Source organism: Opisthocomus hoazin, chromosome 8 (assembly GCF_030867145.1).
Source record: "Opisthocomus hoazin isolate bOpiHoa1 chromosome 8, bOpiHoa1.hap1, whole genome shotgun sequence".
In the NCBI taxonomy this organism is placed as follows: Eukaryota; Metazoa; Chordata; class Aves; order Opisthocomiformes; family Opisthocomidae; genus Opisthocomus; species Opisthocomus hoazin.
This window is the reverse complement of record NC_134421.1, coordinates 15,443,798-15,514,073: the sequence shown is the minus strand read 5'-3', so window position 1 is coordinate 15,514,073 and position 70,276 is coordinate 15,443,798. Positions and strand designations below refer to the sequence as shown.

The window sequence follows — 70,276 nt, the reverse complement described above, 5'->3', positions numbered from 1 at the left end:
CACAGCAGTGCCACCGCTCAGACAGGGATGGTGGATGAAGCGCTGGGTTTTCCCCTCTGAGACGATGGGTGCAGCACGGCTCCGGCGCAGGGCAGCGGAGGGAAGGGACTTTTTGCTCCTTGGAAGGACTGCTCAGCCTTAGGCTCAATGGCTGCGCACTTGTCAGTCCCCAGTGCCTAATGTTGACACGGTCCCTCCTTCCCCAGCTGCCTGTCCTTGTGGTGTCCTTGTCACTCGCATAGACCAGCTCTGGGCATATCCCAGCCAGCCCCACCGCGCAGACAGCCTGCATGAGTGTCACCGGGACTGACTCTCAGGTGGAAGCTGGTCGAGGCTGGTCCCTTGGCAGATGAGCAGATTGCCCTTAACAGAGAGCATAGCAGCCATTTCAGCACTGCTGCTCGTGGCATGTGGTGGCCATGGCAATGGAGACGGGCCTGGTGAAGCCCTGATGGATTGAGGCTTCCTTGCAAGAAGTGCCTGGCAGCAGACTTCTGGAGAATAGTTTTGCAGAGCCCACAGTGCAGCAAAACCTTTCAGATGACTTGCTGGCAAACCTCGCAGGAAGCTGAGGATTGCTGCAGCAAGCACTCTACTGTCGCCCTAACACCTGGAAGCTCTGTATGAACTGCCCAAGGAGTGCCACACGCTGGTGCCGGAGGGATCCCTAGTGCTTCGCTCACAGAAAAAGGGAGCAGCGCGATGCCTCGCAGACATCACGGGGCTGCAGCCACAAAATCAGAGGTGCCTGAACTGGCCTGCCTGTTTCTGCATGAGCTCTGGACACCTTCCCCATCGTAAAGTAGTACGACAGCTACACGGGAAACTGGGATTCCCTGGAGCTCTTGGGGAACGGGTGTCTCCCTGGCTCCTCTGCAGAGACAGCAGGAGCAGAGCACCTTCCTACGTGCTCTGAGAGCCTGAGCGCCTTGCAGTTTTGCTGCAATAAATCTGGAGCAGCTATAAATCTGGAGCAGCTGGCTTAAGTTCCTCCAGGGTTCAGAAGAAAACACATCCAGCCTGATGTGTTTTGTTTGCCCACTCACTGTGTTTCTAATTGGAATGTTTGTAGCTTGGGAAATTGCTTCTCAGACTACAGTACCCAGAGTCCTTCGCTGGAAGCTAGGGATAGCCTGTCAGGGCAAAGCAAAACCCGAACCTCTGAACTGGGTTTTTGCTTCCCTGACCCATGCAGGCAGCAGGAGGTCTTCAGTCAAGCCTGGCCTCCCAGCAGGTGCAATTACTCGGTTCATTGGGAAAAGACTGGTGAGATCAGTGCGTGAGAAATGTGGCTGTGGTTCCCTGTCTTCTCCCAGAGGCCATTTCCAGAGCATGGTCCTAGCAGGCAAGGTCTCCTGAGCCTATTTCTCCTCCATTTTTGCAAAGCCCTGTCCAGAACTTTTTCAAGATAAACCCTGAAGTCCAGTTTGGGAAAGATCACAAGGCAGAAACAACAAGCATAATGAACCATATTTAAAATGATATTTTTTTCTGCCTTTGGAGTTTGGTTAATTTATAATCTATAAAAGTCTCTGCATAATTGTGTCTTGATTAAAATGGTATAATTAGGCGCTCTGGATCTCTCTCCCCTTTCCCTAAGATTATTTCTGTCTAATTGCTTTAATCTGTGTTTTCATGCACCCACTAGAAAATCAAAGCATGCTCCCATGAGGACGCGGGTGAGAGTGAATAAAGCTGACGACTCATTAAGTGCAGCAGAGAGAGGAAACTGCATCTAAATCACCACTACGTTAACGAGGTAAAATAAAAAATCAAAATGAATAAATAACAAAGAGAGTGGATTTAAAAAAAAACCCACAACAAAACAACCTGACATAGATTTTAATAATAATTAATAACGTATTGAATAGCAAATTGTCTGTCATTAAAGCCAACTTCCTCCATTGTTGATAGAGAGCAAAAGGTCTGGGAATTTTGATTCTCTAATTCTGGGGGTGTTTTGTGGAAGGGGCAACTTGTGCAGAATACAGCCCTGCTATGGACAGAATAAAGTCCACTGAGCAATAATTGAAGAACTTGGATAGGAAAGTGTCAGTCCAATCCAGCTACTTAAGAGCAGTGGCACATTTAGCCTGGCATGGAGTGAGAACTGGATGAAACTCCAGGGAGACCAGCACTTGTGGTGTTCTTGGCCCTCAAGAGTTGACGAAGTCTGTCTGCTGCCCCAAGATGAGAACAACTTCATCTCTCCCTTCCGAGTGATTTTCTGGCTTGTTATCAGTGATGTTCAGGCTAGAGACTCTGCCAGCTAGCCCCAGTAACCTACAAACAGGTCACTTATTTTCTCCCAGGTAAGAAATCGGGAAAACAAGATATTTTAAAAAAGCTTCTGGCTATGTGTATGGTTTGTTAACATCTGCTTTAGTCCCTTGAGAAGTCCAAGGCAGTGCTGTCCTCTTGTCTCTCATTGCAGGGGAGACTAACCATGCTGTTTGCTATTTGCCCAGCTCAAGTACAAATTCCCACACATTGCAGTGTAGAGAGGCTCAGTTTTACCCCAGATATGATTGAAAAACTTTGTCACCAAACTGTGCACAGCACTGATTCTTTTCAGCAGTGCTAAGCAGCCCAGGCAGGGCACTGTATGGCGGCAGCTACGTTGCTCTGGGATCTGGAGATCTGCGCTGTGTGGCACAGATGTGGCCCATGCCAGGGTTGGTGATCCAACTGCCCAGACCTTGGGTGAGAACCATGATTTTTTCTCCAGTCATCAGTGACCACATGATTTGCTCTTAACCCACCCGTTCCCTCTTCTTTAGTATGGGATATCATGGAAATGTGCATTCAGGTGTGGTTCTGTAAGTGTCCTCAGCCAGTCACCTTTGCCAAAATTGGTCAGTCTCCGTCTGCTTATGACCTTCATACTCCTTGCTGTACGGCAGTTCACACTTTTATTTGTCATAGATAAACAGGTTTTGGAAAGTGAAGGCAAAAGGCATGTGAGCATGGCAAGGAAAGCCAGGAAGAGCATTGCTTGACCTGCTTGACCTGCACTGCTTGGGTAAGAGCTGTTGTCTCAGCAGAAACTCGTTCCAGCAGTATCGCCTGGACCCCAGTTTCAGGCCAAACCTTCTCCCTGACTGAGGGAACACTTTGCCCCTGCTCCATCAAGTGGGCTTTTCAGTACAGGGTTAGGGGCACGTATTTAAATGCACTGCTAGGTCACTGCCCGACAAGGCCTTTTGGTCCCCCAGAGTTTCCCTGTCATCATCTCTTGAGGACCAAGCAGGGACTGAGGCTTGATGGTCACGTCAGCATGGCAGCTGACAGGATAATACTGAAAAAGAAAGAGGATCAGCTGCTTGTAGCCCTTGAGTTCAAGAAGAGACTAATCTAATTAAGGGGAGACCACTATCAAATTACCAGCTCTCTTTTAATGTAGCCATTTTAAGTGGTTTGGTGTATTTATAGTAGGCAAGTTAGGGAGGGCTTCTCTCTCTCGAGGTTATACTTATGTGTAAGGGAGAGATGTATAATGTTCAGACACCTGCTTTGAATTAGTTCCCAGCCCCAGCCTAGAAAACACTTTGCACAAGATTTAAGACACCAAAATCTGATCCCAGCTAGCCTCTCCCTGTGCCTGTGAAGGGAGTGTTTGTGTGGGTTGTTTCTGAATCTTGCCCTAAGCCAGCAGCACAGAAGTTTCCTTTTGGAATTAAGCTCTCCTTAAAGCAGAAGTATCTTGTGCAACTATCTCAGGTCAGTCGACAGCCTTGAAAGGTCAAGAGAAGGAGTTGGCTTGCCAGGGGCAGAAATCAGTGGCCCATTTTCTGCTGAACTTTGATGGGAGTGGGATGGACGTGTCACTATTGGTTAGAGAGTGAGTGGAGAAGCTCTCAGCCCCACAGCCTGGTGTGGGTTGCTGGTTGATGGAGTGCCCCTGATTTATCTTCCCCTGATTAGTGTCTCTGACAGCCTGCAGCCCTCTCCACTACTCTCCCTGTAATTCCATCTCTGGGGGAGTTCCTGTGCAGGATCTGTGTCAGATGATCCCCCAGGCTCGAAGGAGGGAGGAGGTGGGAAATGCTCATTAGGAGCTGTTTCCATGCATAACAACAGTAATAATCCCTAGCCCTTTATCTAAAGCTTTTACAAATGTTAATTCATTAACCTCTCACAATCACGCTCCCAGGTGAGGATTATTATCCACAGGATTGGACAGATGGGGGAAGCTGTGACATGGAGCACCCAGCCTGAGGCTGTGGGACAAGGCAGTCAGATGCCACCAGGTCCTCCCTTGCCCTCCCAAAACTTGTCTCCCCTCTCTCGGTAAGGGCTGGGCTGGCTTCTTCAGGTCACTCTGTCTCTGATAAGAAGACACCTTGTTGGTAATGTTTGCTGTTTGTCTCTGTCTCCAAAATAGCCTTTCAAGATGACTTGGGCCACCGAGCCTTGTGCCTCTGTGCCACTGTAGACTGTCACCATGGGAGGGCTCGGCCTGCATCGCACAGAGGCCATGGTACTGACCTTTCTTGAGGTGCCGAGCCCCCCAGTGTGTTTCTGTGTCTGTCAGGTCACTACCTATATTATTTTTCGTAAGCAGAGAGTAAAAAGGAAGGGGGGTGGGCAGGGAAGAGAAACTTAGAGAAGGGGAACAAGGTAGAAGACCTAGAAATAAGAGACTTCTTGTCTCCTTCATCATCCCCATCTTCCTTACAGCTGGGATTTCTTCTGCTCTTAATGATGTCTCTCATTCCTGATGTGAAAGATTAAAAACCAAGAGATTAAAAGATTACACAAAGTGGATGAGATGGACTTTGCTACCTCTCTCCCTCTTGCTGGGACATACCTCTGGGATACCTCTCTCCTGCTTTTCCCATCTTCCTTCCCTTCCCTCCTTTTCCCCTCCCACCCCTTGATCTTTACAGATCAAAAGGCCCTCACCTTCTGATGGTTTGAGCCATTCTGGCTGTCTTCCAGGCCACTCTCTGATCCTCGCTCAAGGGCAGGTAGAGAGAGAAAGGATATGTGTGAGCCTGGGGGACCCACTGACATAATGTCCTAGCTGTCCATCTTCAGTAAATCCATCATTTCTTCTCTGAGGAACCCTTCTTCCCCAGGCAGTCTATACTGTTGGAGAGCTCTGTGACAAGGCAGGAAAAAGCTCCAAGGTATCCTGAACCCATTGCAATGAATGTACCCCCCGTGGTGATGTGAAACGCCTCTTGGGAGGTGAGCATGTGGGAAGAAGGCTGGAGCAGACCAAACTGGCAGTGGGTTCCCTTGGCTATTCCTTCTCTTGCATGGCAGGTGCCAGCACAGGTGAGTGATCCCCTGAGTAGATCTTCAGCTCTGACAAAGGCAGTTTTCAGCAGTGAGTCTGATAGAGCAAAGATTTGCTCCTGTTCACTCCCAAGGTGTTGGGAGTATGGAGAGGAACATGTCTGTTGCACTTTAGGTTGGTCCTTCTCTTCTCTTCTCTTCCTCAGGACACCAGTTACTCCAAACTGCCTGCTACTAATGGGGCCTTTGAGTGCTTGAGGTGTCCCACTGTGGTTCCAGACCAGGGCTGGAAAACCCAATGCCTTTCTGCCCTTGAATTTTACTGCTCCCTCCTTGGTTGAGTTCACTGTCACTCTTCTTGGTGGCACAATAACCCACAGAGTTAGGACTCAGCCTGGCTCCCCCTGGACGATGTCTACGATATCCACAGCCTGGAGAGGGAAGAAGGTTGATTCCATGACTGGAGGTGCTACCTTATTGCAGGAGAACCTCCTAGCTGTGCCATGGTCAGAAACCTCTCAGCCTGATGGAGACAGCAGTGTACAGCCCTTGCCTCCTCCTCTAGGTCCACAGCTATTAGAGGAGAATCTGGAAGCGCTTCCATCCTGGAGGCTGTAAGCAGGTTAATGTCCAATGCGCTCACGGGATGTTATTTCCAAACATGCTGCCCTTTGTAATGAAAAACGGGCCCCTCTCCATTCAACAAAGAATGAGGTATTGGCATAACGGTGCAGGAACCGTTCATGCTACGTAGCTCTTACGCAGTACTTGCCATCTCCCACAGCCATTGCAATGGGAAGCTCGCCATGTAGAAGGAGCCTCATGTTTTTATTCCTGACAGCTGTCAGTCCAGGAAAACAATCCCTTCCCTCCCTTCTCCCACAGTCCTAAAGCCAAGCTAGGAGGCTGGGAGCACGCGAGCAAGGAAGGAAATCTGCCAACTTCGTCTTTCTCCGTCTCGCTCTCTCTTTAGCTGCCTGCGAGGGAAGTTGCAGGAAAATAATGAAATAAAAGCCAAGGCCCAGAGAAAGCTGATTCATCCACAGCCCAGGGCCAGCGGCCGGCTCCAAGCAGAGCTGTAAAATCAATCTGTCACTGCTCACCGCAGTATAGATCAGCGGAGAGATTCTGACTGCAGTGAGGGCAGAGCCCAGCCTTCTCCCGGGGCCCGTTTTCCCCAGCCGTGGGACCTGGTTGTACCCCTGGGGAAGACGGGCAGACAGGCATGGGAAGAGGCAGAAGGGCTGATCTGCTGGCTCTGCGAGCTGGAAACGCTCCCAGCGAGACTCCCTTCCCTGGCGGCATGCACCGAAGGCAGCGCAGGCAGACTGCGTGGCTGCCTTCCCTGCCTGACTCTTCCCTCCTCACACGGGCGAATGGCACAAGGGCCAGGAGATGGGGGAGAGGGGGGAAGGGCTCTCCGCTCACAGCCCCTGCTCCATAAAGGTACCGTCCACGCTGAGCATTACCTCCAGTATTCCCCAGCCTGTGCGCAGAGGGTTAAAAATCAGCTCTATCATCACCTTTATGACTCCCAGATTCTGGGCTATTCTGAGACTTAACAGCTCCCTGGCATACGCTGGAATAACGCTAGGGGATTGCTCTAATAAGGTCAGCTCCCTTGTTCACCCCAACAGCATCTCCAGTCTCAGAGGATGTAGCAGCCCAGCAGAGCAGCAGCTGAGCAGAAAGGTGTAAACCAAGACAGCTCTCAGGGCTTTTTCTATCCCTGTTAAGGAGGCAGAGGGGTCAGGCCTGGGTGGAGAGTGGTGGTCTCAGAGGCATCGGCACAAAAGAGTAAGATGGTTTTTCTTCTGTAGTCCTGGACGTAGAGAATGAGGCACCTCTGCAGCTGACTTAGAGTATCTATGACGTCCTTAGGAGTTTTTTTCTTGGTGAAGTGTGTGGGTTTTTTTGTTTTTTTTTTTTAACTTGTGAAGTAACAAACAACAGAGTCTTTCCAGGGCTTTTGACAAGGTCATATCCTCTGCAAAATAAACATGGGGATGAGCTTCTGTACCCTCTAGATGATCACCTGCAGTGGGATGAATAAACATTGGGGGCCTGGCTTCGAATCAGATCAAGGACCCAAATGTCCCACACTGCTGGGGATGTGGTGCTTGCTTCTACTTGTCTTTTGTGGCAGTTCTCTTCTGATGGATCCTGGATCAGTGGGAGTATGAGCAAGTACCATTTGACCCCCGCGGGCCCTGGCAGCATAAGGATCCTGCCCCATCACTTCTGAGTCCAGAACGGATCTGTGCCAGCAGGAGAGCCTCGGGGAGACTCATCCCTAACAGACTGCAAGATGATCCTGGAGGAACTCAAGCAGGAGCAAATTCTGCATTAATTTGGAGTTCGAAGCCTTTTCTCCTACTTCAACACCCTCCAAGGTTAGGTAGTATCTGTCCTTGGAGGAGATAAATAAAGATGGAAGCAAGTCTCTGTTCCTTTAGCTTTTAGCTTCTAAAGAGCTTGGAGGAAAAACCCCATGGTCAGAACCCCCCAAAATGATAAAGGCAAGGAAACTAGAGTCTCTGGCTGCCAAGACAAGCTTTCTTCTCCTCTCATCCCAGGTGGACTGAGTAGCTTTGACATTTAATCCACTTGGAACAGACATCTACAGATGGTCCAAGGAACATCCAGGAGCATCCTCAGAGCTGCTCACCTCTTGTCTCTCTGAGGAGTGTGTGTGTGTGTGTCTGTATGTGTGTGTATCTGCATGTGTTTTTCCTGCTTGGGTTTGCAGATTTGGAGTAAAGGAGGATGCAACAAGGTTACTATGTGTCATTTTCAACAGGGCTGATGACCTCATGTGTTTGTACGTGGTGGACCCACTTGTTTCTTTGTGCCATCTAAGTGGTGTGTGTGATGCCTGGGGCTAGTTTTGTAGGTGGGTCCTTTGCACTTGTTGCTTGTGTTTTGAGGGAGGCAACTCACTCCTGTAGGGCTACTGATTATTTGCCCCCCGTGTATGGTGTTTGTGAGTTTGGTGTCCTGCCCCCGAGGCTGTTGCACGCACCTGAGAAGGCTAGAGGCAAACCCATACTTGCTGGGTTTGGATTTGGGTGAGGTTATTTCTCTCCCAACAGAGAGAAAAATATGCAGGGGGGTCAGAGGAGATCACTACCCCCCTATAGATCTGCAGGTGTGAGAGAGATGGGGTAATTACTTTGTTCTGTCCTTCTACAATAACTAGCAGGATGAGGAGGTGGCCCACAGGTGGGCTTCTTTAGCCGCAACTGGATGTCACAATTCAATGCATTTAATAATAGTGCAGCTTGCAGTGGGGTGCGTGTGGCCGAGTAATTACTCTGCAGTTCTTGGACTGCATGAAGAAAGTCATTAATTTCCCATCAGAGGTTACATGCGCTTGTATGTCTGTACCTGTGCGCACGTGTGTGCTGTGGGTGGCAGGGTTGGGCGTCTGTTTTCCTAGAAGCTGTTGCAAGCATGTTGATACTTACGCCGAGGGGAACGTCTTCACCCAGCTGTTGCGTGTGTGTACGTTTGTGTGAGGCGGGGGTGCAGGCGGTGGTTGCTCAGCTGCACGTGGAGGTTTCAGAGCATTTCCATTTGTTCTTGCAACCTCTGTGTGTGCCCCTGTGAGGGACACAGTCGACAGGCACGTGTAGGTGTGAATTGGTCATGAGTAAATGTAGATGTTGGGGCAAGTTTCTAACATCAGAGCAGCCAGGGGCCAGAACAGCCTCTGAGCAGGGAGCAAACTGTCTCACAGCGCTAGGATGGACCTTGAGACATTGCTGAGCAAGATTAGATGATGTGGTTGCCTGGAATAGCAGGAGACTGGATTGCACATCCCAGGAAGCCAGCTCCCATCCAATGTCCTATGTTCCCAAGTTTCTTTGCAGCTGTTGCATGTCTGCGTGTGTCCGAGCGAGACAGGCAGTCCCTCCACAGCTGCGGTGAGTGCGAGGGATGCATCGCGTCCCTTCAGTCGTGGTCTGTGTGTCTGTGTGTCCGTACAGGGATTATCTATGTCTAGCTGTCATGTATGTTCATGCTTTCTGTGAAGGGGCTGGGGAGTGGTTTCCAAAGTGTCACCCTGTGCTTGGTAAGGTGGTTTCCTAGAAGGTGTTGCCTTTGCGCGATATTTGGAGGCTGTGCCGTGGCTGGGTCCCCAGCACCTGGTGCACATGGATGTTCGTTTCTGCCTGTAGGCAAGATCTCCATCAGTGGTGGCATGTGTGGGTTTGGGCGTAGGGAGGTGGAAGGTCTTCCAGGAAGCTGTTGCATGTCCATGAGGGTATGTGGTCACAGGTGATCCCTGAGCAGCCGTTGCACTTCTGTGTGTGGTGATTTGAGGAGGTGTGTGAAAGACAGTCACATGTGTGTGTTTGTGTGTGGGTGAAAGGTTCCCCCTACCTCCTGTTGCATTTTTATGTGCCAATTTTCTTAGCAAATACCACAGGGGCATGTCTCAAGGTGTAGTTTCCCATGGCTGCTGCAGATACCTGTATCAGCAGGTGTTGCATGCATACATGTGTGTCTGTAGCTCCTCAGGAGCTGTAGCTTGTACTTGTGTCGTTCCTAGAAGCTGTTTTATTTCCATGTGGGTGACTTGAGTCTGAGAAGCTATAGCCTCTGTGTGTGTGCGTGTGATATTCCCCAGCAGCTGGTGCTTGTGTGTGTTCCTGGGAAGCTGTTGCATGTTGTGTTGAGCTCTTCGGCAGCTGTTGTAAGGAAATTGTGTGTGCATGTGTGTGTGTAGCTCCCCAGCAGCTGTTGCTCGTGTGCATGTGTGTTTTCGGAGGTGTGCAGTTCCCCAGCAGCTGTTGCATTCGTGCTCATGTCTCCGGTGGAGGCCCACCCCTTTCTGCCTGCACCGGAGCGGTGGCTGTGCAGGCGAGGAGAGCTGGGAGCTGGCTCCATGGGAGAGGGACCTTCGCCTGTCACAGCCTTCCCGGCTGGGAGAAGCAGTGCCGGCTCTGGTCCCCGAGCCTGTGGCGAATTATTCACTCGCGTTTTAAATGCCAATACAGCCCTTTCTGCCTTCTTCACCCAGTGATGCGGATGCGGCGAAGGCAGCAAATCCTCCGGCTGTGCGTGCCCTCCCTGGACTGCTGCTCCGTCCCCGCCTGTCGTGCTCGCGTGTGTGCGTGGCTGGGAGTGCTGCCTAGGTGCAGCCGGGAATGAGACAGCTGTGGGGCAGGCGACAGCACAGCTCCGAGGGGTGACACAAGGTGGGGGCATACACCCCCCCCCCCTCCTCCCATCCGCAGGGCTGCAACTTGCTTGAGGACAGGGGTCTTTTGTGCCTCCACTTCGTCTCTGCCATGCCCCGTATGGAAGCTGGGAGCGATCGCCCCTCCAGAAGCAGGTATGTGTGTGCGTGTGTGTGTGTGTGTGACACAGTTCTGTGTGCAGCCCTTGTGCAGCTGCCTCGTGTGTCCTCGGCTCCCTGTTGTCGTCCCTGTCGCCTCTCAAGCAGCGGCTGGGACTGGAGGGGGAGGACCGAGGTGGGGAGAAGGGCAGGATGGATGGATTGCCTTTCTCCTCCAGCCTTTGCATGCATTCCCTGGGGGGGTGGATGTCTCGGATCTGAGGATGAAGGCAAGGGGTGAGTGCAAGGGAGATGGGGAGGTGGCCGGGTTGGGGGGGGAGATCATGCCCACATGGGGTGATGGGAGGGAGAGAGGGTTGGGGACAGGTCTCCCTTTCAGTGTCTGTGTGTGTATGTGCGTCCTCTCGCTTAGGATCAGGATGCTGAATAGGTCCAGGGCTTGCTGCACGCAGCTGGGTTTGACTGGTCTGCTTCTATTCAGACCTTGCAAGAGGAGGGGATAGATGTATATGTACGTATATATGTGTGTGTCTTTGTGTGTGTATGCATATATATCTATAGATACAGCCATAGGTATATGCATGTACGGCCACACATGCATGCATGTGCAAATACAGATATAGATACAAAGACATATATGCATATTGCCTGCAGCTGTGGGAGGGAGGAGGAGACAGCCTTCTCCACCCAACAACCCCCTGCTCCCTGTCTCTTTGCAAACTTTGTCAGCGAGCCTTTGCAGACAGTGGGGGGGGGGGGGGAAGTGTGTGTGTGTGTGGTGTGTGAGCATTTGCCTATTTCGGATGCAGAGGAGTGAGTAAATCGCTGCTCTGCTTTTACTCTGCCCTGCTGGGAGGCTGACTGGCTGCAGAAAAGTCATTGCGTGGTGTCTGTCGGGTGTGTGAGTGTGCGTGTGGCGGTGGTGGGAGCTGGGTGTTTATGTAGGGGCGCAGGACAGCTACTCGAATGCGTACGTATGTGTATATGCATTGCTTGCAGGGTGTCTGCGTGCCCATTTATTCCACCAAAGAAAGCATGCCCACATTTTTATGCATAAGGATCCTCCTGCTTTGGGGCATGGGATGAGGGGAGGAGAAGCTGAATGAATGAATGGGAGCAAGAGGAGGGGGAAGGAGGAGGTGTGGGGGTGGGGGAGAGACGAACAGACGCATCCTATTCTCATCCCAGGACAGGCAGGAGTGCACAGCTGCTGCTGTTCCCATTCCAGAGCTTGGATCTGGCAGGGGAAAGGCAGCATAAATCTGCTCATGCTGCAGCAGGCAGCATATTGGGGAGCTGCTGTGCGTAATGCCCTCTCGCGTGTGCGCCGGTGTGGCTCCCCCCTACCTCTGCATGCATGCATGCGAGCACACACGTGTGCAAGCGTGTATATGAGCAGAGGAGGGGGTGGCTGTGCACAGGCAATATGCTTGCAAACATCCTTGCAGGCACCCAGGGAAGGAGGTGCTGGCGATGGTGAGGACAGCATCGCTCGTGCACTGTGGGCGCGTGCGTCTCGCAGCCGTGCACAGCCCGTGGTCCATTTGCACCCAGTTCAGGCTCACACCAGCATCTGCTGCTGGGGCCCGGTGCATGCACGCAAAGCGGGTGCACATGTGCAGGCCAGACTTGGGAGATGCTCCCCTTCCTTTTCCCCTCTAGGCTGGAGAGCACAACCCTTCTCCCCACCTTGGAGGTAGGGAGCTATAAACCAAGCTACGGAGCAGGGAGAGGATTGCTGAGATCGGGTGGGGGGGGCAAAGATTGTGCAGGGAGTGGGGAGGGAGGGGGGTCTGTGTCCCTGGAGGGGGACTAGGGGACTAGGGAGGCTGGCTGCATTGCATGCTGTGAGCCAAGGAATTTGTCATGCACCGGGAGGTGGGAGGGAGCGGGAGAGTGTGTGATGTGGGGGAGCTGGGGTGGGAGGGGGAGAAAGGGGCCTGTGCTTGGGGTATGAGGGGATTTCTGGCGACCTGCATACCCCCGTCTGTCCTCACACACTGGGTCCTAGGAAGCGCAGCCTGACAGCATCACTAATGTAATATTCAAAGGAAGCTTCATTTGCATGGAGCATGCATTATTAATGTATTTAAATACAGCCCCCCTCTCGCCTCCCCGCTCTGTGCAGACCATACCAGCAGCAGTGAGGAAGCTGCAGGGAGCGGAGGGGTGCCGATGCGGTGCCGGAGGGTGAGGAACAGCCACTTCAATCCCACTGATTTCCCCAACCTGAAAACCTTACCCCCCCCAGCCCCTTCCCCACCTGCCCCCCTCCTCACCCCACTATTTGCCTTAGGGAGGTGGTTGGCTTTCAGGGCACCCAGCCCACAAGCATGCAGATTTGTCGGTATGAAGCAAGCTGCCTTCATTGCTCTTCCCCCGTCAAAAACTACGACACCGAGGGAAGAACTGTGGACGTGTGGCCTTTCCCTCTCTTCACCCAGCTCCAGGCAAAGTGGGTATTTGGGAATATGCTGTCTGATCCGCTGCGCTGGTGCCAAGCTAAGCTGTGGAGCAGAAGCCGCTCGGAGGGTAGCGAGGGTTTGGGAAAGGGGGGGGGGCATAGGGAGGTGTAGATTTTGCTGGGGGGCAGCTTGCGGTTAAAATCTGAAACGTAAAAATCACAGAGGAGGAAGGCGGGAGGGAGGGGAGCATAGCTGCGATGATGTCCGCGATGTTTGTTCCTACCTGGGTCATGTCAGAAGCCAGATGCAGCTCCAGGCGGAGCTCCGCTGCCTCGTCTGACCCTGTTAAAGGGTGGTGGAGCGCACTGCTCACCTGGGAAAAAAGCTAGTGGTCACATCAGGGCCTGTTGAATCCTCCCAGTGCTGTCAGCAGCCGCGTCAGAAAATATCAGCACATTTGCTGAGGAAGAGAGACCCGGCTGCTCTCTCCCTCATCCCGAATATTGTTTTTCCCTCCATCCCCTGCAAGTGTGGGCCTGGGCTAAGCTGCTTCTTATATTAGTGTGAGGGGGGGGCAGAGGACATGCAGGGAACACCTCTGTTCTCATGGTCTTGTGAGCTGATGAGAGGCACCCAGCCCTGGGAAAGGGATGTGGTGTCCCCCAAACACGCTTGCAGCCCTTGTCCGGGCACCTGAGTAGGACAGGCGCAGCTTGGGTGCAGAGCAAATGTGCTCGAGGAAAATATCCCCTTTTCTGGGAACAGAGGAGCTTTTGCTTTTCTCCTCCATGGAGGAGGAGAGCTACCCTGAACAGTGATGGATCCCAGGCTGCTGGCAGGTGTGGGGAAAGCTGGAGTTTCCCAGGTAGCACTGCGGGTTTTGCTGGTGGGGATTGTCCAAGCCGGTCCTGATGTTGAGTTACAGTGGGTGCTTGAGCTCTCCTTGGGGTTCTCCCAGCAACCTGTGAGCAGAGGCAGAGCTCAGTGTCCCCCGATGCCTTTCCGTGCAGGAAGAGGGGTGACCGAGGACTCCACGTTGTTCCACTGATGGGAGGCAGGGCTGAACGTGCAGGAACCAGCTTCTATGCCACAGGGGTAAAGTCCTCTCTTTGGGCTGGAAGAGGAGAGGGCAAAGCTCAGGGAGCAGCCCAAAGGGCTGTGACCCACCTCCAGCCCCTTCCCTCTGCTGGGTCAGAATGGGTTTCCTGCAGCTGTGAACCAGATGAGGGCTGTATTTAAAGACCCAGATGAGTCAACCTTGGCGCTTTGGAGGTGACAGTGGCTGCGGGACTGCTGTTGTGTTTGCTTCGGTGGCGAGACGGTCTGGCAGCAGTTACAACCTGACTTTAGCAGAGTTGCATTCGTGTCCTGGCTTTCCTGTGCTCCCCAGCTGGTGTTAGTTCTGTGGCTTGCTCTGCCATTCTCTGACCTCCTCTTTAAGGGATTATAGCAGTTCTTTGGGTCTCCTGGGAGCTCAGGGGTACCTAGCCATTGCCTGAGATGAACCACTTTCCTCACAGACAGGGCTGACCAAATAATTTTCTGTCACTGTGGAGAAATGACCTCATTTGCTAGACACTCATAAACCAAGAGGAAACCCAGTTCCAGCTGACCAGCTGAGGCACAGAAGGAGGGGAGGGCAGTTGTCACTCTTTCCACGGCATTATAAAGGGTGGGAAACAAGCCATGAGGAGCCAGGTGGAGGTGAATGACTTGATGGGTTTGGTGCCTAGGTGTTGCCTTTTGCAGGGAGTCTTTAAGCTTCCCAGGCAGCCCTGATTTTGGGTAGACACAGGGGCTGCATGGTGCCTAATAGCATAGCACAGGATCAAAACCCCAGAGGAGAATCTGTCCTGCTCTTGAAGGTGTGGGCCATCCATCCTGCTGTGCTGACCCAGCTGATGTGCTGAGGCTGTTCCTTCCCGTCTGCAGTTGCCCTGGTGAGTGCATCTCCAGCTTTTCAGCCCTTTAGGGTAGAACTTTGTTCCAGGCAATGCTCTGGGGAGCTGATGGCACAACATTAATTTCTCAGGGGTGAGGTGTCTGGAGGTCAAGAATCCATGTTCTTTCCTACACAGAGACGTCCACACAAGTCAACACTTGTCTGGTTTTCGTAAGCTGTAGGGAAAGGGCTGTTTGCAAGAAACTGTGGGTGGTTTTGACTCCTGTGGATGTCAGTTAGTCCGATAGTAGAAAGATGGAGAAAATGCTGTTGTGAGGAAGGGTCATCAGTAACATGACTTGGGGAGGGGGTCACAGAGAAGCAGGAGGGATCCCTGCTCTGCCACATCTGGCCTGTAGGGAAATCCCTTCCCCTCAGTAGTGCTCAGGACTCGCCTCACTTCTAAACGGCTTGGGTGATAAGCTAATCACTGTGGAAGGCGCTATAGATGTGCAGACAGTCTTGGGATGGTGTATAGGCTACCAGTTGCCTGAAGGCAAGGTGTCATATGTTTGCATTCATTCTTGCGCTCAGTCTGGAGACCAGATGGGTCAGAGTTGCCTGTGTATTTTTAGGTTACTACGAGGACTCCATGAGCTATCCTTCCTCTGGGAGCATTGGTTTATGCGTGAGAACATGTATGTTTGTGAACAGGGAGAGAACCATTTTCTGCTAGGCTTTGTCTGTCCTATCCTTTCGTATGCACAGGTTACATCTGTGCGTGCGTAAAGTCTGTGTGTGCATGTGTGTCATTCCTTCCCTCTCCGCTTTGTCTGTGCCATCTACGTGTATGTGTTCCTGTGTGCATTTGTGTGTGTGCCTCTGTGTGATGCAGGTAATAGGGTTGATCTGTGGAGTGAGCATATGTGTAAGTGTGTGTATATGCACCTTTTCCAACTCTTGAACACGATCTCTTTTCTTGAGGTGTGTGAGTATGTAAGTGTTCGTAGTTGTGTGCTGTGTTCAGCTGGAGGAAATCCATTCTTCCTACCCATGTATCTTCTTCTCGCCACCTCTGATGAAGCTTCTTCTCCCTGGGGAGAGGTCTTGTGGTTTTAGAGATGGTTTCGGGTTGTATTAGCTGTGCCACTTGTATGAAGTGAGTTTTTTTCCTGAAATCTGTTTACTCAAGTACATCCAGAAACATCAAGCCTTGAAGCACGAGGGAGGCCTGATTCATGTCATTTCCAAGGCTTTAGCGAGACCAGTCTGGAAAGCCTGGCATTCAAACCTGGGTGCTATGCTAGCTGAAGGAGAGTGATAAATTGGAGGGAATTCAGAGGAGAGCAACAAAAATGATTAAAGTGCTGGAGGGACTTATTTATGAGGAGGCATTAAAAGAACTAAATATGTAGAGCTTCCCTAAATGATGATACGATAACAGTTTACAAGTATTTGAGGACTGTAAACACCAAGGCAAGGAAGAGATTATTTAAGGTGGCAGAAGATGGACAAAGTCAGAGGCATGGCAGGAGGCTGAGCCAAGGGGAGAGTATTTGCCTGTCTCTAAGGATACATGCAAGCTTCCTTATGTGAGTGCTCAGACCAACTATGAAATAGTCTGGCAGGTTTATGGAGATGCAACTGCTTGCAGCAAGGAAACACATGGTGGTGAAAGGGGGTGGAGGGGAAAGATGCCAGACTTGGCCAGTGGTGGAGGTGGAGTGACCTGCAAGGCCTCTTCTTCACATGCAGCACTGCCTGGAAGTTCTGAGAGACGTGTGGTTGTCTTATTGCTTCCCTCTCTCACTGCTGGGGAGAACCTGCAGACATTGTTGTTGAAGGAGCAGAGAAGTGGTGCAAAAGGAATGAGTAAACGGAGTCTGCTAGAGGTGGAAGACATTATTCCTCCTATCTCTCCATCCCTCTGGCTGGAGAGGTAGTCTAGAAAGCAATCCTGTGGGAAATGCCTGTAGGTGAAAATGGGCTTTGCCACAACTTTCTAGGAGGGTACACGCTGACCCTTCCACAGAGACTGGTTCCTTCTTTCCAGACAAAGATGGCTTGGCATGGGGAGAGTGGAGTCTGGAGGATGAGGCATTCCTCCTCTGACTCCCTAGTCACAGATGGTCCAGAATTGGGACAACAAGGTCAGAAGGATTAACACCCCTCCTTTTTTTCCCCATTGCAGTCACAGGCTAGGAAAAATTGAGTCAGATCATAATAAAAGGATTAGTGTGGAGAGGCTGCTGTGAATAGTGTGATAGACAGGTCAGGAAAACGGAAGGGAATTCAAGGGGGTTGGTCCTGTTACAGATGGTCTGCTGAAAGGGCTCTGTGTTTATCAACAGGGAAAGGGGATTTGGTCTTAAAAAGTCTGGAACAAGGCACTGAGGGGGCTAGCACTCGAGCACAGGTGTTATTCCCAGCAAGGATCTGTACTAGGATGAATGGTTGAAATGACCTCACACCTTATTCCAGCTTTAGGGTAGAGGGAGAAAAAAGCCCTTCTTGGAATAGACTCTGTTGTTTGTTCCCTTGTCCATCCATCTCCACTATGACCTAATGCACCAAAATGATATTGTTATTCATAGCTACTATTCGCCTGTGACTTCTGGGTCAGCCTAGCTACGGAAAGCCAGGAATATAAGAAGGACCCTACTGAGCCAGGTCTGGGATCCTTCCAGTCCAGTATCTCCAGCAGTGGCTGAAAGAGACAAGAGCATAAAGACAGGACAAGTGTGTAGGGGCGGTTCCTCTGAACACTCTTATAGCCTCTGGTGAGGTGTGGCTGAGGTATCTTGTGCTAGAAGATCTGCTGTACATTTCATAGGTCTCTATGGATTTGTTTCTTCCCTGAATTCATCCAGCCGGTTTTTGAAGTCAGGTAAAGTTTGAGCATCCACAAAATCTCACGGTAGGAAGTTCTGCAGCCTAAACACGCAGCGTGCAATGCAAGACCTCCTGTTGTTTGTCTTGAACCTGTTACTTTCTGGTTTAATTTCCTGACCCTTGATTCTTGGATGGGAAAAGACAGTTAACACCTGTCCCCTCTACCCTTCCTGTGCCATCTGTGGTTTTATAGACCTGTCTCATTTTATCTCATTTTGTCTCTATCATTTCTTTTCCAGTAGCCCTTCACCTTTCTTCTTTCTGCATCTGTCAACTGCCTCGCTCTTGGCTACAGCAATGCAGCTTTGTAGTGACAGAAGTATGTGAGGCATCAGTAGGTGGGAAGTGACATCGCAGAGATGAGCTGTGCCAGGTCCCACATAGGTGAAGACTTTTGTGTCAGCTGCAGTGCCACGGTGTAAGAGGAGGTGAAGAAGCTGGGCAAAGACTCTGAAGCTAGCTGAGGATGCCCTGGGCCATAAGGACAGGACTGGGCAGGATCCTAGAAGGCTTGAAAAATAGAAAGGGGACTTTTGAAGTGGACCTTGTGATGTGGGGATAGCTTTTCTGAGCATGGGTGGTGGTGTTCAGCACAAGCAGGAGTTGGGACTGGTCAATACAGAGCGAGTGAGGGAATTTAAAGGCCAGAGGTGATGGAGATCTGATTGGCAGTCTGACTGAAGGATGTTCAGATAAGCAGATTGATGGTGGGACCATCTGTAGACATGAGGGTCTTGGGGAAAATATGGCTTGGGTATTCTGCTGGTGTGATGGGCAGTGGAGGAGAGTGGGAGGAGAAGGTGAGGGGACGTGGACTCCCTGTGAGGAGGCTCTCAGGCCTAAGCACAGCACAGGGACATCTTGACCCACTTGAAAGAGATACCCAAGAGTCAAATCTCAGGTCAGGACTAGGCTCTTCTACAGCAGAATGAGAGATTTAGCAACAAAACCCCTGCTGAAATTAAGATTTTCTTGTATTTTCAGGCTAGTTGAGACCTTCAGGCAGGTGATGGAGAGAAGATGAACGAAAATGAAACATCAGCCATCTTGTGAGTGGTCTTCACACAGATTAGGTTCAGAGGGAGGAAACAGGCTAATGCTAGGAAGAAAAACGCCCTGATGGGGCGCAACAACCTTGCAGTGTTGGAGGGTACAGGGAAAGAAGAAGGTGCCCTCAGTAGCCCTTATGACATTTCCTACAGAGGAAAACTGTTCTGAGTAACCTTTAATTTAAGGGCTGTAGTGAACTGAGGTGAGTAGTGAAAAGTCTGCTTAGATTCTGTCAAATGTGACCTGGGCCAGGACAGGTGACAGGGAGAGTGAGGGACAGTACTGTCAGCAAGGGGAGAGATGAGGGGAGAGGTTTGGTGTGAAGCAAGGGGTGAGAGGTGAAGGCAGGAAGGCCTGAACAGCATCAGAAGGAGAGACAGTGGTGGCGAGATCTCTCTAGAAGCCATTTACGCCTCAAAATTTCAGTCTCTGCTGCCCAGTGGGTGCCTCTCATGGGGCAAGGAGCTCTTTTCCAGTATCAGCAGCCTGTTCCCAGCCCGGTCACGCCACGGGACAGTGCAGCTGCCTCACACTTCCTTACAGACCAAGGAAGGTGGTGGGGCAAGTTGTATCACACCATGTGTGTATAAAGCTTTTCTGCCAGTAGTCAAATGTGGAGATGGCAAGGGAGAAGGCATTTTTTTCTGACTCCCCTCTCACTTTCTTTCCTTTCTTCTGTCTCCTCTCCCATGATGGCTGTAACCTTTCTTCCCTTCCCTGTCTGCTCACCTGGCACTGGCTGCATCCTGTGTCTCTGTTTTCCTTTAATCCACGCGATGGATCAGTGACAGACCCCCACTGTAATTTTTTAAATCAAAGCCTTTTATCTTGAATTGAGCAAGGTCAGGGGAAGCATCTTAAGGCATTGGTTGTATTTTCTATCTCTGCCTCAGAGCAACTTAAAGGATGGCTCAACAGGATTAGTAGAAAGCGCAAGATTGGACAAATGGATTTGGCAGGGGCTGGCTGGTGGGCCTGGGGGAGTGGGAGCTTGCTGTGCTGGAAAGTGGGAGAGCTGAGCTCTGCTCAGGGCCCCCGTTGCTGCCTGGTGCCCACTGCGCCCCTGGGCATGTGAAGGCAGCTGGGCTGATGCTGGGCGCAGTCTGGACACTGCCCTGGGAGGGAGCAGCCTGCTTAGCGTTGGCCGGGTGCTTTAGGGCCGGGACACAAGGGATATCGCTCTGTGCCCCAGGGATCATTGCCCCCAGTGCAAGCCACTCTGCAAAGCCTGCAGGGACACGCTGATCACAACGGAGCTGTGTACAGCTGGAATAGCATGGGTCAGGCCTCAGGAACAAGCCACGATGCCATTCCCTGCAGGCGCAGGTCCTCATGGCAAACTTCCCACTCCTTCCCCAGCCTGCTGGGAGCTGCTGGAGGTGTGAATTAGCAGTCCAGAGGCACTGTCATTAGACTCTTCTTCCTTGATCTGGCTTCTTCTTCCCACCTCCCCTGTTTTTTCTTATGCTTTTCACCGAATCACAGAATGTTCGGGGTTGGAAGGGACCTCTTGGGGATCATCTAGTCCAACCCCTCTGCCAAAGTAGGGCCACCTAGAGCAGGCTGCACAGGACCTTGTCCAGGCGGGTCTTGAATATCTCCAGAGAAGGAGACTCCACAAGCTCCCTGTGCAGCCTGTTCCAGTGCTCCGTCACCCTCAGAGTGAAGAAGTTCTTCCTCATGTTCAGATGGAACTTCCTATGCTTCAGTTTGTGCCCATTGCCCCTTGTCCTGTCGCTGGACACCACTGAAAAGCATCTGGCCCCATCCTCCTGACACCCACCCTTAAGATATTTATAAGCATTTAGAAGATACTCTCTCAGCCTTCTCTTCTTCAGGCTAAACAATCCCAGCTCCCTCAGCCTTTCCTCATAGGAGAGATGCTCCAGTCCCCCTAATAATCTTTGTAGCCCTCCGCTGGACTCTCTCCAGAAGCTCCTCATCTTTCTTGAACTGGTCGCAGATGCGGCCTCACTAGGGCAGAGCAGAGGTGAAGGAGAACCTCCCTCGACCTGCTGGCCACATTCTTCTTAATGGACCCCAGGAAACCATTGGCCTTCTTGGCATCAAGGGCACAGTGCTGGCTCCTGGTTAACTTGTTGTCCACCAGGACACTCGGGTCCCTCTCCACAGAGCTACTTTCCAGCAGGTCTGCCCCAAGCCTGTACTGGTGTGTGGGGTTATTCCTTCACAGGTGAAGGACCCTACACTTGCTCTTGTGTAAGTGCATATTTTAGAAGAAGGTGTCAGGCTTACGGGATGACAGAAGGGCAGCTGGCCATATGTGAGCTGCTCTCGCACAGCCTGGCTGGCACACTGTGCAGCCCCATCCAGTTTGTGGCCCTTGCTTCCCCAGCACCATATAGATTCACACAACCTTGGCCTTGCTTTCCCAAGCTTCCCAGAAAGATGAGATGGACTGATTAGCCCGGGACATGACTGCTTCCACATTCCCTGTGCAAGAATTCCCTCACAGAACTTGCCACACAGTCATCTCCTCATTAGCAGCCCTTCTTCTTCCCAGCAGATGAAGGGTCTCTCTGGGATCCCATCTCCTCTTCACTGTCCTCCTGCACCAGCCTGGCCGTACATCCCAGGGCTCATCTTCCATCTAGTGCACCCCAGCCCCTCAGCGTGTGCTGCCCGTGGGGGAAACTCATGCCGCTTCCGCACAGAAGAGAATTTGCATGCATGGTGGGGGAGAGACAGCCTGGCCTGTTTATTGTTAATGCTCCGTATTATCTCCATTAATAATGCCACCTCTGCCTCACATGCTAATTAAGGCTCAAGATTGTTAATGTAATAGGGAATTTGGGCAGAGACCACACAAGACTGGCTGGATTAAGTTAACCTTATGGACTGTTAATGGATCTCCTGGAGGGGCATTTCTGCCTAATGAGAATCCAGCTTGAATGGTAATCAGAGGCTCGCATGCCTGGCAGAGCCAGGAAACCTGGCAAGGCTGCAGGGCAGGACACGGAAAGCCATCGGCAGGAGCTGCTCATGAAGCTGAAGAGGGAAGAGGAGGGTAGGATGCGGGACTGGAGGGAAAGACCTGGAGGTGAGGGAAGAACTGGGGCAGGTGGAGTAGTGATGCTGGTGGTGCTGCACCAGGGAGAGCCCTGAAGATGTGCTGACACTGGTCCCTCGTTTTCTGTAGTGGGCGTTTAAATATTAACACAAAGGGCTATTTTTCCTGGTCGTGATTGCCAGCAGTGAAAAGGTGACCCAAATTGTGTTAGCTGTGAGCAGGGCTCCTCTCTGGGGAAAAAAACCTGGGAAGGTCCTGGCTTGGCTCCCGGAGACCTGCACCGTGGGTCACGGCTGCTGCTGCATGGTGGGTCAGAGAGCTGGACTTTCCCAGCCTGTTTTGTTGTATGGTGTGGGGAAAACTTTCCGGCAGGGGTCTGGCACTGAGCACTCTAATGTGTAAAGAGTACACTGCCTTGCTGGTGAGCAACAAGTGAAGGGCTGGGTCTCTGTTTGGAAGAAGCCTGTGGATGAATTAATGGGGACAAAATTGAGCATAGAGGCTAGGCTTTCAGCGTATAGGGTTGGGTGAAGTTTGGGGATAGCACAAATTCAGGATCGTAGTTGAGGTAAAACAGATAAAGCTTATGTGTTAGGCTGCATTTTCAAGGCAAAACTGTATGATCCTGGGCATGGATGAAACTGGGTCTTGCTGGGAGCCCGTGAAGCCTTCCAGGGAGAGTGTGCATATTTGCACATCTGGCTCCTGTGTGCTAGTTTTGTCCTCCAGAGAGAATAGGTGTGGAGTGGGATATAGGGCAAAAGCAAAGCCTGAAATGGAGGCCAGCTTGCATTTCGATTTGGGGAGCTGAGCAATTTAGATCAACCCCAGAACAAACACGTGGAGCTCAGGGTAGGGTGTTTGGGAGGAAGGTAGAGATCTGAAGAATTGGTTAAAGGAGTAAAGAAACGTCTGTTGTTTTCTTCTTGCTCAAGTGCCACTGCCCCAGGAGGTGCTCCAAGTGGGCAGGCTCCATGCCTTGGATCCTAGGCTGGAGGTTACTTGGTACACGTTGGATCTGGATGAAGGTTCGGCCTTCTGATGTGGGAGCAGTGACAGGGCAGCTGAGATGTGTTTCTTTGGCTCTAGAGGCATGAGTGTGAGCTGTGCTGACTGCAATTTTTGTGAAAGCTTTCTTACACCAAACCCAGCTGTGGGTGATTCTGGCTGGGGAATTGAAAGTCACACAGGTATTACTGTAGCTGCAGGAGTGTCTCTATATTCGCGGCTGTAGGGACTGCTGTCTCCCAACTCTGCTACCTTGAGCTGCCTTACCTGAGCTGCCTCAGCTTTAGATGGCCCATGGCTTGGATGTGAGCCATGAGTCTGGTTTGTGGTGCCCGGGGTTTGGGGGTCGAAGTCTGTGGGTCTGGGTGAAATTTTGTGGGCTTGTGATGCAGTTCCTGGGGGTTGGAAACGGGTGACAAGGACATGGAAAGGGAATAGGTCCAGTTCAGGTTGCCCAGCGAGGTTTGTCTTCACCTTCTGGCTCTTGGTATGGGGAGATACCAGGGAACTGCAAGAAAAGGAGTTCCCTTGCTGTGTGTTGGTGTGTGGGAGTTGGTTCCCAGGGCAGAGTACGCTGCTGCCAGTGAGTGAGGGGAACTGAGGGAAGATGAAAAAGGAAAAGCAGAGACCAGGAGGAGAGGCAGTGCAGAAGCCAGATGGACTGTTCCACCCAGAGAGGGATCCTGTCCCTGCCAACCCGTAGGCACCCAGGGGTTCAAGCAGTATGTGCACGCTTACCATAGTTTTGTGCTGTGCTCACAGCGTTGCTTTCACAAGGATGCTCACTCTGCAGGTGTCACGCAGGTGTAAATGCTGCCACACACACAGACAAGACAACCCACAGAGGACACATCGCTCCCTATGACACCTCACAAATGCACCAATGTTTTCTGCAAAAAACAGGTTCACACACATGTGCGCTGTTCACCACGTAGTACAGCACTTCGATGCACACACGTACACATACATGTTCCATGCATCAACACCTGGAGTCCGCTGCCCGCAGCAGGCACACACACAGCACCAACACACAGACACTCACCAGAGGCCACACGTTCCTGCACACCCGTGTGCACACATGGCACCACGCTGTCCATGTTGCCCCCTTTCAGCGTTATCCCAGGCAGATGGACTCAGTCATGGCAACACTGACAGACACACGTGTTTTTGTGTCTTCTAAGCGTCCTTGCTTGCCAGCACAAAACAGGCATGTGAAGGTGAGGCAAAACGCATCCCTTTGGGATGAATAAGAACACCACACTGATGTACGTGTGCAAACACGCATACACATCCCCCTTCGCTCCTGTTTGCCTTGCTCTCTGTTTTCCTTTGTTTAGCCAGTCATGGTGCTTCTTCCATGCCCCTGAAGCACAGGAGCAGATGGTTTGGGGTCAGTTTAGGATGATGGTTTCCTTTTCCACTAGTGTCTCCCTGCAGCTGCTTAGATCATTGTGAAGTATCTCCGAGATGAAGATCCTCCTTGCCTACCTACGCAACACCTCTGTGTTATCTCTCAGCATCTATTACAAATCCTGAGTCCAAAAGGCTCTTTAAATTGCCCTCATGACTCTACTTTAACCCATGTAGCACTTCAGGCCATGGTGGCTTTTCCAGGTTCGGCAGCATCTGTTAGCTTTGACCAAATGAGGCAACTCCATCTCCACTCTGCTCTGTACACGTGCCTTGCTGAGGCCCAAAAGACTCTCTCGCTTGTCCCCTTTCAGCCTGCATTATTCATCTCCTGTAATGCACAATGGATGTTTTTGGGAAGAGGCATGCAGGTACAACTGAGCACAGTGCCGAGGAACAGACGTTTGTGGCGAGCTGAAATTGCCTGGGTGCACAGGCAAGTTTAGCTGAGAGAGAGGAAATTTTTGCTCCTTCAAAGCACTTCTGAAAAGTGAGTGGTGGTGGTGGAGGTAGAGCAGAAGAGGGGATGTTTTGGAGGGTTGAGGTGGTGGTGGGGGCTTCCCCACGTGTTTCTTCTGGCTTCTCTGGTGCTGATGCATGGACATGGTGTGGCATGCTGGGGGAAGGTGGGAGCATGCTGGGGGAAGGTGGGAGCATGCTGGGGGAAGGTATGGAGCAGGTGGCTTTCGGGAGCGGAGAGTCCGTGTGCCTGAGAAACGGTGGGGAAGGTGTACTTGCGTGTGCTGGGAAAGGGGCTGGGGGGTGTTTGGTGAAGAGCTGCGGAAGCAGGGTGCTGGGGCACACCATGTGTGGGAGGGCAGGGAGTCCCTGGAGGAGGCTATCACAATGTGCACTTTGACTTATGCTGAGGTGTATCTGTACGTGCTCGGAGCCAGTGCCCGTTCAGTAGCACGTGACAAGAGCTTGTGGGACTCCCTCTGTTTTCCCTGAGGAAATCCTCCTGTAGGAGTCAGAGATAATCCGTTTGCTCAGGAGTTGTCCAGAGGAGGGCTGGGAAGGCCTGCGAGTGTGGTCAGACATTGGAACAGGCTGCCCAGGGAGGTGGTGGAGTCACCATCCCTGGAGGTGTTCAAAAAACATGTAGATATGGCACTTTGGGATATGGTTTAGTAGGCATGGAGTTGTTGGGCAGATGGCTGGATTTGATGATCTTAGAGGTCTTTTCCAACCTATGATTCTATGATCCTTTGATTCTGTGTGGCTGGGGCTAGACCCGACTGTAACCCCTGCGCTGTCTGTGTCCAAACCACCCCTATGCCAGCCCCTTCATGTCTGTGGGCTCTTCCTCTTGTACCTGTACCAGTACCCACTGCCCCAGTGATCCCAGTACAGCCACGGACCCCTGCACCACATGCTTGCCGCTGCACTCACACCCAGCTGCTCTTCCCCCTAGATGCCCTGCCCTGATGCCGAACCCTGATCGCTCTCCGTCGTCACCAGCAGTGTCATGCTTTGACACTACCGAGCTTGTTAAACAAGACTGGCAGAGTGCTCGCCGTGCCGTCCCTGGTGTCGGGCCGATCTCCCCTCCTTCCCTCGCCCCTTCTTACCCACCTCACGCATCTCCTTGTCTCTCCTGGGGCCTGGGGGAAGCTGGCGCCTTCCTGGCTGAATCTCTGCTTCCCATAAGGATTTATATACTTCTTTACCATGCTTAGGTTTTGCAGTCATGTCCCTTGATGCTGCTATCAGCCAATTTCAGAGCGCTCGGGACTGGTGGGACCTTGCACTCTTCTTTGCATGCAAATTATGCTCGGCTAACACCAGGAAAAAGGAGGAAAGGAGAAGGGATGAGTGTGGATGCTTTTACAGGCTTTCTGCTCCAGTGACTTTGCCCTCAGGAGCTGCAACATGTGTCAGCCGACAGATCTATGGGCTTTGCTGGGAGTTGGTAGAATGGGCAGAACTACAGAAAGTGAAAAAAAGGAGAAAATCTCAGAGATGGAGACAGTTTAAGCTGGCAGTGGTATGTGTGTATGCACATGCTCCTGTGCAGGTGCACAGAATACAGCTATCTCCAAAGTGAGTTCCAGCTTCATAACTTTCAAGGATGTAATTTTATTGGGTGAGCGATGCTGGCTGTCTGCGTTTCATGTGTAGTTTCTGTTTGCCCGCCTGTGTTGGATGTTGATGAGTATTTGTGTTTTCCATGTGACAGAATATGGCTGGTGTTTGATGATGCCGGGGCTAGTGTTTAGGATCCAGAAGGATGGTTTGCCACTGAGTGGGCGGAGTTAGGTAGGTAACAGTGTCTGATGTGATCAGTTTGCATGCTGCAGGCAATTTGTAAGCATAGTATATTTGTGTGTGATATGCAGCCAGGGCTGCTTGCTTGACTTATGTTCCTAAGAGCACGAGGATGTTTCATGTGCTTTTGTTTTCTTATTGATGTGTGTTGTGGTATGCTGGTGTGCTGTTTGCACCAATATAGCTCTATGTGTGTGTGCGTGTGTGTACATGACACTTTTTCTAGTCTTTGATGTGGAGGTAGGCTTACTAAATGATGTGCATTTGTGCAGTGACAGTTCCATATAAGTGGTCAGGAGTTTGTGTGTGGCTGATGTGTTCAGATATTCAGCATGCACTTGTGCAGTGGCCAGTGTTTGCTGTGCTGTATATAAATGTTTTTGCTGTGTGCTTATATGAGTGGTGGTACAGGCTGGGTGGAGTTGATGGGGTTGTGTGATGTTGTCTGAAACATCACGTATGCATGGAGATACAGCTGTGCAGCCTTGTAGGTGCAGGGTGTACACCAAGAAGAGAAGCGCCTCACCCTCTGGAGGGACTCTGCATTTTTGGGGGATGTATGCAAGGCGGTGTGTGGGGGTGTGAAAAGGCTGGTGAATGTGTGAGTGTGTGTGTGTGCATAACGTGTGCCTGCAGCGGGGCCTGCCCGGGCGACGTGAGCAGGGCCAGGAGGCGGCATGTCTCCATGCCCGCGGCTGCGTGTGTAGGCACACTTCACCTTCTCCCAGTGCAGCTCCATCACCTCCTTGCCCTGTGCCGGGCCAGGTGCTGTCTGCTTTTTTTGCGTAGTGGAACAGCTAGGCTCTTAGGATGCAGGCCATCCTCTTTCCATCCTTTAAATCTCTTTCCATCTGTCTGTCTGTCCGCTCTGCTGCCCGTGTCCAGCTGTCTGTTCCCATGCTCACCGATACGCCCTGCCTAGCTCACACCCCACACTGCCTGTGGACTCAGCAGCTGTGCATCTCTCCGTCCCTCCCACACACACACACATTCACACACACACACCCCCTGGATCTTCATCTGTGGTATATTCAGTTGCCATTGGAAACCTAAGAAAGAAGTGAATCTACCCTCCAAGTCTTAAGCTGGTGTGTTTTTTTTTTTCTTTTTTTTCTTTTCCCTCCCCTTTCCTCCTCTCCTCACAGAAGGCGAAGTCGCTCGCAATGAATCCATGGCAGCTTCGATCGAGCGGTGAGCTGGAGCACCTACTCGCAGGCCACTCCTTGATGTGACTGAAGAGAGAGGCCTCCCCCAGCACTCGCTGAGGAAAGCGGAGCCCTGGATTTAGCTCCCGCGCACCCGGGCACCCCCAGCACAGGCACCGCGAGGTAAGCCAACCTCAGCACCTATGTCTGTGCGCCTCTCTCCACCCCTCCCTCCCTCCCTCTCCTCGCCTGGTCCCCAGAGGTGCGAGGGAGGGGAAAGGCAGGGGTTTCTGCTACGCCGTCAACAAAACTGAGGCTTTCATCAGGCCCCCCCTCCCGTAATGGAGAGCTGCTCCCTTCCCTCTGACCCCCTCTCCTTGCATGCGTGTGCGGGGAAGGATGACTCGCAGAGCTGCAGGTCCCCTGCACACAGTCCTGAGCGCGTCACCTCCTTTCCCACCCCTCCCTGGGCACACACCTGTCTGCTCTTCTCCCCACGGCATTTTCCCCCCCTTCCCCTGCTCCCCTGGAGAAGGGACAGCGGGGCTGATGCCGCCGGAGCGGAGCAGCAGGCTGGTTTGGTCAGCAGCATGGCTGGGCTCCGTGGCTCTGGCTTGGGTCCCCTCGGGGACACAGCTTGCAGCAGAGCAGGAGTGGGCATGACGCTGCCGGGAGCGGGGCACGCAGTGGGGCGTTCCCCCTCCCTCCTCATCGCAGGGATATTTTGGGTATCCTGATTCCCCAAGGAGGGGGTGCTGGCCTCCATTTCCTAGCCAGGTGCCTCCTCCGAACAGACAGCCTGGCACGGCTTTTGGGGTAGTGGGCACGCTCTGTGTCACTGCTTATCTGCTGTCTCCCGGTGCTCCTGCCCGGCTGGAAGGGATGTTTTCCTGCCGGAGACGGTGTGTTTCATAAGCTGGGAACGCCGTCTGCCCTGCTCAGGCAGTGAAGGGGCCCTGTGCCGAGCCTGACCCATTTTGGGGCGCAAAGCTCTTGGGAACACCTGAAAGGGACTCCTGCCGCCTGGGGCTGCCCTTGGTGCCCCTTTCCCCAGCTCCTCTGCGGGGAAGACAGGAAGATCAGCCGCACTATTTCCATGCCACGTCTCTGTGCTGCCGGAGCTGCAGCGGCGCGGGGACGGGAGGGGAGCGGGGAGCAGCTGCTTCTCCCATCGCCTGCTGGCCCTCGAGGAGCACGGACATGCCTGGAGGTGCCTTTCCCCAGAATAAGACCCTAAAGCAACGAGCTGCTGGCAAGGCAGCGGGCATCCTCAGAGGAGCGGATTTGAGAGGGGGGGTTTGAGGATTCGCACCTGCCAGGCTGCGGTTTCAGGCTCTGCACAGACTCTGGCTGATGCTGCGGTTTCCTGAGTCAGATTTCGGGGCTGCCTCATTTCTCCGAGGGCAAGGGGCCGGCAGGGCCTGTGCTGCAGCTCAGCCCTGGCAGTGGTGCTGGTGTGGTGTCCCCTGAAGGACCTGGTGGTAACCCTTCTTCCCAGGTCCCACCTGGTGATGCCAGCAAGGGGGGTGCATCTTCCAGTGCGTGTCCCTCGCTGCCACCACGGGACCCTGCCATCAGCCCTCCCTGGCTGCAGTTCCTCGATGCCCCCTCTCCAACTACCCCGACACCTAACCTTCCGCCCAAACTGGTGGCACCAGCTGTTTTTCTTCCTCTTTTGGGGTACCCCTGAGCCCTGCTTTTCCCTCTTTCAACAGCACCCCTTCCTCACTCCCTCTCCACCACTTCGCATCCCTTGCGACCCTTCGACACACGCCGTGCTGGGCAGGAGCAGCTTTGGGCAGCCTCAGGAAGGGCTGATGTTCCCCAGTGGGATCGTTTCTGGATGCTACTGCCAGCTGACAATACTGTGAAGTGATCTTTTCCCCTGTGGTTCACACCCTTCGGTGCGCGCGCGTGTGTGTGTTGCGGGTGACAGAGTGACTGTAGTGTTGTTGATGTGTCACTCTTCCTCTTGGCCAGGGCCCGGCGGGGAGCGTGACCATGCAGTCGCACTCGGTTTTGTTATTGGGGAGTTTGCAGAACGCAAGCTCTTCCCGGATGGAGCCTCCGAAGCCATTTGGCACTGGTTAAATTCCCAGCCCTCTCAGGACATGGCTTTGGCACTGGCTCAGAGTGGACAAGGCAATAAATCCAGCTCTAGGGAGCTTGGTACTGGGTCAAAATTGCTGCGGCTACGTGGTAGAAAATGCTGATCCAGTATGAACTCACTCTGCTGCTTCAGATTTGTTTAGAAAACAACGTTGGCTTAACTCTGCACTGGCAAGGTTTATGTTGCGTTGGGTATTATCTGTCTGCACCACTCTAGCCTGATGCTGGCTCGAGTGTTGTTTGTCCTTCCACATCTGGCACGCTCTCTGGGTTGTGTGTGCCCTGGCGAATTTGACAGATGCAATTGCATGCTGCAGCCAGGGTGATTCAGTCCCTCCTGTCGGGCAGGGTGGTTTGAAAGAGGGTTGAATTACAGTCTTAGCAGGGAGCAAGCCACGTCCCACACCAGGCAGCTGCCCTCCCCTTTCAGGAGTTACAACAGCCCTCGTCGCCCGACTGCCTTGAGAAGAGATGCACAGCGAGGCGGAAACCCAGCTCTCTGTGGCTCCATCTCTCCCAGCACCACCCCAGGTCCACGGACATCCTAGAGAGACAAGTGTGTCCTCTGGCTGGTGGCCACGTCTCTGCCTGGCTCTCCCCAAGGGCTCCTGAGCTGTTTTTCACCCGCTACCTGCTGCCCTGTAGAGCGGACGTGTGGGGACAGGAGGATGGTGCTAGCTGGGAGGAGGGTGGTCATCGCGCCGAAGAGGAAGGGGAGGGAAGCGTTGTCTCGGCAGGAGGATGTTGCTCTCCAGGCCTGACCATCCCACAGCCCCATGGCCAGTGCCTGGGGCCGGGGAGAGGCGTTATTCCTTCTCACAAGATCGTGTTGGCAGAAAACGGGGTTGCACCTTGGGCGGGAGCTGAGACAGCCGCATCGGAGGCAGGTGCTCACTTGGGACAGAGTATGAGCTCAAACCCTTCCTGTTACATTGCAGGGACTGTTTCCAGATCTGTCACTCAGGTGTTTGTGTTGCTGAGGGAGGTAGTTTTGCTTAGGGAGAGGGAAAGGGCAGGAGGATGATGAGGGGTGGTTCACTTCATGCTTGTGTGTGGACATATGCAAGTCTCTGGTGATAAGAAGGAGCATTGGCTGACCAGGTTTTGCAGTCTGAAGCCAGCTTTACTTTAAAGCCCAGCAAGATGAGCTTTTGCAGGGGTGAAGCCAAGAGATGACACTGTGTACAAAAGCTTGTTGCTAAGGACTCCTGAATCCTAATCCCAATGAGGTCTCTCAGCGGTTTCCCCTACCTTTACATGGAGCAGGCTGTAGCCACAAATGCTGAGGGAGAGGAGGTGGATGGAGAGGAGGGATGTGAAGGCATCCTTACCATTTGGACGGTGCTTCAGGCTGCACAGAGGGATGCTGTGGGGAAAGGAAGGTGCAGCCTGCGGACTCTGTTGGCACGGCTGCACGCTGACCTTCGCGGGGGGCTGGCCGCTGGAGGAGAATCCGTAATGACTGGGGTGCTGCGTGCCAGGGCCGAGGCAGTGATTCACTCAAGCCTCTGTTTGTTTGGGAAGAGAAAGGGAGTTTGTGGCTTGTCACTTGGGAAACAGAGTGGGGATTCAGCGGCGGAGGGCAGGCTTCTTGGCTGGGCCTCCCTGAGCAGCCACGCCGCGTGTCTCTGTGTGTGTGCGTCAGGGGAGCACCGGGGACCCTGGTACAGGCCATGACTGGCAGCTGGCCATCCCCAGCCCCCGTCACTTCACCTCACCCTCTGCATAGCCACTGCTGAGGAGCCGAGGACAGCCCCGAGATGCACACGCATGGCAGACCCGTGCACGTGAGGAGAGGGAGAGGAGTGAAAGCCTTGCTAGAAGAGCAGCTGGATGGGATCTGTGCTATCTCCCTGCCCGGTTTAGCCCGCATGTGGTAGCACAGCATCTGTGCTGGATGTCCATGCTGCTTCACCCCAGCCCAAGCAGGCACCTTCAGCAGGGTTGTGTCTGGTGCACAGGGCCAGGTCACAGGCTGAGGAGTTGTGTTGGGCTAACTCAGGGGGATGAAGAAGACTTCTTCCTCCCCTGAGCAACTCTCCTGTCTCATCCCTGCTGTGCTTGGTCAGGTGTGAGCCCTGCCTCATTTCTCAGAGGTGGAGGTCTTCAGGCAGCAGAGGGAGGTGTCGCGGAGGGAATAGGGATTGCGAGGCACGTAGGGTATGGAAGGGATGGAGACGCTAAGGAAGAGGGAAGACCTGAGAGAAAAAGGGCAGAAGCAGCAAAGGAAGAGAGGGGTGGAGAGGGAGGCAGGAAGAGAGCAGCATGTCCCTGTGGTGATAATGTGGTGTGGAAGTCTTTTACGTGAAAATTACAGGCTAGAGTTCAACCTGACCATGTTTGTACTGGGCATGGATGTGGTCGGAAGAGCTGTGGCAGGAGGACCAACTCTGCACAGGGGATTTCTCATGTCCCATCCACCTCCTTAACCCAGGGAGGAACCAGCCTGGGATTCCCTTTTCCTGCCTGAGCTGTCTTCTCCTGTGCATCGTCCTCTGCTCCTGATGTGGAGGAGGGACCATGGCTGAGAAAGCCTTCCCCGTGTCCTCTGTCTTCCTGGCCCTGGCCTTGTGGAGCCAGTGGTGAGTGTGCTGCCCAGCACTGCTGGGAATTGTCTTGCTCTGTACTGGAGGGATGGTGATGAGGTCTTAGAGGCAACCACAGACTTGTCTTTAGACTGCTCCCAGAAATACTTACGGCCACGTTACCTCACATAGGCAATGTCTGCAGGGAATGAATTCAACACGCTACATGAGGCAGAATTTTCTATGCAATTGCCCCATCAATACGTCCCATAAGTACAGTATAGCAGCAATTAGATAAGGGGAATTCATGGAAGTTTCTCTTCCTCTTACAAAATATAGTTACATACATATCCACAAGGTAAAGTAGGTATGCCAGGTCTGTCACAGGGTAGGTAGATTTCATACAGATGTTCTGAGTGTTGTTTTTGGTGGGAGTGTGGCAGTCTGCAGAAGGTTTATAGAAGCTGGAATGCCAGTGTTGGCTTGCAGACAGGCTTATGGGTGAACACGTACCCATAGCTGGTCATGCGTTCACTGTGGTGTACTTGTGACACACACCTGTGGGTGCTTCTTGCCTATCTTGAGCTTCATCCCTGTGCCCCTGTTGTAGCACCAATGGGCCATGTGGCTTGAAGTCGGTGGCACATCAGGGCCATTAGGCTGTGCCCTGATCTGATCTCCCGTGCCTTTTAAAGCCAGCCGGCGCGGTGAAAGCTATTGAGAACCAGCCTGGCACAAAGAGAGAAACACTCATATAATGGGGCTACTTATTTGAGTTCCCCAGCATTTCCCATTGCGTTTCATGTCTTGGGGCTGATTCAGTTGTAAGGCAATCAATGGAGCTAACAGCCCAGCATTGTTCTGCTCACCTTCCGATTTACTGCTTTTCATCCTGGCTGGGTTTCATCTCCTCCCAGGTTCAGCATCCCCCAGCACTGAGGTCACTTTCTTTTTATTGCACCTTAGGCTGTATATAATCAAGCTAGCTCCGTCCTGCCCTGAATCTTCAGAGGTCAAGATGGAAATTGCTATTCAGCAAGAGACCCAAACAAATGAGCAAAACTAGCCTGGTCAGTCAGATCAGGGTGGAAGTTATCCAAGAAAACTCACACTGATCAATTCCAGTCACCTCCTGTGTTTAAAGTGACTCAGTATCTCCATTTTTAGGATGTTGCTGGGGAGCTGAATTCTCTTATGATTTCTCTTCTATCAGCCATCCCTACCAACGGTGTTTGTGAGATACTTTTCCCATATCTGCTTAGATGAGGAACTGTTGGAAACCACGCTGGCAGAATAATGGGTGCTGGCACAAAGCCAATCATAAAAAAACCCAAAACACACTGAAAAAAACCACAAAACCTCCCCCCCTTTCCTCGAACAATAAGTTATCAAGTCCAGATGGTGAAATCTGAGAGTTTGGAAGGAGCTTAAGTGATTGAGCTGCTAACAAAAATATGCAATCTCTTGTGAAAAAAAAGCTACTGATTCGGGGAATTGGAGAAGACCAAATGTTGTACCTATATTTAAAAAAAGGCTCCAGTGATGATCCGGGGAATTAAAGATCAGTAAGCTTTGCATCTGTATCTGGTAAACTGGCGGGAATGATAATTAAAAAGCAATGCTTCAAGACATCTGGAAGATTGTGGTCTGATAGGGTCTAAGCATCATGGGTTCGGCAGAGGAAAACTGCGTCTTGTTAATCTCCTACAACTCTTTGAATGTGTCAATAAAGAAGAGGATAAAGGAGAACCAATTGATGTAATGTATTTAGACTTCCAAAAGGCTTTTGAAAGATCCTACACAAGAGATACTGAAGAAGCTAAGTAGTCAGAGAGAGACAAAATATTGACATAGATCAAAAACCGAGTAGGAGACTGAAAGAATGAGGGGATTAAACAGCCAAATTTCACCATGGCAAAAGGTTAATGTGGCCTCCAGGTTCTCTGCTAAATCCCATGTGATTTACTGTATTGTTTAATGACTTGGAAAGGTGGGAGGAGAGATACGCCGTATGAAAATTTGCAGATGAGACAAAGTTATTAAGTTCACTGTGGCCAGAAACGGCTGTGAGAAATGCTGGGAAAAGAGAGCTGAGTTAAATGAATGTGCTATGCTTTGGTGAGCAAACCTCAGTGTTGATACATTCAAAGTAATGTGTGTTGCAGGACAGACTCGATATCCCCAAAGGTCCTGAACGAAGGGTTATCAGCCAAATGAAAGTGTGGGCAGACATCAGGGAGCTCTTTGCAGAGCTCTGGCCTGTGTTGTGCTGCCCTCCAGCAGGCGAAGTAGCTGCTTGGCTGCGGAGGCGGTGGGTGGAGAGCACACTGAAAGAGCTGCTGGCTCTCGGTACACCTGCGGTGCCACCTCATCTGGAATTGCATGCCAAACCAAGGTCAGCCTGGTTCCAAAGGGATGCTGGAGAATTGAAGGGGCTCTGAGGTGGGACAGAAAGCCTGTGAAGACCCCCAAGTGAAGAGATGGAGGAGACACGTGTTGCTGGTATCAGACAGTGGAAAGGGAGTGGATGTTGGAAGGCAAGAAGATTGTGAGACTTATAAGTACCTCTGTCACTCCTTCCCTCACACAGGAGTGAGGGAATGTACAGTGAACTTAAAATGCATGCGATTCAGGTTCACAAGTTTGGACTGTGGAGCTCTAAGTCATGAGATTTTGTCAGGACCAAGAATTTCAAAAAGTTCATAGCAGGCTTGTGTATTTTTGTAGAGAGTAAGAATACACAAATGAGCTTTAACTAAGGATGAGCCCAATTTTGGAGCCTGAACCTTCAGATTCGTTCTTCAGAGCCTGTACTAACCTGCAACTCACAGCGGCCAATAAGAAAATGAAGATAGGAGCACAGTGTCCCTCATCTGTCTGCTGTGAGGTTTTTCCACCTTTCTCTCCCAAAGTCTGGTGATGTCTTTCATGAGAGTCAGTGTGGACATCTCTCTGATCTGGAATAGTTGTTCCCCAGCAGGCACCTTAGCTTAATAACACCTCCTGGGACATGAGCAGTGAAATTCTGTTCATGCCCCACCTCTTCCTAGCGTCCCATGTATCCAGGAGCATCCTCAAGCTCAGGGAAGAATGGGGTCAGATTCTCTCCAGACATAAACTGGCATAATCATGTCGAAGTCAATAGTAAGAAGCCTCTGAGTTTAAACCCAGTTCCAGTGAAAACCAAACACGACTTGCACACATACAAAAAAATGCAACACCACCTAAAGTCTTGAAATTGCCTGAGATCAGAAACCTAACCTGGAAAGTTCCCAGACATTCCTGGGAGATTGCCCATGCTTTCACCTCCTGCCTGAGCTATGGCTGCAGGAATCAGTGCCAGGATAACAGGGTATTGTAGCCTTTCCATTTGCCAGGCAAGCCTGGAGGCTAGAATTAAAAATCTGCTGGGGCTGAAGGGAGAAGAGAAATCCCTGAGCGTATAGCAACTCTGAAACCTTAGCTGATTATTTCCTTCTCTCTTCAGTGTGAGGAGCAGAGTCTATAAACACCTTCTCCCTGTCCTACAGCATTCCCTATCCAGCAGCATGGTCCCAGTTCTTGGGGTTTTTTTAATGAACACATGATATAGGGTGCTGAAGTCATTAACAGCTTGGCTAACTGACCCTGTTCACAGAGTTGGATTTCTAGCTATTTGTGTGTAGCACACACAAATCTCCGACTTCTTGCAAGTATGTCTTCTTCCTGGGCAGACCACGAGATGTGAGTGGAGTGGCTCCTTGTGCAGGGAAATGTTTTTAAGCCAGGAAAACAAACACTGAGGATCATCTCTGCATGCTACTCTTTGCTGGATCTCTGAGCTCTCTTGTATTCTTAAAGCTGTGGTTTGTTTTGGTGGGTAGCTTGGAGCTACACCCACTGCAGCTGATGTGGATAGAGTGGGAGCAGCCGGGCTCGCGTCCCAGCACTGAGAGACCCGGGGTCAATACCACACCTTTCCATGGGGCTAAAAGCTCCTGTACAGCCAGAGGGAACTTTGGCAGCGTTTCAAATCCAACATCATCACAGCCCCTGTGAACATCTGGGGTGAAAGCAACATCTCCAGCACCTCTCCTGGAACCCAGGAGCTGGGGACTGTGGGGGCTGAGAGACGCTGACGTCACCCCTGCTGCGTGCCAGCAACCCCAAGGCTTTGGAGATGGGTTTATCACCACTACTCTATTATAGCACCTAAAAAGACCTCTGGGATTGCAAGATGATTGCATCTCTCTGCTCTGTTACAGCAACTGATGAACCTCTGGGGCCAAAGGACAAATGCACCATCTCTGGAGTATTATAGCATTTAGAAACCTCCCTCACTGACTCACAGCTGTCTTCGCCCCTCCACCACCACCACATTCAACTTGTCTTGGCATCCAGCCACCTTCTCTGCTGAGGTGTAGCTGGACAGCCCCTGTGCTTTTACAGTACTTGGCTGTGTGCAGCACCCAGATGAGACCACGCTACCTTTTCACTTCTTATGGTACCTGGGAACATTGGTACTGTGATGCGTTTGCTAGCGCTTCGCTCTACGAGTGCTGCAAGGGACCACTGCAACAGACCATTTCCACTCCTAATACAGCTTTTGTGAACCTCTGGTCCTGCTCTGCTGCAGCAGATGTTCTGCTCTTGCTTATTACAGGGTGCAGGCTCTTCTCACGCTGTTACGGATGCTTCAGAAGGCAGCTCAGCACCTGGGAACGGCCGTGTCGTATCAGCAACTGGAACTTACAGGCAGGAAAGGGGATACTTTGAATGTCTGGTCAACGATCCTGGCATTTAGAAAGCATAAGTTAATTTCTCAGACACCCTAGAGAGGTGGAGCTCTGTCATACTATGAAGCTGACTTGTAGATTCTGGGGAAAATCCTAAAAGCTTTTGGTAATAGAGGTTTTAGTGAGTTTAATGCCGATGGAATTAAAAGTCTCTAGGCACTCGTCATGAATGGATTTACATCAGGCAGATTAGGAAAGGGAAAACATTATTGGTGTCCAGGAAACTCAGGAGAGCAGCTGTCAGCTGGTTTAGATGGAAAGTTCCCCAGTGGGCAGGCGCCCTGGCAGCTGGGCAGCACGCACATGCGCACACACCCCGTGGGGTGGCTCGCATGCTCACGGGCTGGGGACACGTCCCAGCGCCCGCTGCGAGTCGTGCCGCACACGAATTCTCACAATGGGATGTTTGCACTATCCAGCTCTACAGACATGTTGAACGTGAGCGAACGCAGTGATGGTCTCTCTGTTTTGGCTGGCATGCTCTTGCTCAAGGACCTGTACTCCTCACCCAAGCACTACTGGCCTTTCCCGGCGTGTTCATTACCATCCACTCCTGCAGTGGAGCGTGGAGGAGGAAGATCTGCCCTCCTCCCCGCCTACAGGGACACACGGCACTGGAAGGGCTGCAAAACAATCTGTTCCTTCCTGGGTGGGCCTTTTACTGTTCCTTTTCTTTCTACCAGAAATGCACCTGGCACGTAGCTATGAAGTGTAACTATAAAGTGCAGTTAAAGGTGAGACTGGCCAAGATCCTTATGGAGGAATTTTGCGAGATTTAGTAAACTCATAGGGACCTTGTCCGACTCATGAAGTGTACTGGCTTGAACTTGCCTGGGAAACTAACCTGGGGAGCCATCACTCTATGTTGGCCAGGTTCTGCTCCTTTTTCCAACGCCTCAGTTCTTGTTGCTCCTGGAGAAAGCATCCTGGGGCCAGATGGCCCTTGCCTGTTCTCTTAGATAAGAAAAGCGTGATCCTGGAGGGTTTGGCCTTTCTCAGACTTCCCTGCTGGGGCTGGGGTGCTGAGGCTGTGCTCTTTGCTGAGGTATCACAGAGGCAATAGAAGAAAAGACACAAAGAAACCTGCAGGGAGACTGAGAAGGGTTTTGGCCTTAAGTACATGAGCTGGTTAGGCTCCTCTCAGGAAGGCTCTGAGAGCCAATTTGTCTGCTGCCTCTCTTGTTATTTCTCTCCAAAGTCCTCATCAGTTGTTGGTGCATCTTTTTGAGAGCAGAGATCAGGGTTAATTCACCCTGGCTTTCTCCTTAAGTGGGACATCATCAAGCTGAGGACTCAATTCAAATCCTGCTTCAAAGATCTTTACCTCCTCTGCAGCCTAGGAGAGCTGGCTGGGAGATCAGGCTTTGCCAAAGCAGGGAGCTCCCTGCCCCAGGGGATATGGGCAGGAGGGACAACAAAGTGCCTTGCCAGGGCAGGGAGGTAGTAACCTGACTTTATCACGGAACTGCTCACAAGCACCACCTCTCCCAGCATGAGAGTTACCCTTGCTTTGTAGGGTGGTGATTATGCCCTGTCCACAACATATAGCAGAGAGGTGGGATTGATGCCATCCCTTTTCCTCCTGTCGGCTCTGGGGGGCCGGGTGGGAGGGGAAGGCTGCTGGAGTGGCTGACATGCACTCAAAACAAGGTAACTGGTATTGAGTACCAGGAGCAGGGCAGGCACAATGTCTCTGATGTCCCTCCCGGTGAGTGGGTAGATGCCATCAGGGAGTCCACACAGGAGGAGGAGGAGATGAGAGGGAGGGAGGAGGGTGATCAGTCTCAGTGTCTCCCCAGGGGACCCTTCTTGTGCTGGCAGGAGGTGGTGGGAGTGCGGGGAGTCAGGGAGGGAAGGCCAGGAGGGGGATGCTGTGCTGGCAGACTGGCACTCCACGGAGCAGCAGGGAGCGAGCGGGCACTGTGGCAGGCAGCCCTTGTCCCTGGGCTCCCGTTTGTCAGCTGGGAGGTGCACCTAGAATAGAAGAGGGGCTTTTTGAAGTAAAGCACTGGATTTAGAAACAAAAATATTAACACTGAGATTGGGGACACAGCAACACGTGGTGAACGATCAGCAGTGATGTCTGGGCAGGAACAGGAGCTACTCCTGGAGGTGCAGGTCTAATCTGTGGTGGAGAAGGGAGTAAATCTGTTACTGTGACCGCTGACCCCAGGAAGGTGTCTGACTTGGGCTGCAGATGTATTGCACCTGAGCTGCTGGGCCTGCAGGCACCTGCCTTTGGATGGGTACACAGCGAGCTCGGGGCACCTTCCGCGTCAGCTGCATCAGCACCGATGGAGCCTGTGTACCTCAGCAAAGGGACACACTCCAGGAAGGACTTTGCGACTGGCACTGCAAAAACATTTTTATCCTTCCTGGATCCTCGGTGAAAGGGCTTCTATGCTGCCACGGGCTTTCTTGAGGCACCTCTGTTTCTGTCTGTCTATCCACCAGTGCGAAGCGATCTGGTGCCCCCCCTTGCCGCCCAGCCGTGCCGGCTGTTGTAATAAGCTTGTTCAGGCAGGATGTGTTCAGCCCCTGTAAACAGCAGTCATTGTCTGTTCCCAGGCAGAACCGTGCTTCTGGAGGACACCTAGCACAACTAACTCATCGTGACAACCAGCAGCAACTTCAGGCTGCTTTCACAGAGCGGTTTGTGGAATCACCTCAGCCCTTTAGCACAAGATGTAGACTTGCAGGAAGCCCTACCACTACAGAAGAGGGAGGCTGCTGTTTTCTGTGAGTGGTGTGTCCCTGGCAAGTGCTAGTCCATGGCTAGCATGTTCACTGCTGACAGGGCAGCTATCAGAGCTGTAGCAGTAGCAAAGGGGAAGGCAACCTGTGCTGCTGTGAGCTTTCTTAGCAGGCCTGAGTTGGAAGAAAGGGTTTCTTCAGCTCAGTGGGACCGCTGAGAGCACACAGGCTTTGCAGCTGCAAGGATGCTATGAAGTTGTCAGCTGCAAAAGACTGCGGCCGTCAGGCCTTGACTTGGATGCGGGCAGGTTCATAAATGCATGACTAGGCACAGCCACTGCTTTCCTGGAGACGGGAAAAACTATTTGAGTGCAGCCCCTAGGATTTTCAGGACCTGTCGATTGCTTTCTGGTGCTGAGGAAATCTGACATTTTTCTGTTGGGACTGATAAGGAGAGATTCAAAGCCCTCTCATTTGCATAATTAGCAGTGTTTATGCTCACTGTTTTTTCAGGGAGAGCCCTGTGTGTGAAACTGTATCCTTACCATGGAGCACTGGGCTGAAGAGAGTATAGTGGAGGGTGGAGGCCAAGTGCACCTTTGATTTATTGGAAGATCACAACATTGCCTGCAAATCCACATGGATGTCAGCGTGGTTTACATTATCTGCACCGTGGTGGCATGTTACATTCTCACAACACGTGGGAAGGTGAGAAGGGGCAGGCTTTTCATGGGGAGCTGCCCCTGGGCTTTACTATTTTTTGCTTCATCCTTGGAGTTGTTGAGCAGTGTAAAGTTGCAGGGTGACATGTGTGAGGCAACCTGACACCAAGCTGGAGGACCCATGAGGCTGTACCATCATGTAGCCAACAAAGTGAGCTGCTTGCTCTTGCTTTGATGTGATTATACGACAGTTTGATGCTTTATTCAAAGCACTGGTTACAACTTCCTTACTCTTCTTTCCCAAGCACTTCGAGGCCAACCAAAGTATTAATAAATTAGAGGGATTAAAATAAACAGTGCTTTGAAAATCATTAGGCATCCCAAATGTCTAGAAACAAACAGCAGTTGAAGTAAAAATACAAAATGCAAATAGGCTAAGAACTGGGCCATAAAATATTGTAGCCTAGCCCTGGGGCAGCTCTGGAAAGAAAAAATGTGTTTATTCCCTTGTCTCTTTGGGTGGGATGGATGAAGCAGTACTGGGGTACTGTGAAAGAGGAATGGTCCCTGCCCCAGTTCCTGCAGTGGTATAGAGCCTGCCCCACCAGTGGCTTTACTGGCTGCAGAACAGGGATGTGGGGAGATGAGGCCACAAGCACCAGCCACGGGGCTGGAGCTAAGGCAGGCTCTGAAGGCTGCAGACTGGAGACCATCTGGGTGAGCAGCTGTCCTAGGCAGTTCCTTCTGCTGCTCTTGGTCCTGACCCTCACCCTCCAGGCACTGCATACCCAGTTCTCTCCTCAGCTCATCGCCTTTCTCACTCCAAGTCCAACTCCTCCTTCACTCTTTGGAGATCCAGGGACTGACACAGCCAATGCACACAGCATCCGTTTGCTTCATTTTCCCTCAGTGGCACCAAAGCTGGTCCCCAAAATCCTTGGTGGCCACATCAGCAGAGATGCTGGCTGCTGCCAGGGCAATGAGAGAGCATGTTACTCAACGACCCTTCCTCTGTTTGCATCATGGCTGGGGTGGTACATTTATTGCCCTTTTTTTGTCAAAATGTGCCAGCTCACAGATACACCCTAACAGCACTGTCCCAGTGAGGGATTGCAGTCCCCAGGGACATCACGAGGGGTGTGAGCAGTGGATAAAAGTGTGGCTGATGATGTGATTGCCATGATGTTTTGGGTCATATTTATTGGGGGGGGGGGGTTCTTGAAACAAAGGAGGTGTTTGAGAATTGCGTTAGGGCAACACACACATCTTCAATGTGTTTAAAAACTGGTGGAATGCTGCTTAAGAAGTGAAAGTCATGAGAGCAAGAAGGCTCAGCTCTGTGACTGTAGGATGATTTTAGGACAGAAAAGCGCTAAGGAATCACAACTGGTTGACGGTCCCAGCCCAGCAGGGAACAGGGAGATCCAGTTTTCCAGGCAGTTGTTGGAGGTCCAGTGTTTGTGAAGGAGATATTCACCGCCTGCGGACTGAGCAGCCTATCCATACTCAGAGCAGACTGTATTCATGAGCAGGAAGGGGGGTCAGCTGTGAGAAGTCTGCCTGATTCAGGAATTGCCCAGACCATCTTGAGTTTCTCTTGCGTGACAGACTTCTCAAGCATCACTGGCCAGGGAGAAAGCAGTCAGACAATGAGAGAATGCTGGCCTAGGAAAAGGCAGAGCCTGTCTGATAATTGAATACTTCTCCCTGTCCGGCCGGCACGCTGCGAGTGGAAGGCACCATGAGGCCAAGTGCCTGCCACTGCCAAGGGACTTCTCCCCTCCACACAGCCACTGGGATTTCTAATCCAGGCTGGGTAGGACAATGCAGTCATGTTAGTAATAGTATAACTCTCTTAACAGTCTACCGGTGTGACAGAGCCACAAAGAGAACAGTGTAGGCTGAATATGCACTCATGCTTGCTAAGCCTCTAATCCCAGCTTTGATTTTCTCTCCCTCTCTTTCGATTTTTTTTTTTTAATCATCAGTTCAAACTTAATAAGAGTGATTCACTAGTTGCCTGTTTATCTGTCCTCAGCATGGTGTCCAGTTTGGATTACACAGGGTAGAAGGGTGGAGGGGACAAGGAAGAAATGAGAGAGGAAAGGGGAGGTTGGAGAGAGTTCCTATTTCCTCTCTCCATGGAAACTAGTGCTGGTATCTTTCTATGAACCTGAAATTCCTGGCTGCGATTTCCCCCCACGGTCAGAAGAGGTTGGTGATCAGCTCTGTTCTCCCATTCGATTTAGACCTTTTGTGGCTGCTGTTAGCAGCTGATGGAAAGTGTGTGGTGGTCCGTGGTGTGGAAGGAGGCAGGGCGCACAAGTGCCCAGGACTTCTCTGGACTGTGCTGTGATTGTTACACTTGCATGAGAGAAGAGTCAGTGATAGAGCTAAGCACTTCCAAGGCTGGGTCTTGCAATTACATCTGAGACTGCCTCTGCACCTCCTTGAGGCTGATCTCTTTTCTCTGCAGATCCTAGCAGACCCCCCCGGGTGTTCCTCAGCCCAGGCAGCTGGAAGACCTGCTCTGTGGCTGATTCCAGCACTATGATGTGTTTCTGCATCCAAACCCTTTTGACACTGTCAGCCTAGCAATCCGATCACACCTCAGCCGGTCTCCCGCCAGGTGCTTCTCCCAGGGTGATCCTCCTCCCTCTTTGTCTCCAGTGGTAGGCACAGCCCTCCTGGACTGCTCTGGGCTGCAGGTGGCCGTGCTTTTGGCTGGGTGACACTGAACACGGGAGACATGCAGCAAGTCATCTGGAATAAGTGGCTAAGTGTGGATTGGTGCACAGGAGGATAGTGAACAGGACAGGGCAGGAAGGTCAGAAAAACTACAGATCTGGACAATTGTGGAGAAGCATTAGAGAACTACTGCAAGGTGAGTTCAGCTACCCTTGTGCTTCACCTCGGTTAAATATTGTGTACCCACAGCTCACTGTGGCAGAACTTGTCCTGACTCCCAAACAGCTGTGTCCAGGTGGACCATGTGTGGTGGTGAGACAGCCTGGCATAGAGAAGACAGCTCCCTCTGAAGCTAAGTGGAGCTGTGGGGCACTCTGGCATCTTGTGGGGTGGTGAGTGATGGCAGGGAGCATGCTGTCGTGCAGGATCAGAGAAACACTCTCTCTCAAGCTGCCTGCTTCTGTTGCTCTTTGTGAGTCTCTTCTCACTTCTTCTCCCTCTCATGTGCTCGTATCACCGCTCTTTTCTTTCCCTCACTGTCTGTCTGTACTTGATGCATGGTGCAGTGAATATAATCCATAGATAACCCTCTATTCTCTCTTTTCTCTTCCTCACCATCCTTCTCACTCATCCTTTCTTCCTGTCTCTCACTAACGCTCTGTTGCTTTCTCTGCCAATTTATTCTTCTCGTTCCTCCCACACTCTGTCCCCGTTTAATCAATCTTAGCACAGGCCTGTTTTCCACCAGAGCTGCTGTTTCATGCTTACTCCTATGGAGGGAGGGTGGGCATGTGTGTGGTTAAGGTACCAGTAGGAAGCTGAGTTGAGACTCTCTTTGGTAGCCAGGGCTGAGTCGCATCACCTGTGCAGTGGCTTGGCTTACTCCCTATGACACAGCAATGCTACAGCTGTGAGTGAATCTGCAACTCTTAAAGATCGTAGGGCCATGGACTGTGAAGCTCTTGGAAGTGGGACTGAACTCTTTGGGTGCCCATGCAGTGCCTGTTGGTCTTTGGTGCCCAGCTAAGCCCGGAGCCTTGTGCCCAGGTTGACACATTGGAGGCATATTCTCTGCCCTGCCCGTTGTCCTATTCACCAAGTTTGCACCATCCAGTCTTTCATCAGAAATAACCCCATGGGAGGGAGCTGACAAGACTCAGCCAGGGAGTTTTGATCTGTGGTGATTCAGAGCTTTATTCTCTGCAAATCCCTGGAAACTAAGGGTGACCCCTGTTCCCATAGGTGCTACCTTCGCAAACCAGTCACACCGAGTCCCTGCCTCTTCCCTTCCAGCTCCTTCTCTTCTTTTCTCTCTTTCTGCCATGCCCTATGTCCAATTCTTTCACCTCGTTTGAGCATGGTGTCCCTCCACTTCCACTGGGAGCTTTCCCCTCCCCACGGCAGCACACGCTTGGTACTGGAGCCTGCCTTGCCTGCGAGTTGTTGAGGACTTGCCCGGAGCTACCAGATGCTTGCACCTTCTTAGCTCTCATGGTTAGGAGTTGCTATGGGAAACAGGGAGAAAGAAAAAGTGCCTTCCCCAGCAGCACTAGGAGCCAGAAGTCTTCCATTGAGTGGAGAACACCCCCCTCTTGTGCTCCTTCCTCCCCTCAGCCCCCCTTTAGAGAGCACACTGCAGAAAGCCGCCTTTGAAGCCCCTTAATTAGTGTCCCGTGTGTCCTGAACGGAGCCCTTCATTACCACCAGCAAGAGGCACAAATTGGTATGTGTTTCAGGTTTGGGCTCAGAGCCAGAATTTTGTTCCAGTCCCCTCCCTCCAAACCTCTCCAGCCTTCCCGCTCCTCGGCACACATGCATGCGCACACACACTCTCTGTCACTGAAAAACACATACACACAAGAGATCCTGCCAAAAAGGAGACATTCCCTCTTCCAGAATCCCAGATTTGAGGGAGAAAACCAAATGGCAAAGGTCACTCTGCTCCCTGCCTCCCCCTGGCTTGCTCTTGGCTCTGCTGACCCTTCAGCATATGCATCTGCAAGTTGGGGGTCATTATCAGCCTCAGAGTGTCTCTCACAGCCCATGGATGTGCTCAGAGGGTGCTAATTAGTGAGAGAAGGGCTGATTAGGTTAGAAATTAAGTGTTTATTTTCTCTTCTTTTGTGTGTATGTGTGTAAAAATAGTGGAGCCAGATGGAGTCTCAGGAATGATGGGAAAAGGCAGCCAGGAGTCAAAGGAGGGGAATGTATACCCCATCTCACCTCTCCTGCATGCACAGGGCCTTGGGTGGCCAGGCACTCTGCGTACTCACTGCATTTTTGTAGCACACATGCAGACATCACACATGCCCTGCTTGTCTTGTCCTCATCGGGACTGAGCTGGTCTTCTCCTCTCTGCACAATGTTCTGGGGAAGCTTTTCATGCTTGCAGAGCCTCTCATCTCCATCACCATGTCTTTTCCAGCTCAACCTTAACCTCTTTGTTTCCCTTCCCTTTTTCACTGCAATGTCCTTCAAGTCACTACCAGCAGCAGCCAACACAGTACGGGCATCACCACCTTTTCAGTGCCACCCCTTGTCGTGCCAGTATCTCAGACCCCATGTGCACTCTCACTATAGAGGTGTCCCACCTCACAGGGCCTTGCCCTGCCAGACTGAGGAGATTCAGTCTATATCTCCACCATGGACTGTGCCTCCCCATTGCCTCTCCATTTGTGATAATCCCAAAGCTGATTACGAGTCTGATTTCCAGGAACATCAAGGCCTCTGTGCTTGGGCAGCCAAACCCCATTCCCACCTTGACATCAGGCCATTTGTCCCCTGCACTCTGGCTAGTCTTAGCCTGGTATGGTGTGTGGGATAAGGAGGAGCAGATCATGATGTGACTGAATAGCAACTTTGTCTTGCTATAAGCAAGCTCTGAGGCTGTGAGGGGCAGCTGAAAAATCATGTCCTTCCTTCCACTTGACCCAAAGGAGATCTCTGGGGCCAGTATTTTGGATGAATTGGACATTAAGCCTTTCTCCAAAGGCCTCAGTTTAGGTTGAGAATACTCAGGTTGCAGCAGGCTGGAGAAGAGGGAGGGAAAGAGGTTGTACTTAACTCTGCTCTACAACTTGCTTTCTGGGATGGGAAATGTGCTGGCAGACTCGTAAGATGGTGGTGTCACAGCTGGGAGTTGGCATCTGCAGCAGGCCAGCTCGTGTGACCAGAGGGCTCACTCTGATGTTGGGAATGGAGGCCATCTCTCCCAACTGGTGACATGACTATTGAGACAGGACTGAGTTTGTTTTCTTGATCACCTTGGGGGTTAAGAGCTAGTCACTACGATGTGCTGGAGGAGTATTTCCTCGGCAGCCAGTGGGGAGTTTGTGACCCTTTAAGATCATGGGTAACTGGGATGTGTGGGCCTGATGGCAGAGGAGATTCTCTTGCTTACACAAGCTGGTGGGCCTCAGAATCTTATTTGCACTTGAGAGCCCTACTGGAAAAGGTGTGGAGCACAGGGGCTTTGTATCTGTGAAACAAAAAGTCCGGCTTCTTGTGACAGTGGGAGCTCCAGAGGTGTATGTGTGGTGGGAAGAGAGGACACGTGTTCGTGCTGGTGTTCCTCAGGCAGTGTGCTGTGAATATGACTGCACGTGTGACTGTTTTGCTGTTGCAGGAGAGGAGGGCGTATTTGGGTACAATTTGGGCCCCATTCCCTTCTCATCGCAACAGTGCTTTTTTACCATGTGGCTCCTGCAAACAGCCGAACAAACAAACAAACACATGGGAACCCAAACTCCCTGTTACCACCACGTTGCAGATGCAGCCTGGTTTGGCCTGTATTTCTCCTGTTGCCACAGCAACGGTAAGCCAGGGAGTAAATCAGAATATCCTCTCTGGTGCTCAACACCCCCATATGGCAAAATAATAGTGACAGCGCCAAAAGCCTGGTTTGTCTCCCCTACCTCTCATTCCCAGCTCCAGTTCAGCAGAGGCCCTCCAGAGACCTGTCATATGCCTGTCAGAGCCCCAAGGAGATCACAAGCTTCCTCCATAGGGAATGAAGGAACATCATCTTTGCTGTGACCAGCAATCACCCTTGTTCCCTGCTTGAGTTGCTGTGTCTCCCATGGCGGGTGTTTAGATCTGAATCAATGATGTTCAGTGTTTGTGGTCTCAGCTCAGCTGACTCTTAACAAGACGAGTCCCGTCAGATCTACCAGAGACCAAACAGCATCCAAACCAGACTTAGCAACCTGCTTCTTGCTTCAGCAAACTCTGCTTACAGCTGGGAGATACAGAGCCGTTAGAGAGGAGCAAAGCAATCAAAGCGCATTTAGGACCAAGACTCCTGTCCAGCTGAGCTCAGAAATATGCTCGCTGGGACAACTGCCAAAAGGGCTCCACCAGCTACGCTTTGTGTTGGCCTTGGGCACTTCCAAAGTCAGCGATGTGCTTAGGAGAGAGATCTGTCTGCCCAGAATGAAAAGTCCTTGGGAGGAGAGGAGGGACTGCTCTCCCTGGAGGTGGGGCAGTCGTTTGCATGGAGGGAAGAAGCCGGACTTGCATTTTCTACAGCAGCTCTTTCAATGCACATCCTAGCCTCGAGATTTCTAGGTGCTACTGAAGCCCTGGAGGAGGACCTGCATCCCCTTATCTGTCAGCAGGCGATTATAGTGTATCCATCACTTGTGCCTCCCCCAGCTCTGGCTGCAAACCTTCATTAGGAATCTCACTCTGTTCTTTGGCTGGATTTCCCCTGAGAATCCGATTTTAAGGCTCCCCAGTGATCCTAATGTGTAAATACAGCGTGCTTCAGCATGGCGGTGTGATTGCCCGAGTGGATTTGAGCTGTTAACTCTTCAGCAGCTGAAGATCCTCCCCACGTGTCCCTGTTGTGACAGCTGCCTTGTTTCGCAGGGAGATGGTTGGTAGGAGCCCAGCCTGGCTCGAGGTGTGCTTACAGATCAGTGTGGGTGGATGGACCCACAGGCCTCCTCATGTTTCTGTGGCGAGGAGGAGAGCAGGCAGAAGCAGCCCAAAGAAAAGGCAAAAAGGGCTATTTGATGATTAAATGCTAGAGTACAGCGGCAGTGTAAAAATACACATATATCACAAGCCTTAATTAACACAAGCGAAGGGAAAAGGGGGAAAAAAAGCCACTTTTTAAAGGTTTCACAGAGACTATAAACTGGCAGCGGAGGAAAAAAATGTAATGCATGCAAATTAATGGCATAAATTTAGGGTTACTTAACTTCACAAATGTTAACAAGCTCATAAAAAAAAAAAGTTATTCTTTCCCAGTTTCCTGTCGCTGTTTGTTTAATTCTCTCTCTCATTTTTTTTTCTGTTGAGAAGATTATGCTTTCAGTATATTCCTCCTAAATTAATTCTGCTTCTCTCTCTTCATTCTCCCTCCCTCCTTCGTCTCTGTCTCTTTCTCTGTGCCTGCCTCTGTCTGTTTGCCTTCCTTTCCTGGCTATCTATCATATTCTTAATGTCCTCATCATCATAGTATCTAGTCTTGGATACAATACCATCTCATTTCTCTCTGTCTTTTCTTCCCTGGCTCACCCCGCTCCCACCTCACCCTTCGTCCACCCAGCTCTCAGCTCTCAGCCTTCTCCCCTCTTCTCTCTTTTTTTTTTTTTTTTTTTCTTTGTAGCAGTCAGTATAACTCCTGCCTGGTAATGCTATACACAACAGTGCCAATTTCCAAACATGCATTGTTCCCTGCCACTGGCAGACAAAGAAGGGAAAAAGCAAATTAAGTGGTCTCCAGCTGAACTGCTCGTTTATCAGGCATTCGAATGGCTGTGTGCTGCTGCACACTGTATAGCTGGAGGCAGAGGTAAGAGTGTGTGGGCAGGCTGCGTTGGTGAGCCACAGTCCCACTTTGAAACAGCTGTCACAGTCCCCCCTACACCGTCCCCTTTATTCCAGACTCTGGCTCCCTACAACGGTGCATAATAAAGGGCATGGTAGCTCCTTGCTGAGCCCAGGAAGTCATGAGCCCCTGAGGTCATGGTGTCTCTGCTTCCTGCGTGTTTCTTGCTTTGCTTACAGATAAAACTAAGTTTAGAAAACTCAGGCAATTGCCAGTTTAGCTCTGCCAAAACTCATTTCTCTGGAAAGAGGACATGTGCCTTTTGTTCTGCTTCTTTCAAAGCCACAAGGACACCCCAAGTTGCACTATTTGTGTCGTAACTTGTCCTGTCCGTGATGCTACGGCGTTCTGTTCTTAGGCTCTTGTTCTCATTGCTTAAAGGAAGAATGGTTAAAAAAAAAAAAATCTCATTTTGACTTATGGACCAGACTGAGTCATAGGAAGACATCATTAAAAAAAAAAGAGGGGGTGGATATCATCATTTTTGGCCACAAGCCATCCCTGGAGCTTTCAAAGTAGCCTGTAAATATTACTGCCAGCTCTGTTTCAGTATCAGAGTCAGCAGTCCTGACCAATAGTTTTTCTCCTCAATGGCCCAATTCGGTATTTCAGAATACTGGAGAACAGAGGGAGAAGTCAGTGTTTTATTCAACAGAACAATCTTTGGAAAAGAGAGGTGAAATTACAAGCTGGAGTCCCTGGGCAGCAGTGAAAATAAGAAAATCCAAACAAGCAAAGGGAAAAAAAGGAAAAGTCTAAATTTCTCAAAGCGAGAGAAAGGATGTTGGTGGGTGGGTAACACAGAGACTAGGAAGAGGAAGCACAGAAGGAGAATCTGTTGTGTTTGGAAGATGTGGGAACCATCAACACAGATGTTGCAGAAGAGAGCAATTGAGAAGCTGACTGGGACTTGCATAGGTTTACAGTTGGGTGCGTGTTTAAGTATGTTGCTAAATGGAGACCTGAATGAGTGAGAACAAGAAATAATCATGCGGGAGTCCCCGTGCAGTATCAGTCTCTGGCCAGATTGACATCACAGGCTTTCCCACTAACTTAAATTGCTGCTTTTCCTGGGTAGGAAATGAGTCAGGGTGACTACAGAGTTTAGGGTTTGGCCTATGCAGATTAAGAGTAGTAAGGAATAAATAAAATATGGCATATGCAAGGGTGACTAAGGACTTGAAAAGAAGCAAAGAACAGTGCGGGGGAAGGAATAAGGGCTACCGTGAGGAATGAGGAGGGACTGCCAGATGAATTATGTGCTAGGACTACCTGATGAAGTCTCTGGAGGGGGGTTTAGGGGGCTGCAGCATCGGTCCCTGGTCATGGAGTTGACATTACCTGGGTTAGTGAGTAAGACATTTAAGTGCCCCTATTAGCTGAGAGATGCTCCTTTTTTCTGTCATTTTATCTTGGAAACAGTCTGGAGCAAAGTTAGTTTCTCACTGATCATATCTACAGCACCTAGGAAACCAGAGGCCCAATATCAATTGCAGCCTCCATGTGCTTTACTACCAACAGCACTGAAAGAAGCAGAGCAGCGAATAGGTTGGAAAAAAAGATTGAAATCCAGACCGGGCAAGAACAAAGGAAAGGGTGGGGTGCTTTTTAAATTAAGTTGTCCCCTATTTTTGATTGCTTCATAGCTTGATTTAGCTTTGGCCTACGTAATTAAAATGGAGATGACAAGGTACCAGCAGAGACAATTATTTTGTTGGGTTATGTGCATGGATCATCTGTTTGTTGCACGGCTGCTGTAGGAATTGCAACACCACCAATAGATGTACATTGTAGAGAGAGGGAACGAATAAACGTGTTTCAAAGAACAAGGAGAATTCTAAATGTCAGCAAAGGGGTATATGACTCACTCATTGGGAAAATACTATTATTGGATATCTAAGTAGGACTGTACAAAGCACTTAGGGGAGTGATGCTACTAGAAAAAAGGAGAATTAATAAGCGAAGGTAACATTTGTATAAGTGACAGTGAATGAATGAGATGTGCTAAGTGCCACGAGCCAACACATGGCCTGAAGTGAAAGCAAAGGGAGAATGCAGGGTGAGGGTGGTGAAGGATGAAAAAAGAGAGATCATGGACAAAGAGGAGGAGCATTACTGGAGACTGCTGAAATACAATGGAACGGATGAGTGTTTGTTAAAAGACTCTACTTGGCTTTTGGCAGAATAATGGTGACAAAGTATTTCTGTTCTACTGAGTCGGGATTAAGGAAATAAATGAGGTGGAACTTCATGTGAAGAGAGGAAATGGCTGTGCTGAGGAGGCAGGAGGAGGCCCAGGACTCAGCTGGAGCTAGCCTCTGCAGAGGTGGGTTAAGCTACGATGGATGAGTGGTGTGGAGGAATACTGCCTGTTCTTTCAAGGGGAAAAAAGCAGTGGTTAATTGTAACAGACAGCGTTGTATAGATTACAGACATGGGTGAAACGAACAGTGCAGGATCAAGGCATTTTGCATTAGTTCAAGACAGACATAGAGAATAATCGACTAATGCTACTGGTACATCTGATGACAAAGTTGCAGAGTTCTTGAGTCCAGAACGTGTTTAACTTGAAACCTTTCAGTTGCCACATCCAGCGCACCATCCTGACAGACCCATTCCACATGTCTGGCTGGTCATCCTCACAGCCTGAAACGCTGTATGCTAGCACATCTGCCCAAGCAGAGGCCGAGGAGTCCAGCCACTGGATTGGTGAATGGACCAGTCCAGTTGGCAGCAGCCGCCAGGGGATCTCCAGTCCTGGAGGAGATTTCCAGAGCCTTTAGTTTGGGTCCAGCTGGGAGCAGCACCAGTCCTTATTTTGGTTTTGAAACCCCAAATTTCCAGAAAGATGCTTTTTTGGCTGGCTTGGGTTGATTGAGTCGGTAGAGAGACAGATGTAGGTGGTTAATGGGGAGAGGGGGTGGTAAGTGGCAGAGCTATTGCCTTAGCGAGAGGGAAGGATGCCGTGTAAGTACTGCCAGTCCCCATTCAGTGAGCAAGTGGTGAGTCAGGGGCAGATACTGAGTCAGCAAGAAGGCGGATGGGTAGGTGGGTGGGTAGAGCACCCTGGCTAGCTCAGTACCGACCGCTCAGCCACACCACTGCACTCAGATCCTCGCGGGAAAGTTGCAAGCAGTGGTTCAGGCTACTGCATCCCTTGTTTCTTCCCTGCCCATGAAATTCCCCGGGGCTGCCTTTCCGAGCCAGCGGGGCTTCAGAGAGGGCCTCTCACCGTGGCCTCTTATGGGCCAAAGCAAAGCACATTTTTTCCTGACATGTTTATGATCCTACTTGCAAACACTTCCTGTCTATGAGGGTTGGTAGTAAAAGAAGAGGAATGAAAACAGCTGATGAAGGTGGAGAGAGCCCTTCAGCCTGTCTCACCCCAAAGATATCACTCTTGCAGTCAGGGAGGTGGTGAAAGGTAGGAGGGGGGAGAGAGAAAAGAAAAAAAGAAAAAAAGAAATGAGGTAGAAACGAGAGTGTGAGAGAGAAAATATTTGAGAGATGAAATGAAATTACCATACGGCAGGATCCTGTTATTCAACCTAATTTTCAAAGGACTGCAGCTGTCGCACTGAGATAATCTGTTAATTATAACAGTCATTGTGTTTTGGCAATGGAAGAAAAAAACAGGCTCTAAACAAGGCAAGGTAGTGTGGAAAAGAGAGGGGAGGCACGGCTGTGTCAAAATGCATGTCAGATGTTAGCTTGAAATATAGGTGGGCGAGCTGGCCGGGAGGAGGGTCCCTCCCCAGCAGGGCTGAGCTGTGCCACTGCCTGGGGGTGGAGGATGGGGGGAAGGTGGAAGCATCCGTGTGGAAACGTAACGTCCTGTCCAGTGTGGGGCTGCTCGTCTTGCTGAATCCAGGCATTCATTGACCAGAAGAAGAGCTCTGAGGGGCTGAAGTGTCCCCATTAGCCCATGCTGCCACAGCATTTCACTCTTGGGTCATCTGAAACAGCTTCTCCCTCTCCCCCCACATCTTTCCTCTGCTTCTGCCCAACGACAGATAAGGACTGCATCTGCCATATTTGAACCACCAGCTTCTGCTTCTGGTTGACTCTCCATTTGCGGGAAACCTGAGCACAGGGGCTGCCCCATCTTTTGGCACCTTGCAGACTAATGACTTGGTGTAATGGCTGGGAAGGCCGTGCAAGGGCAGCCCCTTCCTCTTACTGGAGTGGTGGCTTGACCTCTGGAGTTTTCTTGCTGGAGTTGTATTGAAGTGATTGCTTGTCCTACTTGGAGAGAGGTCTCACTGCCAGTGAGGGAACCTCTCTCAGATGGCGGACCAAGGGAAGATTGGCTGGAAGCTGAGAGCACGTTGAAGGATGCTGTGCCCCACGGGAATCTGTAGGCCTGAAGGTATTCTCCACAGGATGACTGGCTGCCAGCGCACCTTGTGAAGTGATTGCTGTCCTCAGCCAGCCCAGGCCCTATGTGATTCCTTTGGCTCCCAGTCTCCCCAGCAAGAGACAGTAGTGAGCTGTAATGCCAGGACTAAGCCCCTCCAAGCCAATTCCCTGGCCCACCTGCAGGGCAGCGTGTTTGGGGGTGGTCCAAACTGGCTCCGCTGGGTTGCTGGGGACCTGTTTAACATCCAGAAATACTGGAGGTATGCTTGGTTTGTGAGTGAGGGCATCTCTCCAATAGCTTGTGGACCTGTCATTCATGGCCAGCTTGGGGAAAGCCAGGAGCTGCTGTTGTATGAATTAGGGCAGCAAGGCCAGCACAGGACAGCAGAGGCATCACAGTGACCCTCACGGAGGTCTTTGTAGTGACACCACATACAGCCCAAGGATTTCTCCTGGCCTCATGCAAGACATTCTCTCCTCTCCTGCAGCAATGCCCCCCACACATACAGAGCCAGCGCTTCACCATGCTCCCTGCAGCGGCTCCCTCCCATGCACCCAGAGCCCCCACTCCTGTCCTGTTACCTGTAGCAGCTCACAAGCACTCTCATGCAGAGGTGCTGCTCCTGTCCTCTTCCCCCTGACAGCTTGCAGAGAGCAGAGGTCACTCCCTGTCCCCTTCAGCAACTGCCTCCCACACGCAGACGCGCAGAGCCAGCCCTCACACCCTGCTCCCTGCGGTGATTCATGTCGGGGAACACGCACAGAAGCAGTGCTCCCACCCCTTTTCCTACAGCCCTTCTCCCGCACACACACTTGCACAACCATGGTCGTCTCCCATGATCCACGCACGCCCACACGCAGCCCGCGCTCCCAGCCTGTTCCCTATGGCACCTCGCACGCAGCCAACACTCCCACCCCTGTCTCCGCTCTCCCCGCTTCATGCCAACACACATGCACACACGCACACACTCACAGCCAGTGCTTTGGTTCCCCATGGCAATTCCTTCCCCTGGGAGGCAGAGCTCATTCTCTGCTTTGCAGAGTGATTAACCCACATACGCACCCAGCCCGCATGTCCACCCAATCACCTATAGCAACTCCTCTGCCTACGCTCCCCCTCCGCCTTGCACCCCCAGAGCCGGCACTACCACCCCTTTCTCTGCAGGGACTCCTGCCTGTGCACACCCATATACATTCCCTGCGCAGAGCCTGTCTTGCTGTTGCGTTCCCTATGGCAGGTCCCTACGGACAGTCACACAGAGCCCACGCTCCCTCCCCATTGCCAGCAGGAATTGTTTCTGAGCCTTTCCACTGCCGCATGTCTGGGCTCATGGGATGACACCAAGGGGAGTGATGTTTCCCAGGCCCCCCTCTCCCCTGGAGGGAGAGCGATGAAGATGGCTTTATTGTTGCTACTATTTTTTATCAAACCTGTAAACTCTTGACATCCTCTTCTACCTGCAGAAGGCTGTTTCCCAAGCCTTGCCCCATGCACACACTCTTGTGGGTTGCTGCTGCGGGCTGTCCGGGTGGAGCTGGCTTGATGCAAATCCCTCTTAATCTTCAATAATCATATTAATATAAAAGGTAACCATTTCACTTTGGAAAACAAAGGTGGCTTTCTGGCCTGCCAGGAAACCACTGGCATATGAAAGACCTTTATGCCAGTATTTATCACTCTAAAATAAGATTTAAGCTTCTAAAGCTCTCTCTTTTCTTTCATGCTTCTGAGCTGCTTCGTTTTTCTCCCCTGAGCTTTCCCATTCTCTCTTGCTTGCTGCCTAACAAATTAGGCATCTAATCGCTGTTGGGGAGGTGTGATGGGAGAGCAGGGGTTTTATATACAGCATCGTATTGTTTTTTTTCGTGGTAAGTCTTTAAGCTGTTTGGCCCAGCAAAGGTTTGGAGCCAATGGCTGTGCAATTGCTCGAGCCTGGGTGCACATGTATGGCAGATGGTAACTTCAGGTAACTTGCTGTGCCCCGAACTGGCCAAAGCGCAGAATCTGCAGAGCAGCACGTCCTTGGGGCAGTCCTACAGTCTGCATTTCAGCCCTCTGCCCTTCCTCCGTGCAGGGCCTCATCGTCGCTGGTTGGAATTTGCGAGCATCCTTGCAGCAGTGTTGTGCGAGAAGCAGCTGAGATCTTGTGTGGTTTTGTGGGCTTCCTCGCCGCAGTGTCCTGGTGGGATCCTAGTGCTTTGAGCTTCCTCATGTCAGGGACAGCTGGAGTTTTGGAGCTACGAGCTTCCTCCTCACTCATGTCTGGGCCAGCCCAGCTTTTAAAGGGATTATTTTTCTCCCAGCAGGCACTGTGGATCTGTATATGGTGAAATGAACCTGCCCAGAGTTGAACCAAGAGATTTCTCTTGCAGCAGCACTCTGCCAAAACTCACAGAGCCTCTAACATTGAGTGGCCACCCTTCAGCAGGACCCATTGATATCAGTTCAGCCCCCATAAGGGATGAAGTCTTTGTCTGGTCAGTGATGTGAAAACACCTTTTGTTGCATGAGTTTCTACAGTGGCTCTACAGTTTTTTTTTTTTTTTTCTTTTTATGTTTCTGCTTAAGCCAGCTCCTCTGTCTTCTAGATTTTTGAAACTGCAGGGCCAATTTCAAACAAATGTAATGTTGGGATGGATCTCAGAGATGCTGAGATCTTACATGTTTCATGAAAATAGGGGGATAAATTAGAGAAGGGAAAAAGCGGGAGCAAAACCTTCACAGACCCCCATTAAAGGAAAGAGTGCTGTGTGAGCTCAATCCTTGGTGGACATCAGAGAAGCTGCAGTAGAAGACATTATGTCTCTCTTTCTCTCTCACACGCATGCACACAAATGTCTTTCATGTCACAAATCCACAGGTCAACAGGCTTCCTGCTCCCTCTTCTCTTGGTCACAAACTTCTCAGGGCTTCTGAAACACCTCTGGGCACAGCCACAGGTTCTTTGCTGCATGACTTGATGGTAACTCCTGCAATAAATGGGAGCATCCTTGGAAGCAGGGAGACTGAGATGGGAGTAAGAGTGTAAGTGCCACACTCGTGCCGTGAGCTTCTTCCACGGCACTGTCCTTTCACTATAGGCAGGGGCAAAAGTAAGGACCAACTCTGGGTGCTGAGTTGAAGCAGCTGCAGTGGCACCAACAGACCAGTGTGTTTTACAGAAACTATCCAGCAGGTGTGGAGTCCCTTCAAGTGAGGCACTGACTCCAGTACCAAGGGCCTCTGGGAAAGGCAGCTCCCCTTTTTTGGAAAGTGGTGAGAGAAATCTTGGAAGGACCTTGAAGCCGAGACGGGGAGGCAGAGACCCTTGGAGATGGTGTTTGTGGTCTGAGGCCTGCCAGGACCAGGCAGCGCACTGAGCCGGCAAGAGCGCTGATGCCCAGCTGCAGCACAAAGCGTAAGAAAGCAGCAGGAGCTTTGGCCTGGTTTCGGGGAGTCCCCAGAGGAGCCAAGAGTCTTTGGCAGGCTTTTGATGCACTCATTTCTAATGGGAGGCTCTTAGCGCTGTTTAAGCAATGGCAGAATTAAGTGCTGGCTTTTCCATTGCGCTGGGCCCCAGGAGGACAAGGTGGACAAGGTCAGGATTTCGGGCCCAAATTGCCACTACATGTGGCTTTTCTGGTTGCCTTTTCACACCATGCCCCCTAGACCTTGGATCCTCTCTCAGTTGTGGTCCTTCCACTGCCTCAGCCCCTAGCTTGTCTCTGTCCCTCATACCATGCCTGTCCATACTTTCAGCAGTCGTATTTTAACCTGCCCTCATACCTGGCCATCTAACTCGTGACCATACTCTTGTGTCTCCCCCCTGTGCCACCTTGATAGCTGAGCCAAGGTGTTGTCTGTGACTATCAGGACATCCAGCTCCTGACTCAGAACTGGGGCTCTCCTCCCTCCGTTCTTCCCTCTTGATCTCTCCTCTGAATGGGAGAACCATCCCTGTGGCCTTCTGCTCTTCTCCAAACACTCTGGTGCAAGGAAATGCCAATAACATGGGGGCATCCATTAGTAGGGAATAAACCAGAGGAAAATCCTTGGGAGCTCAGAGCTGATGGGTTGACTTTGTGCAGCCAAGGAGGGTACAGCCATTCATGGGCACAATGCCACTACTGTTCCTTGATGCTCTCACATACATAAGGCTGGCCAAGAGCCAAGGTCACGTTGTAAGAGCCATCTTGGATTACACTGAAGAGTTTTGGAACCCTACAGCCAGGTGGGTCCAGCACATGGGGGTGGTGACCTTACACCTACTGTAAAAAACAGATCCCGCGTCCTGACTTCTCCCCTCGCCTGTAACCACAGCCTCGCTCTAAACCAGGTTCTCCATAAGTCATATCTCCCTCAGCTCTCCTCTGGGCTTGAGTTGCTTACCCCTGCCCTTCCTGCCCACCCTCCATCCCTGTGCCTTCTTGATGTGTCGCCTGAGAAGCAAGGGAGGGAAACAGCCAACTTCACTGTCAGCACCTTTTGGGCCAGCAGAAAGGACAGAGTGTTGCTTCCTCGTGTTATTGGACTCCAGTGCTGTCTGATTTATGTTCTTTTGGTTCTGGACATTTGAGGGAGGGCATGGTGCTGACCCCCATCCCTGGCAGCCCCTTACCTGTGAATGCCAGTGTCAGGGAGCACTGAGGGCCAGCTGCTCCCTAAAGGGCAGGACAAGGCTGCAGTGGAGCTGGAGACCAGCACTCCTGTGATGTTGGGACTGATGGCACTGGGCTGAGTGAAATAAGGTCCTGGGCCACGGGCAGGCCCCACATTGGGCTGGGCAGGGCTAATTAAGACTGCCCTCAGGGCCCTTACAACCAGTGCGATAGCAGGAAGACAGGATCTGTTGAAGGAGGAATAACAGAGTCTGTGTATTTCTTGTACACAGACACCTTGGCGTCCCAATGGGACCAATAAGTCTGTCTTGAAGAACGGTTTGTCTGTTCCTTCAGTCTTTGGTTGAGGCAAGGTTGCATAGCCAAGGTGGGAGGTGGACAGAAGCCAGGTCTTCCCTGTGTGGTCTCCTTGTTTTTGACACATAGCAAAGATAAACACCACCTTCACTTCCATCCTCCCCCTAACCCAGCCATCTCTTTCCTTTCCAGGCTGCTAGGACATCTCCCCTTCCAAGCCTTCTCTGTGCTACCTGAGCACAGCTCCCTGAGTGGGACTGGGGTGGCTTTCAGCAGTTGCTGGGGCTGCTGCAGAGGAACATGGTCCTGGCCCCAGAGTTTTTGCTTGTGTACCATGAACAAGCTACAGCAGTCAGTGATGACTTCAACACAGTATTTGTGTGCAAAGCAAAGAAGCATTAGAGCGGAAGGTAAAGGGACAGAGATGGTGTGGGGAATTGGCTGTATCTGCATGGAGCCACCTCTGGAAGAGGTGGGAGAAGGCAGGGGACTGGCGCTGAGGAATATCAGAGGCCTGTGGGTCCCAACCTGTGGAGAGCCAGATGTGGTTCCTATGTTGTGCATCTGGGACGGCAGTGTCAGGAAATTATTTCTCACTGGATTATAAGGCTGAGAAACAAAGCAACAGACTGTAAAAACCTCTGCCTTCTGCTTCAGTGCTGGCTGATGCAAAGATAAGGCAGCAGCTGGCGGCCATCATATGACAGCCATAAATGACATGAGTTTGGCGGCCTCAGACGATGAGCTGTGGAGCACAGAGGCTTTCTCTCTGCCTTTTCCATTGGTCTAGCTCTTCTCCCCCTCCCCTTCTCCATCTTGGCTTTACTTTTTGGATTATTGAATATTTAAGTGTTTCTCTGTGACACTATCTCTGATCCTTTAATCCAGCTGGCCTGGTAATTCCACAGACCCAAATCAGCTCAGATTTCTCCACAGACGTAAGCCTTGTTCCTCAAGGGTTTACTCCTCCTCCGTTTATCTTCCTTCATTTTATTTCTGCCCCTTGTGTCTCTGATAGAAATTGGTTCATCTTTTGCAGCACAAGCTTCAGCAGTCTCTTTAGTGAGCAGCCTCCCCCCAAAATAAAAGGGGTAACAGGGGATCTTTATTTTTAATTAACTAAGAATCTTTTTCTCTGTTTTTTATTGTTTTATTTCTCCTCAAAATTAAAAAAAAAAAAAAGAATGCAGTGCCCACATATTTTCTCTGCTATATGAAATTATTTCATTTGTGCTACCTGAGGACACCCCTACCAGGCTCCTGTCTCAGCACAGGGGGAGAAGGGTTGAAGCTGTAGCCAGAGGGAAGGGTGCTTCAGGCTGCCCTCCCCGGTCAAGACCAGGAGCTTCCTCAGAGCCCAGAAATACACTGAAGCAAACATCATTTTGCCCCTGATTCCTGCAAGGTGTCCTTCCCTACAAAGGGGCAGTGTTCATAGCCCCCAAGGAGAAGTGGCAAAGTAGAAAGGGGGAGGCTGTGCACCTCTCATTGGTGGGGGTTAGGTGGGTGGTGTCCACCAGCTCCGGACTGCTGGCATCACTGGGTGAGAGACTGGAGGCTGGTATTTGACACAGTGCCTACAGCCTGCCACCCCCCAGTATGCTCAAGCTGGGCTGGCTCACCTCAACAGCTTTGTCCCTGCACCAAGAGACAGGAACAATTTTTAGAGCACAAGTGGTTACACGTGGCTTGAATTATTTATCCATCTTGCATCAAGGAAGGAAACAAACAGAAAGTGCTGGGTTTTTTTAGGGGGGGAAGGCTTGTCTGCATTTTCCCTGCTTCATGCGTTCTGTGTACATCATTTTCAGGCAGCTGAAAATCCGTGGCTTTGGCTGTGCTTGTGACTCGCCTTTGTTTACACTAGGAGTTTTGAGCTGCCCGTAAGAACAGCCTTATGTTTCCCACCCTCCCTCCGCTTCACCTTCTACCCCCACACTGCTGCCTTCCCCCAGGTCCCTGGCTGTGATCATGTTACTTAAGGGAGCCTAGGTACACTTCTGCATACCCCTGATATGAGATCGTAGGTCGTGAGGGTTCCCTTCTCAGAGGCTTATCAGCATGGCAGGCAGTACCACTCCTCTCTTGCTTGCACCCTCCATAATGCTGTCTCTTCCCCATCTCCCTCTTCTGATGAAACCTTGCTGTCTATACTCTTATCTCAAAGACCCCTCCAACTGATGCTTCTTCTTGTCTCCTGTGTGCTTTTTTTTCCCAGATTCCAGTGACAGATGGATGTCTCTCATGTGCACTTGCTCTTTCCCTCTCTGTATTTTTGTTTTCGACATGTTTGATCTGAAGCTCTGAAGCTTCTCAGAGGGAACCCGGGAAAGAAGGAAAAGAAGGAGGAGGATCCGAGGGAGCGTGAGCGACAGAGGAGGCAGCCCTGCCTTGTTCTTCCAAATCACACCGTGGAGGGGGGGGGAAAGACTAGAGGGGGGGAGGACTTGGTTTTGTTTTGGGGTGGGTTTGGTGTGGGTGGGGGGTGGGTGGAAGGGAGAAAGGTGGAAAACATGAGCGAGTCACTCATGAGCATCAAAGAAGATTTGTTATCCTCAGTCTGAAATTTTGTTTAGAAAAAAAGCACAAGGTAATTCTCTTCCAGACCAATCATCCATGGTCATAGCTTTTGGGTGTGCTGGAAGCACATTGCATGTGTTCCCCCTGCTCCGTGCTCCTGGCTTGACCCAGAGGGCAAGAAGAAATAATGGTGACGACACTCAGTAGGACTGGGGTGCTCATACCCTTCCATTGCTAAACCCCAGTTACTGCCCCTGTCTCTTCCCACTGCCCCTTGTTTTTCTTTTGCTGTAGTCCTAAGATTTGGGATTGTTTTTTGTTGCTTTTTCTTCTGTCCTGATGAGGGCACCACTGCAGACCATGATGTGCCTGGGGTTGTGGGCAGCTGCCCTGCTCTGCTTGTTTTCCCCTGGCACCGTTCAAGGTGACTGCTGGCTGATTGAGGGGGACAAAGGTTATGTGTGGCTGGCCATCTGCAGCCAGAACCAGCCCCCGTATGAGACCATCCCCCAACATATCAACAGCACGGTGCACGACTTGCGTCTGAACGAGAATAAGCTCAAAGTGGTGCTGTACTCCTCCCTCAACCGCTTCGGCAACCTAACTGACTTGAACCTGACCAAGAATGAGATCTCCTATATTGAGGATGGGGCTTTCATGGGCCAGTCAAACCTCCAGGTCTTACAGCTGGGCTACAACAAACTCACCAACCTGACAGAAGGCATGTTGCGGGGCATGGCCCGTCTCCAGTTCCTCTTTGTGCAGCACAACCTAATTGAGCTGGTCACCCCTACTGCCTTCTCTGAGTGCCCCAGCTTGATTAGCATTGACCTGTCATCTAACCGTCTCAGTCGCCTGGAGGGGAACACTTTCACCAGCTTGAGCAATCTGATGGTATGTGAGCTGGCTGGCAACCCCTTCAACTGTGACTGTAGTCTCTACAGCTTTCTTAACTGGCTGGCGCTCTTCAACAATGTCACCAAGAACTATGACCGGCTCCAGTGTGAGACTCCACGGGAGTTTGCTGGGTACCCACTCCTGGTACCTCGGCCTCACCACAATCGTAATGCCATCACCATCTTCCAGTCCATGTGCAGAGGTGGCACCATCCCCTCCCTCTCCAGGGTCAACCCCACCCCTTATACGCCTGACTCCCAGCGAGACCTGGATGAGGGCTCAGCCATCAGCCCTGGGGACTTCCTCTCAGTCAAGCCTCCAGCCTCCTCCACCACTGACTCCTCCTTCAGTCCCAGCATCAAGCTCCACGATGTCACCATCACCTCAGCCATCCTGATGGTAACCATCCCCATGCCCTACAGTAAGATGTATGTGCTAGTCCAATACAACAACAGCTACGTTTCTGATATAGCAACACTGAAGAGCAAGAAGGAATATGTCACTGTCAACAAGTTGAAGGCCCACACTGATTATACTTTCTGTGTGGCCTCCATCCGCAACAACAGGCGCTACAACCACACTTGCCTGACCTTTGCAACCCGGAGCAAAGGCAGGGAGGACCCTATTTCCAGTACTTCCACCACCACGCACTATATCATGACCACCCTGGGCTGCCTCTTTGGGATGGTCATTGTCCTGGGGGTGGTGTACTACTGCCTGCGGAAGCGGAGGATGCAGGAGGAGAAACAGAAGTCCCTCAATGTCAAAAAGACCATTCTGGAAATGCGTTATGGATCAGATATTGATACCAGTACCATGGTCCATCCTTCCCAGAAGCTGGGTGAGCCACCAGTCATCCCAGTCTCACGGATGTCCTCCATCCCTTCCATGATTGGGGAGAAGTTGCCCCCGTCAAAGTCAATGGATGCTGGGATGGAGACTCCTAAAGTCACCACTAAAGGCAACTACATTGAGGTGCGGACTGGTGGTGGGGATGGGCTGGAGCGAACTCAGCGGGATGAGGACCTGAGGGAGCTTGACAATGGGCAAGGCTCAGCTGCTGAGATCTCTACTATAGCCAAGGAGGTAGACAAGGTCAACCAGATCATCAACAACTGCATTGATGCCCTCAAGCTGGACACAGCCTCCTTCCTGGGTGGTGGGACAGGTGTTGACTCAGACATGGCATTTGAGTGCCAGTCCATCCCAGCTAGTTCCTCGGGTGGGCTAGAGCGGCCCAGTTTTCTTTCCCCACCCTACAAGGAAACCTCCCACCACCCTTTGCAGCGCCAGCTCAGTGCTGATGCTGCCGTGGCCAGAAAGACCTGCAGTGTCTCCTCTAGTGGCTCCATCAAGAGCGCCAAGGTCTTCAGCTTGGATGTGCCTGACCACCCACCACTCAGCAAGTCTGACTCCAAATACATTGAGAAGGGCAGCCCACTCAACAGCCCTTTGGATCGTCTTCCCTTGGTGTCTCCGGGCGCCATCCACCACTTGGAGGTCAAGCCTTCTTACCATTGCAGTGAGCACCGTCACTCCTTCCCAGCCCTGTACTATGAGGAAAGTGCTGACACCTTGAGCCAGCGGGTGTCATTCCTCAAGCCACTCTCCCGCTCCAAGCGAGACTCTACGTACTCCCAGCTCTCCCCCAGACACTACTTCTCGGGCTACTCCTCCAGCCCTGAGTACTCATCAGAGAGCACCCACAAGATCTGGGAGCGATTCCGGCCTTACAAGAAGCACCACAGGGAGGAGGTTTACATGGCGGCTGGGCATGCCCTGAGGAAGAAAGTTCAGTTTGCCAAGGACGAGGATCTGCATGACATTCTGGATTACTGGAAAGGAGTCTCTGCTCAGCAGAAGCTGTGACTCTCCCTCTCTCTTTCCAAGGAAACAATACAAAACAAGACCCCCCCCAACAACCAGAAAAAAATGCCACTTGACTGTGAAAAATAAACCAACAACAAAATACTCCCGACAAATACAAAACTGACAAAATCGTTTCTTAAAGTTTACAACAACAACAGAAAACTCTCACACACACAGACACATGCAGACACACGCAGACACACACGCCGAATTGTCTCTACTATGTTACGGGGACCATTGTTCTGCCTGCAGATGATTGGGAGGAGCATCCTGCTCTGACACTGTGGTAACAGCACTGGAATGTGGGTGGGTGGGAATGGCCTGGGAGGGGGTGGCAGCGGTGGCAGGGGAAGGGCAGGGATGGACACTCATTGGGCATGAAACTCAGCTGTGAACCATTGCTCTTTCTGTTCCTCTTGAGGGCTGATTTTTCTTTTTGGTGGGAGGGGAGGATTTTGGTTTAGAAAAATTTCTCTGCCTACCTGATACACCTGCTTTTCCAAATCTTCCATTAGTATTTTGTCCTGATTTCTTTTGGCAGTCGAGGCTTATCTGTCTCTCCAGTCCCCTTCCAAGATAGGTGGGATCTTTTGGATGAAGCTCTATCGCTTCTTTTCCTTTTCACTACCATTCTCTGTTAGGGCTCCCTATGCATGCACTTTCTGTCTAGATACTTCACAAACCTCCATCCTCCTCAGAGGAAGGAGAGGAGGTACAAAGCATGGAGGGAGGTAGGACCTGTCACACAACAGGCTCTGTGCCCATGCTGCTTTTCCTCCTTCCCTGCTCCTGCCATGTTGCTGCTGATCAACACCAGCAATTCTGGAGTGATGGACATTCTCCAGGCCTGTTCAGAGCCAGTTTTCTGCCAGTTGATGGGGGCATATGAATATGCTCTTTGGCATGGCAAGCCAGATCCTCAAGGAGTGGTGGAGGAAAAGGCAGGAACGTCCAGTCTCAGAGATGTAAAGGGTTCCCATCTCCTCACGAGCGTCACAGGGCAGAGGTCCTCCCCACCATACACACCAATGCTCAGGCTGCCCTTGTGCAGTAGATTTGGCATTCTCTGTTCACGCCTCCCTTACTATGAGGAAGGGAGCTGAGGAGGACCTAAACAGAACACGTTCTACACAAAACTTCTGCAGCTCTTCCCAACTGATTTGCACCATGGGATGTGGGGTGGGGGGGTGTGCATGAGAAGAACATCAGCTGTCCTCCTCACTTGCAGGTGGATGTGAAGAATAGGATTTCAGTGCTCGCCTCACTGAGTTGGCAGAAAAGCCACCAAACGGCTTCTCCTTCAATAGGCCATGGACACTCTGGCATGGATAGGAGACAGCCTAGGGTGAAGGCAGGAGCACAGGAAACAGAAGAGATGTGAGAATGGGGCCTGGGAGTAGCCCAAGAGGGACAGGTCCAAGAGAAGCTCCCTTTGCATGTGCAGCCACACTGTGTGTTCTGGAATAGAAGAGGATACCAGCCTCTGGATGGCAGTGTTCCTTTGCATACTTAGAGGCCCTCAAGAGAATCAGAGCAACTTGTCACCTCCTAAATCCTCCACCTCCTCACAGTTAACTGTGACAAATTTTTCTTAGGGATCCCATAATGTCTTGGCAAAAGACCAGTTTCACTTGCTAGATCCCAGCCTCTGTTCCTTGGATAGAAGATCTGCCACATAATTGGGAATGAGCCTACTGCCCTCTCCACTTCATCACATTTCTGAGCAACAAAGCACAATCCTGGCACCATCTCCCCCAAAGTTTTCTTGCCAGGCAGGAGTGCTGACTGCTGAGTACATCTTTATGCAGCACAGTGGGCCTCCTCTCTGTGAGCTGCACACCCCAATTCTTGACAATGTTTCACCTCTGTCAGGATGAAGGTGAGGGCCTTTGTTCTGCTGGCCTTTCCTACGGGGCTATTTCCTTTTTGAGGCAGTCCTCAGAAGCCTCAATGTTTGTAGGGACCCTGGGAGAAGAATGAGGGTGTAGGAGCTTCTGTGGGAGGGATTTATATTGCCTGCAGAGAACCTGTCAGTTCTCTGTCAGGTAGTAGCACTGCCAGCTGTGAGAGTTGGTTTCTATCCCACAGGTGACACGACTTCGTGTTCTGTAAGTGATGAGCAACAGTAGGCAGAGCCTGGTGTACAAAAACTAGAGGGGGGATCCCCAAGGTCAAAACCTGTGAAGATCCATGGGGTTCCTTCCTTGTAGGGGTGCTGATGGTGACAATCCTAAGCCAGGTCCGGATCCCATTGCCTCAGCCTCTTTCACTGTCAGCCTGCTTCCCCACTGTCAAAGCGTCATTTTGCCTTGAGTCCGGAGGTATTCCCGGGATCAACTCCACACTGTAAGAGCCAGTCCAACCCAGAGGAAGGCGTGTGTGTGTGTGTGTGTGTGTGTGTGCGTGCAGGAGGATGAAAGGAAGTCACAACACTGCTGCCACATGTCCCTCCATGTTGGGACAATGCAGCCAGTCAAGACAGGTAGATGCTGTGAGAGGTGCTTAGGCACAGCAGAGACCTCTCCACATACGACGTGGAGCAGGCCCAGTGGTCTTGCAGCGTGGCAACCATCCAAGCAGGAAAGGCTAATGGCCAGGGCACAGAACTGGGCAGGAAAAGGGGGATGACAGGCACAGGGAGATGGAGTCCTGTTCCTCTCTCCACCTCTTCTCTCCTTGTGCTTCTCTGCTGTATGGTCTTGTAATCAGTTCTGCTCAGCCTGTACTTTTGCAGGGAGCATTAACCTGTAATGGTTTCTGCGCCCTTCCCTCCATCACCCTAATGAGGCAGCAAAGAAAGGTCAGGGATACAGCTATCATCAGGCCCTTCTTTTGCCTGTGGTGGGGATAAGGCTGGGTAGGAGGGGCTAGCCATTTCTCTCCCAGCTGTAGCCCCCCCACTCCAAACCAGTGGGTGAAGTTTGCACAAGATGGACTGTTCTGTGGGAGGAAGAGGGCAAGGAAGGGGAACAGTGTCCCACCTTCCTTCCTCCTCTCTTCTTCCTTGTCCTGCTCCCTCCCCAGGGACAAGGGCTCGCAAAGTAATGCCAGCCCTGTTGGAGGAAAGCAGATTTAATGTTCTATTTGCATGACGATTTTACTGTATTTTTCTGAGCAAACACCTGTTGTGTATGTGCCAGTTTGTTGGAATTTAACCTCCTCCCTCAAAGTCTCTCCAGTCCTTGTCCCTGTTTTTCCTGCTGCTTTCATTCACCCCTGATGTGATTTTATGAGAGACTCCTACCAGTATGGGAGGGAACACACCCCAAAGAGAACACAACCCAATCAGCCCCCTAAAAAACATTCCTTCTTCTTTCCAGTGTCCTTCTCCCCTTGCCCTAGGTGTGATCTCTCAGCTGTTCTTCAGGGTTGTGTGTGAGAAGGGGGATGTGTTATATACCAAAGGCCTGCTCTTTCTAGTGGTCATCATTTCTCCTAATTATTTAGAAACAGGAGTGAGACTCATCAAGATAGGTCTCATAAGAGAAATGGTTGCTACCATCCCCATGCCCTGGTTGCTCTTTCCCCAAATCTACAAGCAAGGCTATTCTTGGGGGGGCAAGGAGTGCTTCAGCTGCAGGGAAACCTCTGGTACAGTGAAAGACTGATGTGGAGCGCGTTGCAATCCCTAGAAGACCTCCTACCACCTTCCTCTCATTGATTGCAGGGAGCTCTGGATTAGGTGTGTCCTATCCCTTCTCTCCCCTGGATGGCCCTGGCAGAGGGCAGGGCATTATGAAACCTTTAAAGCCTCTGTGGTGGGAAAAAGCGTGGAGAGACTGCCTGAAGATCCTAAGCCCCTTATGGCTTGGCTTTGGCAAAAGTCCCTCACCCTGCCTTCTCCCAGGACAAAGTGGATCCATGGGACAGAACGAGAACCAGCCCCTTTCACAATTTATTTCTGGGTTGGTGACTCTTGGCAGGGAAAACAGGGGTTTAGTTCACCTTACTGGAAAGCTTGGAGGGTGAGGAATGAGGTTGGGTGCTGACCTGCCCTCTTTCTCCAGGAACAGGCTCGGTAGGAGCCTGTGCTTGGTTTCCGCACCCAGTAGAGTGAAGACGAGACCCTAGACATGCTGTTCCCATGGGGCTGAGCTCTTCCCATTCCTGACGGTGCTGCCCCAGCTTATGCTGCGATGCCACATTCCCCTCTCCCCCTCCCCACTCTTCCATGCTGAATAAATCCCTCCCGAGGCAGGTGTGAAATATTCATGACTGACAAATGAAGATTTATGTCGGGCTGAGGAGGCCTCTGTGTGTTTGCAATGCTAATCAGCCTGCCTTCCTGAAGGAGGCTCTGCCAGGCAGGCTTGGGGGAAGGAGGGGGAGATATGCAGGAGGGAAGGGGGAAAAGCAGCTGAGGAAGGGAGAGGAGATGCAGACACAGCAGGGCTGAGGAAGGTATGGTGGGAACAAGGGAACAAGGAGTCAAGGAGGAGACAGGTAGAGGGAGATGGAGAGGGTGGAGAAGAAGGACAGGCTGGAAAGACCAGGGGAAGAGATGGCCACACTGAAAAGAATGTGATGGTAAAGGGAGAAAGGGATCAGTGAGAGAAAGGGCTGAGTGCAGGGGTGGAGGGTCTCTGAGAGGAGGTGGGGAGTAAGTCAGAAATGCCTGAAGAAAAAAGCTGGGCTGACTTCATGCTGAGCTGTGGCCCCTCTCTGTAGGGCAGAGCTCAGCGCTACAGGGTGGGCAGTTGCCAAATGGGCAGGAGCTGGACCCAGGGCTCCGAAACCAAATTTGCCAAGCTTGTTGCTGACCGGAAAGCTCAGCTGCGTCTGGAAGGACACACAGCCTCTGGGAGCCAGGAGAACACCCCTTCCACCACCACCACCTCCTTCAGCACAAGCTGCATGCAAGAAGAGCCTCATGGAGCGGCGTCCTCTTGCTGGAGGCAGCCTGCTGCTGTCCCACCATCCAAGCAGGAGGGAGCATCTTCAGGGCGGCTTGGTGTGGGATGGACACGGAGTGCCACCCTCTGCTGGGCTAAGGGGGTCTCTTGTATGGCTGGTGGAGTCTGTCCCACCTCAGCTGCCCCCTGCCCACCCTCACTGAGGCAGGTGGTTTCGGGTCTTTCCCCCAAGAAGGGGCAGAGGGGAGCATCTGTTGCCACCCCCCTACACATGCACGCACTCCTGCACCCCGTCCCTCCAGCCACTTTGGCCTTGTACTGTGAGGGGCGTTCTCGGTCTGCCTCCCCTTGACTTCTCCTGCCGTGAGCCATGGGGAGACATCTCTACACCGCGCCACGTGCAGTCCCACCAGGGCTGCTCTCCGCAGGGCTGCCCCAACCGCCCCCTGTCCCTGGTTGGAGAGAGGGCAATCTCTGCCTGGCTTCTCCTTCTCCCACTGCGTGGGCAGCTCCATTCCTCCTTGCCCTGCTGGGAGGCAAATCTCCCCTTCTCGCCCTTACGGTCCCCCCTCCGTCTGCCCCATCTTCACGTGTTTGGCTTAGCCTTTGCCTCCCCCATAACTACCACCGCCACTGTGAGGCCTTGCTCTTGGGTGGCCTGCCTCCGCTGCCTGCTCTCCACCTTCCCCGGGTGGAAGAAGAAGAGGCTGGCCAGGTCAGGCCAGACCCTCCAGGGCTGACACGGCTGGTCCATCCACAAGCCCAGCACCTGGGGCGAGGGGGTGGGAAGGGGTGGGCAGCTGCCGGGCACGGAGACGGGGGTATCAGTCCTTGAATGTAAGGAAGGGCCTGGGAGGCAGCGGCTGGGACTGGGTCCTTGTGGCCTCTTTGGTGTTCCTCCTTCTGTAACACCCCTGTGACCCCCCCCGGTTGTGTATGGACAAATTTGAGTTGCAGTTACGTTCTTTTCTTTTCTTCTTTTTTTTTCTTTCCCTTCCTTTTCTTCTTCTAGATTTTTATTTCTTTCTCTTTCTTTTCTTTCTTTCTTTTTTCTCTCTTTTCTTTTCCTGTTTTAAAACTGAATGGCACGAAATAGTTTTTCCTCAACTCGGAGATTCCTGTATGGAGAAAATCAATTTCTATATTTGCAATAAATTTCTTATTTAAAAAAAAAAACAACAAAAAAACCCAAAAAACAACAAACAAAAAATATGAAAAGCTGCTTCTGAGTCCATTTGTCCCAGCCTTGTCTTGTAGAGGAGGGGGGATGGGACGGGAGGGAACAGGGTATGGGAGAAACTGAGGGAGCTGGGCTGGGGTGTGGGAGAAGGATTCTGGATTCTCCCAGGCACCCGGTGATCATCTGCTCCCCCCAAACACACTGCTTCTCCGCCCTTGGATATCGCCTTGTTTGGACACGTCCTCCTTTTTACTGAGTCCTCAGTTCTGCCATGACACAGTCAGCACCCAGTTCTTATCTGGTGCACTCATACAGCACTGCCTGGGTGCAGGACAGTGCTTCCTCGCCCATCATTTACCCAACAAATTCTCAGCTGGTGGTGAGAGGCATCCTTAGCCCGAGCTCCAGAGCTGTCTGGAGGAAGGCAGTCCGAGCCCAGTGATTTGGCCATGGGTAATGACTGAGCAATCTGTAGCCTAATCCACCAGCAGATATCCTGATCTCAGCTCTTCCTAAGCATCAATATTTAAAGTCAAGAATACAGCCAGCAAATCCGTGGCTATTGGTGCATTTATACACATAATTAGGCCAATTTGTGCATGGTGACATAGCAGCCATTCCCTTGCATGTCTTGTCTCTTCTCCACCTCCTGTTTTGTCTCATTTCTGGTTTCTCCATGAGTGGCACGGCTGCTTGGCTCAGAGAGTTTCTTCTTTTGCCCTTGCACATGCAGCTTTGATCAGACAAGTCTAGCTGCATCTTCTGAGCTTCCT

General features: G+C 51.4%; 1 protein-coding gene and 1 long non-coding RNA gene across 2 annotated transcripts; both read left to right on the top strand.

Annotated features, from left to right (window-relative positions):
• The first annotated feature begins 10,103 nt into the window (after positions 1–10,103).
• Positions 10,104–60,595, top strand: LOC142362336 (uncharacterized). Its single transcript, XR_012764960.1, has 3 exons — positions 10,104–10,585; positions 27,641–27,823; positions 60,403–60,595. It is a non-coding gene; the product is annotated as an uncharacterized LOC142362336 (long non-coding RNA).
• Positions 60,596–60,694: 99 nt separating this feature from the next.
• On the top strand, positions 60,695–69,514 carry ELFN2 (extracellular leucine rich repeat and fibronectin type III domain containing 2). Its single transcript, XM_075429108.1, has 2 exons — positions 60,695–63,756; positions 68,139–69,514. Exon 1 carries the CDS (start codon positions 61,044–61,046, stop codon positions 63,468–63,470), a length of 2,427 nt encoding a protein of 808 aa, XP_075285223.1. The 5' UTR covers positions 60,695–61,043; the 3' UTR covers positions 63,471–63,756; positions 68,139–69,514.
• Positions 69,515–70,276: the final 762 nt, after the last annotated feature.

What these genes read in the sequence shown, in the direction of transcription:
- ELFN2 (XM_075429108.1), top strand. Translation starts at nt 61,044, where the DNA reads ATGAGGGCACCACTGCAGACCATGATGTGCCTGGGGTTGTGGGCAGCT.